At 41.8% G+C, this 72,089-nt stretch overlaps 1 long non-coding RNA gene and 3 pseudogenes across 1 annotated transcript; 1 reads left to right on the forward strand and 3 right to left on the reverse strand.

Annotated features, from left to right (window-relative positions):
• Positions 1-259: 259 nt before the first annotated feature.
• Positions 260-1,037, reverse strand: LOC130540477 (putative protein FAM220BP; annotated as a pseudogene).
• Positions 1,038-1,097: 60 nt separating this feature from the next.
• On the reverse strand, positions 1,098-1,303 carry LOC130540478 (small integral membrane protein 10-like protein 2A; annotated as a pseudogene).
• Positions 1,304-26,133: 24,830 nt separating this feature from the next.
• LOC129398753 (uncharacterized) lies at positions 26,134-45,784 on the forward strand. The gene is made up of 4 exons (XR_008626672.1): positions 26,134-29,152; positions 29,530-29,664; positions 30,017-35,917; positions 45,577-45,784. It is a non-coding gene; the product is annotated as an uncharacterized LOC129398753 (long non-coding RNA).
• Positions 45,785-55,449: 9,665 nt separating this feature from the next.
• Positions 55,450-57,644, reverse strand: LOC100975114 (transcription elongation factor A protein 1-like; annotated as a pseudogene).
• Between the last annotated feature and the right edge of the window lie 14,445 nt (positions 57,645-72,089).

A 72,089-nucleotide genomic window follows, 5' to 3' on the forward strand; every position in this document is an offset into this window, starting at 1 on the left:
GCGGTGAGCTGAGATGGCAGCAGCACCGTCCAGCTTCGGCTGGGCATCAGAGGGAGACGGTGGGGAGAGGGAGGGGGCGGGGGAGAGGGCTCTTTATATGTCTTTTAAAGCACAATTTAACATATGCTAAAAAATTTCCTTCCGCATCAACCAGTTTTGAATTTAAACTCAACTAAGTCTGCCAGGTCGTACAAACCACACCTTAATCATTCTAAGACAACTCTTAAAATTAATGTACTTGTATTGTTCTGCTTGTACCTTAACTATGGCATAATGAATTTGCTAATTCAAAATGTTGCAGAGCCAGTAACCCCAGTGTTATCTGCAGACCATTTGAGGTACTTTTAAGCATTTTTTTGAATTCTATTGTTTGCTTTGAAAATATGGGGTTTAAACGGTCAAGGAAAATGCGTTTTGTCTCGTCATTCAGGAGCTCTTCGGGACACGCCTGCAGTGTTGCAGACAGGATGGAATGCAGGCAAGAGGGTTCCTACTCAGAGCACAGAGCCTTGGGAAAAGCACTTGGTGGGTCATCCTGAAAACTTCCCATTTCCGGCAGTTTTTGATGGCATGGCAGTCGTGACACCCGAGGCTCTCCTTTGGGGTACTGTCCTCTGTGGCCGTGGGTGGCCCTGGGCCCTCCTCCCAGCCAGTCCCGCCCCAGGGCTTCAACACCACTGCAGGACACCCGAGCAAAATAATCTGTTGGAGCAATGAACAAACCCACGGCTGCGCTCGGAGTGGCTGCTGAGACTGGATTTCTTCTTACTGATTCTTTCACATATGGAAGAACTGGGCCGCCACTGGGAAGCGAGAGGCCAGCCCCGCTCGGATCCTTTCTCATTTCCAGTGATAATGCCTCACTCTGAATTTCCATCAACCGCAGGCTTATTCATCCAGGAGGGTGCATCTGCAGGCCAAGGGCCCTCCAACGGCATTCTTTGCTTAAGGCTGTATGACAGTTTGTCCGAGTCACCTCCTCCCGCCCACTGCACTTGTGCCAGGCAGGTGCCGAGGGGCCCTCTTCTGTCCCTCATGCTTCGTGTTCTTGGATGCTGTGGGCCTGAGGTCACGCCTTCGTCAGTCCGGGAGGGCCTTCAGTGGATCTCAATATGAACCTATAGGCGGACGTTGAGCATCATGGAAGCAACGATGTAGAAGTAGGGGAAGTTGATGCGCAGCCACCAGGCCAGTTTGAAGAAGACAGCAGCTTGCGAGTCAGCCCCTTGCGTAAGACTCCACAGGAGCGGGCGGCGGCTGAGCGCTAGAGCCGGACAGCCAGGCGCGACAGAGCCGCCGCCATATAGAGACCGGCGCTCCCACAGCCCGCCTGCCCTCTCCGTGCCTCGTCGCTCGGGCCGCTGGCCTTCGCTTGGCGGGCTCAGGGAGCGAGGGAGGCGGCGGCTAGACTGGCGGGCGAGCGGGCTGCGGGAGCGGAGTCCGCGCGTCACGCTCGGAGAAGCACCTCCGCGAGCTGCCGCCTGGTCCCCCAGTTCACTGTATTTTTTAAATTTTCTTTGAGACTGCCTTTTGACCCATGGATTACTTAAAAGTGTGTTGTTTTGTTTCTAGTCATTTGAATATCTTCCTGTTATCTTTGTTATTGATTTCTCATTTGATTCCATTGTCATTACAAAACACACTCTATATGATTTCACTTATTCAAAATTTGTTGAGGCTTGTTTGATAGCCCAGGATATGACCTATCTTGGGATATATATTTTGTGGTCATTTGAAAAGAATGTGTATTCTGAAGTTGCTAAGTGGAGTGGACCATAAATGTTGATTTGATTTTGTTGGTTGGTTCTTGAGTTGTTCTATATCTTTACTGATTTTCTGCTAGTTGTTCTATCAATCATTGAGGGAGAGGTCTTGAAGTCTCCAACTATAATTGTGGGCTTGTCTATTTTGTCAGTTTTTGATTCATATATTTTTCAGCTCTGTTGTTTGGCTGGCATCACATTTAGTATTGCTATGTCTCCCTGGTGAACTGGTCTTTATGTGGTTAGATACCGTCCGTCTCTATCTGCTAACTTTCTTTTCTGTGCTCTAAAATCTACTTTTGTGATACTAAAGAAGCCATTTCTACTTTCTTTTGAATAATATTTGCAAAACATGTATTTACCATCCTTTAATTTTTTATTTTAACCTGCTAATATTATTATATTTGAGATGATTTTCTTATAGACTTCATACAGTTGTGTCATGTCTCTCAATCCACTCTGCCAATCTCCATCTTTTTTTTTTTTTTTCTTTAGACAGGGTCTCACTCTGTTGCCCAGGCTGGAGTGCAGTGATGCCATCTCAGATCACTGCAACCCCTGCCTTCCAGGTTCAAGCAATTCTCGTGCCTCAGCCTCCTGAGTAGCTGGGACTACAGGCATAGGCCACCATGCCTGGGTAATTTTTATATTTTTGGTAGAGACAGGGTTTCACCATGTTGGCCAGGCTAGTCTTGAACTTTTCACCTTAAGTGATCCGCTTGTCTCAGCCTCCCGAAGTGCTGGATTACAGGCCAATCTCCATCTTTTGATCAATACATTTAGACTATTTACATTTAGTGTAATAATTGATGTATTATGGTTCATGTCAGACATTTTATTTTGGGTTTTGTTTGCTCTTTCTCTGATTTCTCTATTTTATATTTTCTTCCTTCCTATGGATTACTCAAACTTTTGTTTAGAATTTCATTTTCATTTATCTGTTGTGTTTTTTAGGATATCTGTTTGAATATCTAGTTTAGTGGCTGTTTTAGATATTACGTTATAAACATAACATCACAATCTACCAGGGTTGACATTTTACCACTTCAAGTGAAGTATAAAAGCCTTATGTCCCCTTGTGTTTCTTTGCCCTCTCCATATTCCTTTGCCCCACTCTCATTTAAGATGATATAATTGTCTTAAATATTTTCTCTATCTACTTTTAGAACCATATCTACCAGTTTTCTACTTTTTGCTTAAACTGTCAACATAATTTAGAAAACTCAAGAGAAGTAAAGCCTACAGTCATTACCTACAGTTTGCTTACCTTGTTCTTTCTTCCTTCTTGATGTTCAAACTTCCTGCTTTTACCATTTTATTTTGTTTAGAGAATTTCCTTTAGCTACCTCATTAAGTGATTTCGGCAGGTGACAAATTCTCCTAATTTTCCTTCACCCTGGGATATTTTTCCCGTGTATAGGGTATTTTCTTTCAGGACTTAAAACGTATTTTGCACACCCGTTTGGCCTCCGTAGTTTCTGGTGAAAATCATGTTGCCGTGCAAATTGTTTTCCCTTTGTAGATAAAGTGTCGTTTTTTTCTGACTGAGTTTACAGACTTTGTTTTTAGTTTCTAGAAGTTGAATTATGGATGTGTCTTGACATGGATTTGGGGGATTTATCCTGTTGGAATTCACTTAGCTCACTGAATTTGTGGGTTTATGTCTCTTGCCAAATCAAATTTGGGAGATTTTTGGTCATTATTTCTTCAAGTACTTATTTTGCCGTTGTCCTCCTTCTATTCTCCTTCTGGGACAACAGTGTCTTAAATGTTACATCCTTTGTTAGTCCTACAGGTTCCTGACACTCTGTTCATTTCTTTTTTCCCATCCCACTTTCTCTCTGTTCTTCAGTTGGGGTAATTTCTATTGTTGTATCTTGAAGTTCACTGATGTATTTTCCCTATCCCTTCCATTCTGCTGTTGAGCCCATATGTTGAGGTTTATATTGTTATTTATATTATTATTTTTCAGTTCTCAATCTCTTCTTTGTATCTTCTCTTTCTTTGTAAGCAAGTTTGTATTGCTTGTTGGAGGGTTTTTTCTTCTTTTTTTTTTTTTTTTTGAGATGGAGTCTCATTCTGTCACCCAGGCTGGAGTGCAGTGGCACGATCTCGGCTCACTGCAACCTCCGCCTCCTGAGTTCAAGAGATTCTCCTGCCTCAGCCTCCCGAGTAGCTGAGACTACAGGCACATTCCACTATGCCCAGCTAATTTTTGTACTTTTAGTAGAGACAGGGTTTCGCCATGTTGGCCAGGCTGGTCTCGAACTCCTGACCTCAGCTGATCCACCCCCCCTAGGCCTCCTAAAGTGCTGGGTTTACAGGCCTGAGCCACCACACCCGGCCATTGGAGGCATTTTTATCATGACTGCTTTAAAACATCTATCAAATCACTTGAATTTCTTTGTCATCTTAGTGTTTGTACCTATTCATTATCTTTTTAAAAAACACCTTTTAACAGACTTTATTTCCTAAAGCAATTATATGTTCAAAGCAAAAATGAGCCCAAAGTACTGAGAGGTCCTATGTATCCTCTACCCCTTCCCCACATGCGCAGCCTCACCAACTGTCAACATCCTATATTAAAGTGTTACATTGGTTCCCATCAATGCACTTACACTGACACATCATTATGACCCAGAGTCCATAGTTTACATTAGTGTTCACACTTGATGTTGCATATTCTGTAAATCTGGACAAATATAATAATGACATGTATCCACCGTAACAGTATCATACAGAATTGTTTATTGACCCCCAAAACCCTTAGTTCTCCACCTGTTCATCCCTCACTCTCCTTAACTCCTGGCAATCACCGATCTTTTTACTGTTTACATATCTTTGCCTCTTCTATAATGTGTAATTGGAATCATGCAGTATGTAGCCTTTTCAGATTGGTTTTTTTTCACTTAGTGATAGGCATCCCAACTTCCTGTTTTGCAGCCAGGCACAGTGACTCAATGCTGTCATCCCAGTACTTTGGGAGGCTGAGGTGGGCATATGGCTTGAGCCCAGGAGGTTGAGGCCAGTCTGGGCAACATGGCAAAACTCTGTCTCTACAAAAAATACCAAAATAAAAAAAAAGTTTCTCCATGTCTCTTCATGGAGAGAGGGTCTCACTCTGTCACCCAGACTGGAGTGCAGTGCTACCATCATAACTCACTGTAACCTCAAACTCCTGGCCTCAAGCAATTCTCCCACCTCAGCTGCCTAAGCAGCTGGGACTATAGGTATGCACCACTACACCCAACTCTTTTTTTTTTTAATTATTTACATTTTTGTAGAGACGAGGTCTGGCTATGTTGCCAGACTAGTCTCTAACTTCTGGCCTCAAGCTATCCTCCTGCCTCAGCCTCATTTCTTTTTAGTGCTGAATATTCCATTGTCTGTATGTGCCATAGTTTATTTATTCATTCATCTACTGAAGGACATCAAAGTTGCTCCTGAGCTTTAGCACTTAATGAATAAAGCTGCTATAAGAATTTGTGTTTAGATCTTTGTGTGGACATAAGTTTTGAACTCATTTGGGAGTTATTTTTAATAGATACAAAGTCTCAGCTTTGCAAGATGAAAAGAGTTGTGAGGATGGATAGTGGTAATGGTAACAGAGCAATATAAATGTCTAATACCACTGAACTGCATTCTTCAGTGTATTTTACTGCAATTTTTAAAAACTAAACAACATGACCCTCATACAAAAATGTACCACCTCACTTTCTCAGTAAAATTATTTTAGCAAAGTTCCAGTGGTAACAGAAATCAAAATCTTAAAAATACGTATATTCTTTGAGTCAGTAATTCCATTTCTAGATATGTATTCTAGAAAATCTGGCAAGGGAATAATATTGTAAATACACACATTTGGTGTGATTTTTTTCAAACAATGACAAGTGGAAAACCACCTCAATATTTCAGAATAGGGGATTGGTTAAATATCACTCTGATTATCACCACACAATTAGCTATTTACAATTATGATCTAGATGGAGAACTGTAACATGAAATTTTGTTCCAATATTTTGTTTTGTTGAAAAAAGCAGATCACAAAACTGTGTGTGTGTGTGTGTGTGTGTGTGTGTGTGTGTGTGTGTCTAATGCTTTTCAAGTAATTAATCTAGAGAATTATCTGACAAGCATCCAGAGATCATGTTAAAACTTTACGCAGATGAAGCTTGGGGAACCTGTCTAACATTTTATTCGCATAAAAAACATCTCTGAGTGCTCATTCTGGGCCAGGCCTTGTATGTATACAGCTCATTTAGTCCTCACAGCAGCCCTTCATGGTGGACACTTTCATTATTTTTTTTTCCTTTTTATACTGTGCTAAAATATACATAACATAAAATTTGTCATTTTTACCATTTTTAATTGTGCAATTCGGTGACATTAATTACAGTAACAATGCTGTGCTACCAACATCACTGTCCTGATCCAAACTGAAATTCTGTATCCATTAAACAACTGCCAGTTCCTCCTTCCTCAGCCCCTAGTAACCTCTATCTCCTTTTACTCATGAATTTACTAATTCTAGCTCCTTCGCAGAATGGAATCATGCAGTATTTGTCTTTTTGTGTTGGGCTTATTTCATGTAGCATATAATGCTTTCAGTTTCACCAATATTGTGGCAAATGTCAGAACTCTTTCCCGTCTCATTGTTGAATAATATTCCATCCTATGTGATGCCACATCTTCTTTATCCATTCATTTGCTTGTGGACACTTGGGTGGTTTCCATCTTTTAGCTATTGTAAGTAATGCTGCAATGAACATTGGCATGTAAGTATCTGCTTTAGTACCTGCTTTCAGTTCATCATATATATACCTAGAAGTGGAGTTGCTGATAATTCTATATTATAATATCATAGAATAATTCTATGTTTGATAGCTATGACAAGTCTATGTTTAACTTTTTAAGGAAACACCAAACTGTTTTCCACAATGGCTGTCTCATTTTAATGTCTCCCAGCAGCAATGCCCAACGGTTCTAATTTCTCCACATCCTCATTGACACTTGCCATTTTCTGTTTTTTTCATAGTAGTCATCCTAATGGTTGTGAAGTGCTATCTCATTGTGGGTTTGAATTGCATTTTCCTAAGTATGGAGGATGTTGAGTACCTTTGCATGTGCTCATTGGCCTTTTGTTTATCTTCTCTGAAGAAATAGTTTTACTCATTTTTTAATTGAGTTTTTTGGTTGTTGATGAGTTACAGGAGTTCTTGATCTATTCTGGATATTAATCCCTTATCAGATTTATGATTTGCAAGACTTTTCTCCAATTCCATAAGTTCCCTTTTCACTCTGTTGAGTGTGTCCCTTGATGCACATAGTTTTGTGCTTTTTGTTTGCACATAGTTCTTTTGTTGTGTGTGCTCTTAGTGTTTAGTGGAGGTTCATACCCTCTTATTTTTTCTGCATTTGTGGTTTTTGAAAAATTTTATACAAAAAGTATTTTCAAAAATAGTCAAAATGATTGTGATTGTATCCAGCCTCTATCATTTTACATTCCATGTGATTTTAAGGAATAGTCTTAAGCACCCTGAGTTTCATTTCCTTCACCCTTAAAGGGGATTATATCTACTTCATTGGGTGTATGAGAACTGATATCCTATTATGTATAAAATGCTGAAAACAATTCCCAGCACTGAACAAAATTTGCAAACTAATATATCATTGTCATCATCAACAATAACAAAAAATAATAGCAACATAATATACTATTATAGCTCATTACACCATGTCCCTATTTTGTGTGTTGTCTATTATTTTCATCAAAATAGAATTATCAAGTTATTTTAAGTCATTATTTATGCTTCTGATTATTTCTTGGAATATTAAAAAACAATTTGGGGGATTGTCTTAGTCCATTTCTACTGCCAAAACAAAATACCACAGACCGGGCAATTTATAAACAATAGAAATTGATTTCTCATGGTTCTAAAGGCTGGGACATCCAAGATCAAGGTACCAGCAGGATTGATGTCTGGTGAGGGCTGCTCTCTGCTTCCAAGATGGTGCCTTGTTGCTGCATCCTCCAGAGGAGTATAACACTGTGTCCTCACATGGTGGAAGGGATGGAATGGGACAAACTCACTCTTTCAAATCTTTTTATAAAGGCCCTAAACCCATCCATGAGGGCTCCACCCTCGTGACTTAATCACCTCCTGAAGGCCCAACTGCTTAATTCTATCACATTGGCAATTACATTTTAGTACTTGAATCTGGGGGATCGGTGGGTATAAAACAGTTTAAGAATACTGAAGCCTGTAACCAAGTTGCACTCCACAAGTGAATCACCAATAGTAAAAGAAAAAAGTATAATTATATTGCTATATTTTTACAACAGCAGATTTGTAAATTAAAATGTTACCTCACCAATTTGATGGCATAAAGTATTACAAAATGTTCTCATTTCAACATGAAGTTGCAAGTAATTTCATATATTCCTCATTTTTTCTTCTGTGCATTCTGTCTTTAGCCATTGATTTATGAATGGTCCATGTAATAATTTAACCTTGTATTTCTCATATATTTTAAAATATTTTTCTAGTTTGTCTATTCTTTTTAATTATGCTGTGCTATGCATGAAGAATTTCTAATTATTTTAATTTAATCCATTTAATTTTTCTTTTTTTTTTTTAATTTGAGAGAGTCTTACTCCGCTTCCCAGACTGGAGTGCAGTGGCACGATCTCAGCTCACAGCAAACTCTGCCTGCCAGTCAAGTGATTCTCCTGCCTCAACCTCCAGAGTAGCTGGGATTACAGATGTGCACCACCACGCCTGGTTAATTTTTGTATATTTAGTGGAGACGAGGTTTCACCATGTTGGTCAGGCTGGTCTCTAACTCCTGGCCTCAAGTGATCCGCCGGACTCAGCCTCCCAAAGTGCTGGGATTATAGGCGTGAGCCACTACGCCTGGCCTCTTTCTTTTCTTTTTTGATTTGCTTAAGAATTCCTAAGACCTCTCAAAAAACATGAAATTTCTATTATGACATAATTAATTGTCCAGCTGTTAAGAACTTATTTTGTTTGTATGTAAAAATTGTCAAACAACTTTATAGCCTCCAAATAATTACCTGGTTTCCACAACACCATTCAGTAAATTATTCTAAATTTTCCACCAAATTTATAGCATCAAATTATCAGGTACTTTATTTTTATTTATAATATAATTATTTTCTTTTCTCTGTGTTCTATTTCTTTTAGTTATCAGGTTATTTCTATGTGCATAACTTAATTATCTTTTTTTATTACTACATGAAATGCATTGCATATACAAAAGTTCATGAATGAACTTTTCTTTTCATGATGAACTTTTCCAGTGTAACTTATTGATTATACTTTCCTATTTATTACTCCAAATTAATTTCAGAATATCTTTTTTTATAACATATTAGCTCCTTGAATACAATTCTATCAATAAATTGAATTTGTAACATTTGGCAGCTTTTCAATACTTAATCTTTTTTCCATCACCCTCATATATTTTTCTAGGATTTTAAAGTTTTCTTTATGTCATTTCCTAAGTTCATGGGTTCTTTTATCCGGTTTATTTGTACTTCTCTGTGTTTCTAAAACATCATAGTTGCATTGCTATTTGGGTAGAATCCTTCCTCTGAATATTCCCTAATCATTAGCATGAACACTTTTTGCCTACTTCTTTGTTCCTAAGTTATGGGAGTGCCTGTTGTGCTTTGACCTTTGAAGGAGCATTTTATTTATTTTTATTTTATTTTTTATTGTTTTTTATTTTTTTGAGACGGAGTCTTGCTCTATTGTCCAGGCTAGAGTTCAGTGGCTCAATCTCGGCTCATTGCAGCCTCCACCTTCCAGGTTCAAGCGATTCTCCTGCCTTAACCTCCCGACTAGCTGGGATTACAGGCACGTGCCACCACGCTTGGCTAATTTTTGCATTCTTAGTAGAGACGGGGTTTCACCATGTTGGCCAGGCTGGTCTCAAACTCCTGGCGTCAAGTGATCCACCTGCCTCGGCCTCCCAAAGTGCTAGGATTACAGACATGAGCCACCATGCCCGGCCTGAAGGTGCATTTTAAATGTCAGTGAAGGTCTCTGAATTGGGGAGAATGAAAACACACAGAGGCTTGGGATTAAAGCGGGCATGATGGGGAAGCAGAGGGGCTTTCTCCTAGTGTGTTTCTCTTCCCTGTGGGGAGTGATGAAAACAAGAGAGACATGAGGGGTGGAAACTGGAAGACTCTTCACTGCTAGGTTTGCCACAAATGGCTGCAGAAACTTTCCTCATCATCCATAAATTTCAGTTTTTTCATTTGTAAATGTTAATGCTGGGAACAGATCATCTCTTAGGTTCCATTTAGAGCCCACAGAGCCCAATGGTGAAGGGCCTGGTCCCAGGAGGCATGCTGAGCAGAGGCTGATCCTTTGCTGAGCAGAGGCTGATACTGTGCCTTTCGGGTTACTCCAGGCAGGTCAGTGGGAAAACTTCAGTTCATTGACAGGGCCTTAATTGTTGGGACCTTGTCAGACACCCCTTTGCAGACAGTGTCACTGAGACTGCGGCTGCGATGATAATCACAACTGGCGTGGGAAGGTCTTTTCCAGGATCCTTCCCTATATCTGGGGACCTTCTCTGTCATTGCCCTCTAGGACCCTGCTCTCAAAGTCTCCGTGTGTGGGGGGAGGCGGCTGCAGAACAGCAGAGTCCCCTTTGGTAAGAGCCTCACCTTTCCAAGTCTCTGTGCGTGAGGAATGCACAAAACAGGGACGTGTTCCAGTAAGTTATAACGGTGTATTAGGTTACTGTTACTTTGTGGTTGTTGAGGATCTTGATGGTATATTAGCTAACATGTCTTAGCCAGACACGCTCTTTGGCATTTTATGTATAGTACTGTATCAATTCTCACACATCTATTACGGTAGCTGTAATTATAGTCCCCCTCTTAAAGAAAATGAAATTCTGATTCAGAATATTGCTTGAAGTCCACAGTGGGTAAGTAACAGAGCCTGGTTATAATCCCAGTGAATTTGAGTAGTTTTAAATAAACACCTTATTATGGAAGTTTTTTTCTGGCATCCATGGTTTCTGATGTCACAGGAATTGTCCTTATATAGGAAATAGAGCATTTCTCTCTGGTTTTTTCGAGTTTTCGGAAATCTGGTCATGGTGTATCTGGACGTGGATTCATTTGAACATGACCTCTTAGTGGTTATCTTATCTCCTTGAATTTATGTATTTCACCATGTTTGTGACTTTTTTGCCACTATTTGTTCAAAAATGTTTTCAGTCCTGTACTTTTTTTTTTTTTTTTTGAGATGGAGTTTTCCTCTGTCGCCCAGGTTGGAGTGCAGTGGCATGATCTCGGCTCACTGCAACCTCCGCCTCCTGGGATCAAGCAATTCTCCTGCCTCAGCCTCCCAAGTAAGCTGGGATTACAGGCATCTGCCACCATGCCCGGCTAATTTTTGTATTTTAGTAGAGACCGGGTTTCACCCTGTTGGCCAGGCTGGTCTCAAACTCCTGACCTCAAGCGATCCACCTGCCTCGGCCTCCCAAAGTGCTGGGATTACAGGCATGAGCCACCACGCCCGGCAGGTACTCCAATCATTTGAAAGTTAGACCTTTTGTTATTTTCCCACAGGTCTCTGAGGCTATATTCACTTTTCTCCATTGTGTTTTGTCTCCTCTATTCTAACAGGACAATTTCTATTAAACTTGTCTTCAAGATCCCTGATCTTTCCTCTGTCATCTCCATTCTCTTGAGTCTGTCCAGTTCAATTTATTTCTATTTTTTTCACTTCTAAAATTTTCGTTTAGTTCTTCCTAGTATCTTTCATTTCTTTGCCATGAATTCATATTTTTCACTTGTCCCAAGTATGCCTGTAATTGCTTGTTGGAGCACTGTTGTGATAGCTACTTTAAAATCCTCATCACATAATACCAACATCTGTCCCATCTCATTGTTGGTGCCTGAAGATTGTATTTTCTTGTGCAAGTTTATTGTTCTATAGTCCTTGGTATAATGAATAACTTTGGACTGTATCCTGAATGTGCTGAGTATTATTATACATCATGAGACTGGACACTCTTCACACCTGTTATTTCAACAGAGAGTCCTTAGACAGAGAGTCCTCAGACAACAACAACAGAGAGTGCTTAGGTTCATAATACAGCTCAGTGCACTTTTTGGGCTGTGGTTCAGCTCTCTCTTGATCTTTAAATGCTTTGCGGTGATGCTCAGGCTTTCCCCGCTTGCCTGCTTCCCAGAGCCTCATCTCACACCTGTGTGAGTTCAGACCAGTGCTAAATTCTCACACATTCTGCTGTGTTGTTTCTGGTCCCTTTCAGGCACAGACTGCTCAGATTTCTGCCCAGAAATTCACACACACATCGTGGAATTGTCCTCAGTTTTCAGGAGTCAGCTCAAATATTACCCACTCAGAGAGGTTTTCCCTGGGCCCTTGTCTAAAGTTGATTCTTCTAGTCCTTTCCATTGCTTCATATAATATTTTCATATTTATCCCAACTTTATTCTATGTTTCCTTACTTGCTACTAGTCTATCTTTTCACTCCCCCCTAATAAAATATTAACTACGTAGAGATAGGGATTTTTTAAACTAATTATTCAGGACCTAACACAATGCTCGACAAATATGCTCATATTTCAAGAAATTTGTACAGTATCTGCACTACAGTAACTGCTCTGTATAGATTACCTTGTTCAGCATAGTTTTTCTGATGCTAAGTATACAATTTTAAATTTTCATTTTAACTTTCTTTTCTCAGAAGAAAATTTATTCATATTAACTAAATATTTAAAATAACTCTTGATGGATATATAATATTCTATTACAACTAATATTCTACTGATATAACGAGTAAGCCCTTGAACCCTGGATTTATTGAGCAAATATTTAGTAGGCTTTAAATCTAGCTGGGACTATTGTAGGTAATTAAAGACACATACAAGACTCCTTTCTTTGCTGGGTGCACTGGCTCATGCTGCAATCCCAGCACTTTGGGAGGCCGAGGCAGGTGGATCACTTGAGGTCAGGAGTTTGAGACCAGCCTAGCTAACATGGAGAAACCCCATCTCTACTAAAAATACAAAAAAATTAGCTGGGTGTGGTGGTGAGCACTTATAATCCCAGCTACTGTGGAGGCTGAGGCAGGAGAATCACTTGAACCCAGGAAGAGGAGGTTGCAGTGAGCAAAGATCGTGCCACTGCACTCTAGCCTGGGCAACAGAGGGAAACTCTATCTCAAAAAAAAAAAAAGAAAAGAAAGAAAAGACTCCTCTCTTCAAATAGCTTACATTCTAGTTGAGGGAAGGAGTTAATAAGTAAACAAATTAATAAATAGATTAACAAGATAATTCAGTGCATAACAATTGATGTGGGAAATTAGAGTATATGGAGAGTGACTAGGGAGGTGGATTATTGGGTACTTGAGACAAAGATGAGTTTCAGGAGAGAAAAACCAGACGTGTCAGAAGTCCAGGAAAGGACCTTTCAGAAACTAGTCTCTGAGCAGCACATCTTCTTTTGTTCAAGAAAGGGTAGGAAGCACAGTGTCGCTAGAGGGCAGGAGCAGAACAGAGGAAGTAGAGGGGTGGTGCCACCGGGCTTTGTTGTGGTCAAGGAATCTCTTGTATTCTAATTGAAATTGGAAGCCCTTGGTGACATTTGATGCATGTCACTGTACTTCATTTTTATTGCTGTGTAGTATTCTGTTGTATGAATATCCCAATATGCATATACCTGTTCTAGATTTGATAGGCATTTGGTAATTCTGAGGTTTGGGCTATTGTGAATAACTCTACTATGAACATTATTGTTCATGACTCTTGGACATAAGTACCCACTTCCTTTCAGTGTATGCCTAAGAGTGATTTGCTAGGTCATAAGATGTACACGTATGTGTGTATATTTGTGTGTGTGTTTATCTTTAGTAGGAACTGCCAAAATATTTTATAAGTCACTGAAACAATTTATCCTTTTACCAACAATGTAAGAAGTTCCAGTTGATCCAAATTCTTGCCAAACTCAGTACTTTAGGCCTTTTAAATTTCAGACATGATGGTAGGTGTATAGTGGCATTATTGTTTCATTTACATTTATCAGGTGACTAATGATGTTGAGGACTTTTTTATATGATTATGCATGCAGATATCCTCTTTTGTGAAATAGATTTTCAAGTATTTTGTCTATTTTTATTTGGGTATCTGTCTTTTTAAGTTGATTTCTAGGAGTTCTCTATATATTTTGGATATTAGTATCATCGAATATATGTATTACACATATCTTCTCTCAGTTTCTGGATTCCTTTTACAACAGATAATTATAGTAAAATCTGCTTACTGTGAAAAGCAAGTTTGTAATGTACACTCCAGTGTGTTTTGATAAATGTTTATATCCATTCAAAATATAGAAAAGTTCCGTTACTACAGAAATTTCCTTTGTGTCCCTGTCAGTCACCATGCAAAAAATCATACCGCTGTTGCGATTTCTATGACGGTGTATTTGTTTGGCTGTTCTTGAACTTTATATATAAATGAAGTCATACACAGTATGTACTTGAGTATGTCTGGCTTATTTTATTCGGCATAGTATTTCTGGTAGTCAGTCATGCTATTGCATGTATCACAATGTGGTTTTTTTTTTTTTTTTTGGTCACCTCCATGTAAACTACATGTATTCTTTTATTGGTGAGTAGGATTCCATTGTAGGAATATGCCACAGTCACTTTATTCATTATCCCTTGATGAATTTATGGTTTATTTCCAGTTTTGCTTATTACTAAGAGCAACTATAAATATTCTAGTACAAGAATTTTTACGATTATTTTTTCATTTTGCTGTGAGGAATTACCTAAAGTGGAATTGCTCTATTATGAATTAAGTGTGTGTTAAAGAAACTGTGAAAAGTTTTCTAAGTGGCCGTGTGACCCTCCTCCAGGCAGGACTTTAGAGTTCCAGTTGTTCCACGTCATCCCCAGCGTGCTCAGGCCTTCATCTCAGCCTTTCTCATGGGTGTGTGGTACTTTCTCATTGCACTGCGGACTTTGACTGCATTTTTTGCTGTTTGACTCCTGACAGTCTCACCCTTCCCTCTTCCCCCTATGCCCCACATGTGGGCAGACAAGAAATGCTGCTACTCCTTTCCTTTGGTGCCCATGGAAAGGAGATTCAGCCCACGCAAGTCCTTGCCCTCATGTGAGGCCTCTCACCCCAGACCACCCCTAACCACAATAAAATCCCAGAGCAGTCTCTTTTTCTTGCTCTTTCAAGTCATTTTGGATCTGCTCGAGAGGCCTGCCCTGGGCTTCCCAGAGAATTCAATTATATCAGCAGTGAACCTTTTCGTATCTCTTGGTGTGTGTGGCATCGTCAGTCTCAACATCTGGGCCAAGTTTTGAGTGGAGGTCCCTCCTGCTTTTTTGGGGTGACCATGGCACTCACTGTGGTTTAATATGTTTCTCTGATGATTGGTACCATTGGGCACTTTTCCATACACTTGCATTCCTGTGTGAGGGTCTGTTCAAGCCATTTTCCCACTTATTTGGGTTGCCTGTCTTTTTTAAATTTAAAAATATTTGTTAATTCAGTCAAAATGACAATAAATCACATTTATAAAAATTACCTTTTTTAATGAAAAAAACTATATTTCCCAAAACAGAAATTGCATTGACAAGTTGTGTTGTTTTACATTCTTACACATCTCCTAAATGTCTGTTTCAATGGAAAATAGCTGACTTCTCATATCTACTTCTGCATTCATTATTTTTATTATTAATATTTGAGACAGAGTGTCACCCTTCACCCAGGCTGGAGTGCAGTGGTGCCACCTTGGTTCACTGCAACCTCTGCCTCCCGGGTTCAAGTGATTCTCGTGCCTCAGCCTCCCAAGTAGCTGGGATTACAGGCATGGGCCACTATGCCCAGCTAAGTCTTTATATTTTAGTAGAGATGGGGTTTCACCATGTTGGCCAGGCTGGTCTCGAACTCCTGGCCTCAAAGTGATCTACCCACTTCAGCCTCCCAAAGTGCTGGGATTATAGGCATGAGCCACTGCGCCTGGCCTATTATGTTTTGACATGTGGTTTTGATTGAAGTATATGAAGAAAATCTCACTTCACATAGACCTTTAGTGGGAAAATGGAGTTTAATAGACTTTCCTGAGGATTTTCCTCTTGGATGTCAGACCAAACTCAACAAGTGATAGTTTTTGAAAGTTAGCTGCAATGTGGAGTCTGAAATCTTGTCAGTGAACTTTTTGTACACTTTTACATTAATATCCATTGATTATCTTGCACTTTGGCTCTATTTTCCTTGACATATTTGAAAATATTTTATGACTGAACTATGCAGAATTTTCAAATATTGACATTTCATACACTATCCATAAATCACATTCATTCATTTCACCACAGATCTCCTTAGAAACGTTAAGTCATCAGAACTTCTGAAGCTCACCTTCTGAATACTTAATGATTCCAAAGTTTTCCAAAGTTCTAATTTTTGCTTGAAAACATGAATTCTGTTAGTGGCAACAGTAATGGACTTGCATCCTTCATTTTCAAGACAGCTTCTGCTAACTATTCTAATCTGAAAAATCAGTTTGTCCACCCATCATTCTTTCAAGCCAAATGCTGTTCCATGCAGCTGGTCCTGCCCAGACTCCCGGGCGCTGTGCCTTGAGGCAACCATCATGCTACAACACGGAGCAGCGACGCTTTGTGGACTCCATGCATTTCATCACTCAGAATACTAAAGAGGCATTTTTTATAGGGGCAGGATGAAGAAGACTGATAAAATTAACTATCTTTAGTGCCTCGTTTTCAGGGCATTCTTTTTTTTTGAGATGGAGTCTCGCTGTGTCACCCAGGCTGGAGTGCAGTGGTGCGATCTTGGCTCACTGCAACCTCTGCCTCCTGGGTTCAAGCCATTTTCTGCCTCAGCCTCCCCAGCAGCTGGGATTACAGGTGTCTGCCACCATGCCCAGCTAATTTTTGTATTTTTAGTAGAGATGGGATTTCACCATCTTGTCCAGGCTGGTCTTGAACTCCTGACCTCGTGATCCACCCGCCTCAGCCTCCCAAAGTGCTGAGATTACAGGCGTGAGCCACCGTGCCTGGCCGTCCAGGACATTCTTAAGAGAAATTGCCTTTTTTTCTTTTAATCCCCAGTGTGTGGCAGGGAAGAATGCTACCACTACTAATTTGGTGCTGGTGCCCCTGCCTTGATCTGTGCCCTGGTGCCAGCCATTTTCTGTCATGCCTTTTGCACCCAGAGTGCAAATATAAACAAAGTTGTTCCAGAAGAACCATGAGATTCAATAAAGTTATTTAACTCTGAATATTTATCACCACTTACATTTGTTGCTGAGCATTCACATTTAAAAAAATCCTTTGAAGAGTAGTGGGTGCTGATACAAGTCCAGCCAGGTCTGTAGATTTGCTCATTTGTTCGGTGAAAGTCAAATTCTATAAACGAGATACCAGCTCAAACCATATGTTTGCAGTTGAATCTTTAACTTGATGAGTCAGAGTAACATCAGAAGTGGCACTGCCCTGATTTTTCCTGATGTTTCACCCAGTGGGCATTCAGCAGTGTCAGCTACTCAAGAGAAATTGTCCACGTTAAATATGTGCAGTTCCTTGTGTGTCAATTGTAACTCAATGATGCTATGAAAAATAAATTTTAAAAAGAGTTTTTTACTGTTTCTGCTTCTGTGTGGGCTTCTCCAGCCAAAGCACTATGATAATTTACCCTGTAAGAGATTTCAGTGAGTTTCATTTCAAGTTAGAAAAGCTGGAACAATTTTTCACTTTTGAAGAGCTCATAGTACATACATTTAAAATATTCCATTTTTTTCTTTAAACACTGAATGATTAGTCTCAAATGTTACCTGACTTTTTTAAGTGATAATTTATTTTTTGATTCTTGATACAAGTTATTTAACAAATATCGGGCCAGGCACAGTGGCTCATGCCTGTAATCCCAGCACTTTGGGAGACTGAGGTGGGTGGATCACCTGAGGTCGGGAGTTCAAGACCAGCCTGACCAATATGGAGAAACCCTGTCTCTACTAAAAATACAAAAAAAGTTAGCCAGGTGTGGTGGTGTATGCCTGTAATCCCAGCTACTCGGGAGGCTGAGGCAGGAGAATCGCTTGAACCCAGGAGGCAGAGGTTGTGGTGAGCCGAGATCATGCCATTGCACTCCAGCCTGGCCAACAAGAGCAAAACTCCGTCTCAAAAAAAAAAAAAATCTCTCTCTCTCTCTCTCTCTCTCTCTCTCAGTATTGCAGCTACAGTGTATTCTTTATCTCTGTTACTTGCATTTTTATTTTCTTCCTTTAAAATTTATTTAATTTTATTTTTTTAGAGATGAGGTCTTTCTATGTTGCCAAGCTGGTCTTGAACTCCTGGGGTCAAGTAATCTTCCCACTTTGGCCTCCCAAAGTGCCGAGATTACAGATGTGAGCCACCACACCTGGCCCATTTTTATTTTCTTCATGGTGCTTTTGCCTTTAGATGAAGAGAAGATTTTTAAATTTTCATAAAGTCCTATTTATAATTTTTGAGGAGTTAGTGCTCTTTTAATGTTATAAAGCTATTTCCCTTCTACCTTTTAGAAGTGCTTAAATTATGTTGGGCCTAAAGCTACCTCATTTTGTATTTTAAATTTGAATCAAAAGGTCTCTCCATACATAGTGAACTGGAACAGATTGTAACCTACTCTTGTGCCAAAGGCTGCCAGCTGTTCAAACCATGTTCAAATAAGGCACATGCCAAACTGTAACCAGTCCAATTCTGTATCTCTCTTTTGCTTTCTGTGGGTCACTTTCTTTATTCTGTCCATAAATCCTCCCCCACCGTGCAGCAGCAAGGAAGTCGGTTCAGGGGCTGCCTGATTTGCAAATCGTTCTTTGCACAGTTAAATTCTGCTCAAATTAATTTGCCTGAAGTTTTTCTTCTAACAAAGCTTAAAAGACATATGTTTTATGCTTAGGTCTCTAATCAATCTCTAATTTTAAGTATGGTATGAAGCAGTAGTTCAGGTCCATTTCTTTCTGTATGTTTATTCAGTTTCCCCAGAAAAATTATTGATAAGAACCTTATTTCCCTCATTAAATTGCATTATTACTTTTGACAAAAAACAGCCAACTACATATGTGTGAGTCTGTGGATTCTCTCTTCTGTTCCATTTTTCCCTTTGTCGGCTTTGCGTGAGCAGACAACTATCACACTGTTGGGATTACTGAAGCTATCCTAAGTTTTTGAATCTTTATATAAATGTTAGGACCAATGTTTTAATTTGTACGAAAATGCATGTTGGGATTTTGATGAGAGATTACATTGACTCTATAGATCTACCTTGTGCAAATTGAAATTTTAACGATATCCAGTACCTGATCTTTGTAAATAGTGTATCCTTCCATTGATTTGTTGTTGTTGTTGTTGTTTGAGACGGAGTTTCACTCTTGTCCCCCAGACTAGAGTGCAATGGCATGATCTTGGCTCACTGCAACCTTCGCCTCCCAGTTCACGTGATTCTCCTGCCTCAGCATCCAGAGTAGCTGGGATTACAGGCACCCGCCACCACACCCACCTAATTTTTGTATTTTTAGTAGAGACGGGGTTTCACCATGTTGGCCAGACTGGTCTCGAACTCCTGACCTCATGATCCACCTGCCTCAGCCTCCCAAATTGCTGGGATTACAGGCGTGAGCCACCGCACCCAGCCATTTTGTTGTCTTTATCTGAGAAATGTTTTGTGGTTTTCAGTTCAGTGTATGTGTTTTGCATGTTATTTGTTAAATTTATTCCTAAGTGTTTTATACTTTCAATGCTATTTATTTCATTTTGCAAACGGGTGTTGCTCTTCAATAAAACACAATTGATTTTATATGCAGAACTTTTATACTCCAAACTTGTTTAATTCATTCACTAGTTCGTGTAGATTTTTGTAGATTTCTTTGTTTTTCATATACACAGTCAAGCTATCTGCAAATGAAGATGGTCTTCTTACTTTCCAAACTATCTTAGTATTTTGTTTCATCTTTTTTCCTCATTGCACTGGCTTGGAGCTCCAATACAATGTGGAATAGAAGTATTGGGAATAGAAATCCTCCTCCTGTTCCCAATTTTAGGAAGGACATATACAATAATTCATTATTAATTATAATATTAGCTGCACTGGGTTTCTTTGCAGACTTTTAAAAATCATATTGGGGAAATTTATTTGCTTGAAATTTTATTGTCATTAGTGGGTATTGAATCTCATCAAATGTTTCTTTGTACAACAGTTCAGATGATCATGTGCTTTTTCTCCTTTATTCTATAAATGTGATTAATTCTTTGGACTTATTTTTAAATACTAAAGCAACATTGCATTCCTGGGATAAATCCCCCTTGGTCATGATATACCTTTATATATCTTTTACCTTTTGCATATGTTTATGTCTTTGATGGTGATGATGGTTTCTGGATGTATACTTACCCAAACTCATCAGGATGTATATGTTAAATATATACTGCTTTTTATATGTCAATTATGCCTCAATAAAGTGGCTTAAATTTTTTTTCTTTTTTTTTTTTTTTGCGATGGAGTGTCGCCCTGTTGCCAGGTTGGAGTGCAATGGCACGATCTCAGCGTACTGCAACCTCTGCCTCCCAGGTTCAAGCGATTCTCCTGCCTCAGCCTTCTGAGTAGCTGGGACAACAAGCACGTACCACCACACCCAGCTAATTTTTGTATTTTTAGTAGAGATGGGGTTTCACCATGTTGGCCAGGATGGTCTTGATTTCTTGACCTTGTGATCTACCTGCCTTGGCCTCCCAAAGTGCTGGGATTACAGGCATGAGCCACCATGCCCAGCCAAATTTTTTTAATTAAAAAAAACCCACGTGAAATATCTTATGTGAGCACAACAGTATTATAATAAATTAGAACTCATTATATTATACCTTTTATATATTTCTATATTTATTTTCTCTATACTTATACCTTTTATATGTCTCTATATTTAGAGATTATACCTTTTACATATTTATTTATTTATTTATTTATTTTATTATGATTATTATTTTTTGAGACAGAGTCTCTCACTGTCGCCCAGGCTGGTGTGCGGTGGCACGATCTCAGCTCACTGCAACCTCCGCCTCCCAGGTTCAAGCCATTCTCCTGCCTCAGCCTCCCAAGTAACTGGGACTACAGGCACGCATCACCATGCCCAGCTAATTTTTGTACTTTTAGTAGAGACGGAGTTTCACAATGTTGGCCAAGATGGTCTCGATCTCTTGACCTCGTGATCTGCCCGCCTCAGCCTCCCAAAGTGCTGGGATTACAGGCGTGAGCCACTGCCGCCCAGCCCTTCTATATTTATTTTAAACATTTTATATATCTCTATATTTATTTTCATATATTTTATTATATATGATATCTCTACATTTTCATATATTTTATTATATATGATATCTCTATGTTTATTTCCATATATTTTATTAAACATTTTTGCATCTCTTGTTCCTGAAGAATATTGGTCTCTATATTTACTTTGTGTAATGTATTGGTACCAAAGTTACACTGGTCACTTAAGTTAGAAAGTATTCATTCTTTATTTCTAAAAATACTTTTACAAAATTGGTATTTCTTTCTTAAATGCTTCAAGAATTCACTAGTGAATTCACTATTGTTTTGAAGTTTTCTTTTTGGAAAGGTTTTTCATTATGAACTCTCTTCTTTAACATATATAGAGCTACTTAGCTTTCTCTTCTATGTCAGGTTTAATGAATTGTGGCTTTCAAGAAATTTATTTTATCAGTTATTTAATATATTGGCATAAAGTTACTCATAATATCTTATTAATTTTTAATATCTGTAGGAATTGCACTTATGCCCCTATTTTATTCCTGGTATTAATAATTTGTGCTTTATTTTTAGGGACTTATTCATTTTAATGTCATTTTAAATGTTCAAATTTTGGTTTCAATTTTCTCTATTGAGTTTTTTCCTATTTTATTGACTTCCTTTCTTTAGTATTGCATTACTTCTATTTATTTTTAGTTTATTTCTTCTTTTTCTAGCATCTTAAGTGAATCATTGTTTAATAATTTATTGTTTAAGCATTTTTCATTCAGTACTTCCTTAGATCTCACATTTTTTGGCATTTGTTTTCGTAATTGTTTAGTTCAATAAGTTTCCTGATGTCCATTGTAATTTCTCCTAGTAACCATGGATTATTTAGAAGTGTGTAATTTAATTGTAATGTTTGGTGATTTTTCTCAGTACCTGATCTCTAACTTATTTATTTATCTGTCTATTTATTTTTGAAACAGAGTCTTGCTCTGTCACCCAGGCTGGAGTGCAGTGGCACAACCTCAGCTCAGTGCAACCTCCACCTCCTGGGTTCAAGCAATTCTCCTGCCTTAACCTCCTGAGTAGCTGGGATTACAGGTGCCTGCCACCACACCCAGCTAATTTTTGTATTTTTAGTAGAGATGGGATTTCGCCACGATGGCCAGGCTGGTCTCAACACCTGACCTCAAGTGATGCACCTGCCTTGGCCTCCCAAAGTACTGTGATTACAGGTGAGCAACCACACCTGGCCCTGATTTCTAATTTATTATAATACTATTGTGCTCACATAAGATATTTCATATGGGTTTTTGTAATTAAAAAAATTAAGCCACTTTATTGAGGCATCATTGACATATAAAAAGCAATACATATTTAATGTATACATCCTGATGAGTTTGGGTAAGTATACATCCAGAAACCATCATCACCCTCAAAGACATAAACATATCCATCACCTCCCAAATTTCCTCCCACCTCCTTTATTATTATTTGTTTTTGTATGGCTTTAATATTTTAAAGTATATTGAAATTTATTTTTATTTCCCAGAATTCTGCCATTTTTACTCTGCCATTTTGTGGTGTAATACTCTATAAATGTCAGTTGAGTCAATTTGACTTGTTCAGATCTTTTACATTCTTACAGTTTTTTTAGTATTTCATTAATTACTGAGATAATGGCATTGAAACATCCAACTATGATGTGTGTTGATACAGTTTTTTATTTAGTTCTGACAGATGTTGCTCACCGCATTTTGAAGCTGTTACAGATAAATGCACATTTAGAACTTCTGTGACTTTTTGATGAATTGACAGTTTTATCATTAGGAAGTCTCTTTCTCTGGCATTTCCGGTTTCTTCAAGTGTATTTTATTTGAAATGAATATAGTCACACAAGCTTTATTATGTTTAGTGTTGTGCATATCTGTGTCTATCTATTCAAACTGTATATGTTTTAGTATATATGTAGGTCTTGCTTTATAAATATAAAGCAAATAATGTCTGTATTTTATTTATTTAGTTTATTTACATATAGTATAATTACTAATACAGTTTAGTTTAAATCTATCATCTTACTATTCGTTTTCTCTTTGCTCCATCTGATCATGTCCCAGGAATTCATGTCTACTCATGTCTTTTGCTTTGTTTTTATTTTTTGGTAAGATTTTCTTCACTGTTTTTAAAAGCTTATAGACACACACACAAGGTCCCTCTTCCCTCTCCCCTCTCCCCTCTTCCCTCTCCCCACGGTCTCCCTCTCCCTCTCTTTCCACAGTCTCCCTCTGATGCCGAGCCGAAGCTGGACTGTACTGCTGCCATCTCGGCTCACTGCAACCTCCCTGCCTGATTCTCCTGCCTCAGCCTGCCGAGTGCCTGCGATTGCAGGCGCGCGCCGCCACGCCTGACTGGTTTTCGTATTTTTTTGGTGGAGACGGGGTTTCGCTGTGTTGGCCGGGCTGGTCTCCAGCTGCTGGCCGCGAGTGATCCACCAGCCTCGGCCTCCCGAGGTGCCGGGATTGCAAACTGTTCACTCAGTGCTCAATGGTGCCCAGGCTGGAGTGCAGTGGCGTGATCTCAGCTCGCTACAACCTCCACCTCCCAGCAGCCTGCCTTGGCCTCCCAAAGTGCCGAGATTGCAGCCTCTGCCCAGCCGCCACCCCGTCTGGGAAGTGAGGAGCGTCTCCGCCTGGCCGCCCATCGTCTGGGATGTGAGGAGCCCCTCTGCCTGGCTGCCCAGTCTGGAAAGTGAGGAGCGTCTCTGCCTGGCCGCCATCCCATCTAGGAAGTGAGGAGCACCTCTTCCCGGCTGCCATCCCATCTAGGAAGTGAGGAGCGTCTCTGCCCGGCCGCCCATCGTCTGAGATGTGGGGAGCGCCTCTGCCCTGCCGCCCCGTCTGAGAAGTGAGGAGACCCTCTGCCCGGCAACCGCCCCGTCTGAGAAGTGAGGAGCCCCTCCGCCCAGCAGCCACCCCGTCTGAGAAGTGAGGAGCCCCTCCGCCCGGCAGCCACCCCGTCTGGGAAGTGAGGAGCGTCTCCGCCTGGCCGCCCATCGTCTGGGATGTGAGGAGCCCCTCTGCCCGGCTGCCCAGTCTGGAAAGTGAGGAGCGTCTCTGCCCGGCCGCCATCCCATCTAGGAAGTGAGGAGCGCCTCTTCCCGGCCGCCATCCCATCTAGGAAGTGAGGAGCGTCTCGGCCTGGCCGCCCATCGTCTGAGATGTGGGGAGCGTCTCTGCCCGGCCGCCCCATCTGAGAAGTGAGGAGACCCTCTGCCCGGCAACCGCCCCGTCTGAGAAGTGAGGAGCCCCTCCACCTGGCAGCCGCCCCGTCTGAGAAGTGAGGAGCCCCTCCGCCTGGCAGCCACCCCGTCTGGGAAGTGAGGAGCGTCTCCGCCCGGCAACCACCCCGTCCGGGAGGGAGGTGGGGGGGTCAGCCCCCCGCCCGGCCAGCCGCCCCATCCGGGAGGTGAGGGGTGCCTCTGCCCGGCCACCCCTACTGGGAAGTGAGGAGCCCCTCTGCCCGGCCAGCCGCCCCGTCCGGGAGGGAGGTGGGGGGGTCAGCCCCCCGCCCGGCCAGCCACCCCGTCCGGGAGGGAGGTGGGGGGGTCAGCCCCCCGCCCGGCCAGCCACCCCGTCCGGGAGGGAGGTGGGGGGGTCAGCCCCCCGCCCTGCCAGCCGCCCGGTCCGGGAGGGAGGTGGGGGGTTCAGCCCCCCGCCCGGCCGCCCCGTCCGGGAGGTGAGGGGCGCCTCTGCCCGGCCGCCCCTACTGGGAAGTGAGGAGCCCCTCTGCCTGGCCACCACCCTGTCTGGGAGGTGTACCCAACAGCTCATTGAGAACGGGCCATGATGACAATGGTGGTTTTGTGGAATAGACGGGGGGGAAAGGTGGGGAAAAGATTGAGAAATTGGATGGTTGCCGTGTCTGTGTGGAAAGAGGTAGACATGGGAGATTTTTCATTTTGTTCTGTACTAAGAAAAATTCTTCTGCCTTGGGATCCTGTTGATCTGTGACCTTACCCCCAACTCTGTGCTCTCTGAAACATGTGCTGTGTCCACTCAGGGTTGAATGGATTAAGGGCGGTGCAAGATGTGCTTTGTTAAACAGATGCTTGAAGGCAGCATGCTGGTTAAGAGTCATCACCACTCCCTAATCTCAAGTACCCAGGGACGCAAACACTGCGGAAGGCCGCAGGGTCCTCTGCCTAGGAAAACCAGAGACCTTTGTTCACTTGTTTATCTGCTGACCTTCCCTCCACTATTGTCCTGTGACCCTGCCAAATCCCCCTCTGAGAGAAACACCCAAGAATGATCAATAAAAAAAAAACTTATAGACACACACACACACACACACACACACACACACCTGATGTTAACCAATTATCTATGAACAGGTTACTAATATTTTTCAGATTTATATGCATTTTGACTTATATTATTTTCATCATGCAAAAGTTCTTTAGGTCAATTTTTAACAACCCTTTTCTTATTTTATATGAACTTTTTATCTTGGAAACATTACCCTTGACACTAGTTAACAAGTAATTCTCACATATTTTCTTCTAACTGTCTCTTGTGTAATTCCAGATAACTACATAAAGAGCTTTCTGATTTTTAAACACATGAAATTTTTGGCCGGGCGCAGTAGCTCACACCTGTAATCCTGGCACTTTGGGAGGCTGAGGTGGGTGAATCACCTGAGGTCAGGAGTTCGAGACCAGCCTGGCTATCATGGTGAAACCCCATCTCTACTAAAAATACAAAAATTAGCTGGATGTGGTGGCACATGCCTGTAATCCCAGCTACTTGGGAGGCTGAGGCAGGAGAATTGCTTGAACCCAGGAGGCAGAGGTTGCAGTGAGCTGAGATCATGCCACTGCACTCCAGCCTGGGCAACAGAGTAAGACTTTGTCTCAAAAAAAAAATAATAAAAATCAATCAATCAATCAATCAATCAATACATGAAATTGTATCGTTTCATGTATTGATATACTCTGTGTATTCAATCCATAATTAATGGGTTGCCCTAGTCTTTTGCTACTACAGAAAATGAATGAATATTCATTGCAGTGAAAAGTTTATTACAGTGAATAACTTTTTGAATAAAAATTTTACACATATGCAAGTATACTTAGAGGATAAATTTGTGAATATGAAACAGTTGACTGAAATGGTAAGAGAAAAATGTACCTTTTGTAGGAAATGTTATGAAAGTACATTTTACCCAACAACTCTACCAACAGAAATGAATGGCTACCTTTTTTTAAGAAATCAGTCTTATTATGTTGCCATAAATTTTTTAATTAAAATTTTAGTCTTAGTCATTCTAATTGTCAAAGAAATGGAATTGAAGTTTTGATTTGCATTTATCTCATTATACATATGTATGAAAATGTGTTCCTCTAAGAGTCATTTTATTTTCTTTTTCTGTGAACTGTAACCTCGTACCCTTTGCACATTGTTTTCTATTGGGTTTTTGTTTTATATCTTGATCATTTTTAGAACCCAAAAATATTGAAATTCGCCCTTTGTATCTGGTAAGAGTTGCAGATTTTCCATTCTTCTCTTACCAGTTGTCATTTGAATTTGTTCATTGTGTTTCTTCTACTTAGGAATGAGGTTCACTAATGAATATTCTAGTGCCAGAACATTTCAGCGAATTAACAGAGGAGAAACACTATGATTAGAAAATCACTACTTTGTAACTCTAATGAGGACTATGTCTAAGCAACAAACATGAATGAACACCAAGCATTTAACAGGTTGATGAGGAATCTGTATAACGGATGACTCAGGCTGATAATACTTGGACCCAATAATCAATTTTAATATCACTAAACAGACATTGTGCTTTCTGTTTTGATGCAAAGGGAAGTACGCAGTACTATATATGAAATATTTTCAATAAGACAAAAATGAAATATATCAAATTTGTAGATACACTTAAAAGTTCATGCAAAATATAGAGGATGGAGATACAAGTAAAGTGAAACCATGAGGAAACTGTCTGTCAAATCTAGATTATGAAAAACTTGGCAGGCCAGGCACAATTGTTCATCCCTGTAATCCCAGCAGTTTGGGAAGCCAAGGCGGGAGGATTGCTGGAGCCAGGAGTTCAAGACCAGCTTAGGCAACATAGTGAGACCCTCTCTCTACAAAAAAATAAAAATCTAGCCAGATATGGTTGCTGACACCTGTAGTCCCAGCTACTTAGGAGGCGGAGGCGGGAGGATCACTTGAGGTTACAGTGAGCTATGATTGCACCAGTGCACTCCAGTCTGGGTGATACAGCAAAACCCTGTTCTAAAAAATGAAAAATTAAAAAAGAGAAAAAAAGAAAATTCTACAGTAATAGTGACATGATATCTTCAATTTGTAAATATAATAACAAAAAAGAGAGAGGGCGGCCCAGCCCTCTCAGAGGAATAAGTAGCAGATTTATTGTTTCACCATCAACAATTGTCAAAGGGGAAGAAAATAAGCAACTGTGTCCAGGTTTTGAAAAACAGACAGTACAGACTACAGTTCCTTTTATTTATTTATTTTCTTTCTTCCTTTTATTTATTTATTGAAGACAGAATCTTGCCCTTTGGCCCAGGCTGGAGTGCAGTGGCTCCATCACAGCTCACTGTAACCTTGACCTCCCGGGCCCAAGCAATCTTTCCACTTCAGCCTCCTGAGTAACTGGGACTGCAGGCACACGCCACCACATTTGGCTAATTTGTCGTAGAGACGGAGTCTCACTATGTTGGCCAGGCTGAATGACTATAATTCTTAAGTGAAGGGAACAGAGCCATGAGCCAGGAAATGGAGCCCAAACATAGAGCAGAGATCTTGTGGGATGATGAAACCTATCAGATGTTGGGGCTTTTGAAGTGGCTGAATTTTATGTGGAAAGTCACCAGAGAGGAAAGAGTGGGGCAGGGAAGGATCCCCAGGATTGCATGCAGGTCATGTGATGTCCTGGTTGTACACTAAGCTGCACATGCACAAGGACACAAGGCAGGACCTTGAGAGCTCAGAGAGGATAAATCAGGGGCCGGAGCAAAAGGGAGAGGAGCACTTGGGGGTTGAATGGAGAATTCTAGATTGCACTGCTCCCAGATAGAGTTCAAGCAGCCAGAACAGAGACCATGCATGACTCTTTCTTTATATTTCCCATCGTTATGGTGTTTGTTCTTGTGTATAGTGTGGGAAACTAATCCGAATTTTTCAAATGGCTATGCCATTGGAAAAATAAATGGCTACATCATTTACTTAAAAAATCCCCTTTTTAGCCCAATGATTTGAGATATGAACTTTTTATGATTTACTAATTTTCCATAATATTTGGATTTTATTTGTGTGCTTGATTTTAGTTCTATCTCATTCATCTATTTGTTTAGTCGTGGGCCATTATTATTGTTTTAATTATATAGTCTTTGCAGTTGGCTTAATATGTGGTGATGTTAATCCCCCTCGTTTCTCTTGATAGTATTTTTCTACTCTTGTGATTATTTTTCCATATGAACTTCAATATCAACTTGTCTAGATCCAAAAACCCAACCAAAAAAACCTACTGTTGTTATCTCAATTGGGATTGCATTGACTTCATATGCTAAATTACTGGAGAACTGACATACTGATGATATTGAGGCTTTCTATCCAAATGTCTCTACATCTGTTCAAGCCACTTTCATGTTTTTTAGAAATGTTTTACAGTGTTTTTTTGGTGTGTGTGTTGCTGTTTTTTGTATTTGAGACAGGGTCTTGCACTGTCGCCCAAGCTGGAGTGTAATGGCATGAAACAGCATCCTGCAGCCTCATCTTCCTGGGCTCAAGCAACCCTCCTGCCTCAGCCTTCCTAGTAGCTGGGACCACAGGTGTGCACCACCACGCCCAGCTAACTTTTTTTATTTTTTGTAGAGACGAGGGTCTCACTTTGTTGCCCAGGTTAGTCTCAAACTCCCAGGCTCAAGCAATCCTCCTGTTTTGGCCTCCCAAAGCATTGGGATTACAGGCGTGCACCACAATTCCTGGCCTACAGTTTTCTTCTTACGGGCTTTGTACATTTCTTGGTAAGTTTATTCCTAAGTATGTTTTATTGCTATTGTAAATGTAGTTATCTCTGCCCTTATAGCTTCTGATTGTAATTTGTATGTGTGAAGGCTATTTTTGTACAATTGTCTTCAAATTTTTAATATGTATTTTAAATTGCTTTGCCAAAGATATCAACACTTGATCCCCATTAGCATTATAGGAAAATTTATTATCTTACTGGACCTTTTCATTTTTGAAGCAGATTAATTTGGAAACTTTTACAAATTGATGAGCAAAATTATTTGTTTCCATTTGAATTGATTTAATAACTGAAAAAGTTATTTTTCATGTTTTTATCACTTATAAACCTTCTATAAATTATCTTTAATTTCTCTTTTCCACTTTTCTGTTTCAGCCTCCTGGTATTTTTAAGGAAATGTAAGACTGTGAATCAGGTACTGATGGTTTTGACTTCATTATGATCAGCATCTTTGGCTTCCATCAGAGTAGACACTGAACGTTTTCATCCAACCGGATGATGAGTGCATTAGTGAGTATTTATTTAGTTCATAATACATGTTCCTGCCACACTCCACTGTAATTTGTTTCAGACTGACTAACATAATGAGAAATCTTACCAAATATAAATGGCACTGCAGATCAAAACCCACTTGATTTTTCTCATTTTATTCTGGGTTCTGGAGAGAGACTAATTATTACTGCCAAAATAAATGTGTGTCATAAATGAAGGCTTATTTGCTATGGAAATACTCATTATTTCCTATTGGCCTACATCATATCCCAAAATTACCTGTGAACATTGAAAGGGATAATTGGTTACCATGGAATTTTCCAACATGATATTTAATATAGTTCTATTCCTTTCGTATTCCCTTTTAAAGGAACTACATAAGAGATGAAATCCTTTCTCCCGGGACATGTATCCTTTTGTGTTCTGCTTTTAATTTGCATTTTAATTTGATGATTTTCAGTCTTTTCAGGCTGAAATATAATATTTGTATCATTCTGAGAGCCTGTAACACCATGCTTTCCAGCAATACAATTATGGAAATTTTTTTCCTCTCTCATATTGACATTGGGATTTGGAGGAACTTACTGCTACTCCTGATGCCTATTTACACCTTTTTGATATGTCCCCAGCAGAAGAAGCCCATGGGCTTGCTTTTCCTTCACTTGTCTGTTGCTAATACGATGACACTTCTCTGCAAAGTTATTCCATTGGCAGTAAAATCTTTCAACACTAAAAATCTTTTGAATTATACTGGATGTAGGGAATTTGAATTTTTATATAGAGTATCTTGGGGACTTCCCCTATGTACGACATACCTCCTAAGCATGGTGCAGGCCCTCCGTGGGAGCCCCAGCAAATCCAGGTGGACGTGGCTGGAAAGACAAAATGCTCAAAACACCACTGTGCTTCTTCTTACACTCTGGGTCATCAACAGTCTCATCTACATCAAGCTTGTGCCATTTGTTGACACTATCAAATATGGCAGTGTCACCAAGAATCTCTCCATAAAAATGTGTTTAGCTACACCACACATGGGTAACGCAATTGCTGTCTCTCATACGAGTGTTACCACATTCCAGGACTTAATTTTTCTGGTTCTCATGAGTTGAGCCAGTGGCTACTTTGTGATTTTCCTTCACAGACACCAGAAAAATAATCCACATCTTCACAACAACAGCTGTTCCTCTATAGCCTCCCATGAGACCGGAACCATCACAACTGCGCTGCTGCTTATGATTTGCTTCGTTGTATTTAATGTGAGCAACTCGTGCCACAGCATTTACCTAAGTACGGTGAAGAAAAGGGATCAGTTGTGGACCATCTCAGATTTGATTTCCTCATGTTACCCCATTTTTTGGTCCACTTTTGCTCATTGGTAGAGAAAGTCTTATCCTGAATTCAAAATCTATGAAGTAGAGAAAGTCGTCTTATCCCATAGATATGTCAAAGTAAACTTTCACCAATATAAACTTTTTCCAAAACAACATTCTATAAAGAGTTGGTATTCTGAAGAAATGATGGGATTTAGGTCTGAAAAATGAGATATTTCTCAGTTCACTGCATGAAATATAATCTAATGACCTTTACCTTCAGTAAAGACAATATTGCATAGCTTAGTATTTAATGTTTGTATACATAGATATAATCATTTAATAGACAAGTAGATAGATAATTTTTCATGTCAGATGTTATAATGGACTTCTTGCACTAGTCATTCAATATCCATATTTTTCTTACTTTAATTACTCTGTGTTCAGCATGAAAAATCATTTCAAAAGGAGATCAGGGACTCCAGGAAGCAGAGCGTAACTCCCCACTTCTAAACTGTGGGCTTCACATAATGACATCCTACCAAGAAATCAGTATAGCAAAGGAGGAAAAAGAGTAACTTTGCATTGGAGAAACCTAACAAACACTGTCTCAGCCAGGTGATCAAGGCCACTGTGAGCAGTGATCAGTCAAGTCGAAAGTGCATATCATATGACAGGATGAGAATGGCATTTTACCTCGACATCTTCCCTCCCAAAACTAATAATCCTACTACATCAGACAAACCTCAGCTGAGAAACAGTTTCCAAAAACACCTGACTAGTACCCCCTAAAACCATCAAGGTCATCAAAAACAATGTAGTCCTGAGAAATGATCACAGCCGGGAAGAACCTAAGGACTTGGTGTCCTTTGGTATCCTGATATGGAATCCTGGAGCAGAAAAGGACATTAAGTAAAAACCAAGGAAATAGAAATAAAGTATAAACTTAATAATATATCAATATTAATTCATTAATTGTGACAAATGTAACATAGTAATGTAAGACATTAAAATGGGGAAAATTGGGTATGATGTGGAGGAGAACTCTGTGTATTCTATTTGCAACTCTGCTGTAAATGTAAACCTATTTGAAAATTAAAAATTTATTTTTTAAAAAGAAAATTAAGAAACCTATATACTTAAATTTGAGGAAACAAAAATTACTTTCTTTGCCTAAAGTATGTGTTCTACATTTTAGGATTTACCTGACATCCTAATGAATAGACTTTTTTAATGTATACAATCTTATGTCACTAATTTAAATGTAAATGTTTAAGAGTTACAAGGTTCAGTCTATTAATTTTATTAACTTGGCCCTTGAAGAAGACTCATATAAGAAAGAGGATGTTTTGACCTGAATTATTTCTGTATAAAGCACTCTTTGATGAGGACAGTACACACTTCATATAATAACCAGCACAAAATAAAATTCCAGATAAATATTCATACTATCAAGCATGTAAGAAAAAAAGCAACGCAGGCTTCTGCTTAATATGCTAAAACTTTCTAAGATTTCCCAGAGCCAAGCACATTTGTCTGAAGTTCAGTTTTTAAAAGTTATTTTAACTCTGTCCCCAGCTGACACGGTTGATGAGTTGGAAATGTCATAAATGAAGTCATATTTCAGCAAGTACACTAGGAACGGAAGAGATAAAGATCACAGCAAGTTTAGTGATGAAAATTTAACTTCATTTGGTACTGTGTCTCAAGTGTTAAGCTAAAATAGAAATATTGTTGGTTCATCAACATAACATTATTTTGGTTCCCTGACCCTCTGCTATGTAAACAGCCCTTCCATTTTGCACAAATGCATGCACGCATGTAAATCTAGAGAAGAGAAGATGATGGTGGTTGCTATGGGTGAGTTGGAGAATTGAGTCTCAGAATTTGGGTACAGGGACTCCTGGTTTTTAAAAGAATGGATTGGGGGAGAAAATTTGAATTTTTAGTCTCTTTTTGTAATACTTCAGGATTTTAAATTCTAATGTCATAAACCCACCTTGAATTAATTTGGGTAAAAGATGACTTTGTTGACTCACAAAAGTCAGAGGAAGAACAGAGCAGCTATAATGTAGGAGGGTGACAAAATAATTTGGGTTAAAACTAGAGCTAGATATTGGCTGTTGTTATTTCCCAGCTTTACTTCATTTTTTTAATGATACAATATTCTAAATTCCCAGGAAAAAGTTCCAGTTGGCCCCTGATGGAAAAGTGCTCATGTGAGGTGCATCTAGCTGTAGACAGGGAATAAATTCATGTCAGAATCTATTACACCAGCAGGAACCATTTTGGTCAGGTGGAAAATTACCAGATGGGGCTTACCATCTCACAGAGAAAGAGTCTTGGGGTGATGTTCAGGTGATATACAGGCAATGTCTAATTTAGAACTTAGTAGAAAAATTGGCCAGGCGCAGTGGCTCATGCCTGTAATCCCAGCACTTTGGGAGACTGAGGCTGGTGGATTACTTGAAGTCAAGAGTTCAAGACCAGCCTGGCCAACATGGTGAAACCCTGTCTCTACTAAAATTACAGAAATTAGCTAGGCATGATTACAGGTACCTGTAATCCCAGCTACTTGGGAGGCTGAGCTGGAAGAATCACTTGAACCCGGGAGGCAGAGGTTGCAGTAAGCCAAGATCACGCCGCTGCACTCCAGCTTGAGAGACTCCATCTGAAAAAGAAAAATCAGAGGCTAACCCATATGACAACTTTGTCTTATTGGAGCTATTGATGAATGTCTGAGTTTTGACATACTTTGGCAATGATGGAGATCTTGTTGCACTAACAGTGCAAGTTGAAGGCCCTATGACATACTGTGAGGGGAAAAGTTCCTTTCTCCAGTTCAGACCATTTTACTTGAGTCAGTCAAGTGCATACACAAGGGGTTTTACAGAAATAAAAATAATCTCATTTATGTACTCGCAATATACTTGTTAAGTTGTTGCCATACTTGAGGCCTGTTCTAGGAACTGGTGATACAATGATGAACAAGATAGGTTGTGTCCTTTTCCACATGAAGAACACATTTTAGTTGGTGAAACAGACAATAAAAAAGGAAAACCTATGTGCATTGTAGAGATTGTGACAACTTTTACATGAAAACAAAAATACAGAAACTATAAAAGAAAGGGGAAAGGATTTTGCTATAAAATATTAGATACCTTTGAGGGACTAAAACAACCCAAATCAACTAAGAAAATTTATTCACAGTTCATATGTATGATAAAAAAAAGCTCTTCCAAGCTGATGAAAAGTCAAAAATCCATTTGAAAAACTGCAAATTATGTGACTAGCACCCAAATATACAGATATATAAAGCATATATTGACAGATCCAAAGGGAGAAATTGAGTGCAATACCATAATAGTAGGAGACTTCAATTCTCCACTTGTAATAATAGAATATCCAGGCAGAAGAGCAATACAGAAACAACTGACTTGATCAATGCTATATTCTGAATGGATCCAACAGACACATACAGAACTTCCCACATAGTAGCAGAATACACATTCTTCCCAAATGCCCACAAAACTTTCCTAGGATCACATTAGGTCACAAATCTTAACCAATTTTAAAAAGTTGAAAATCGGCCGGGCGCGGTGGCTCATGCCCATAATCCCAGCACTTTGGGAGGCTGAGGCAGGTGGATCACAAGGTCAGGAGTTCGAGTCCAGCCTGGCTAATATGGTGAAACCCCGTCTCTACTAAAAAATGCAAAAATTAGCTGGGCATGGTGGCGTGCGCCTGTAGTCCCAGCTCCTTGGGAGGCTGAGGCAGGAGAATCGCTTGAACCTGGGAGGCAGAGGTTGCAGTGAGCCAACATTGTGCCACTGCACTCTAGCCTGGACAACAGAGTAAGAGTCCGTCTCAAAAAAAAAAAAAAGGTTGAAAATCATACCGAGTATCTTTTCCTACTGCAATGGAAGAAAATTAGAAACCAATAATGGTTAGAAAACAGGAAAATTCACAAATAGATGGAAACTAAATAATACACTCTTGAGCTACCAGTGGGTCAAAGAGAACATGAAAAGGAAACTTTAAAAATATCTCAAGATAAACGAAAATGTTTAAATGAATGATGTTGAATCTCAGCTGCTTGCCTGACACTGGAACTAAACTTAATAAGTAGTCTATGAAGCAGACTTCACTGCCTGCCCACTTAACTGACTGAGTGACTAACTTTATCACCAATCATTTCTGACCTGATGGTCAGGATGACAGCCTGCTGGGTTGTGTAACCCACCCAGTCAGAGAAGTCAGGGGGTGTTGTCAGAGCAAGTTGCTGCCTGTGCTGCTGCTTCATGCCTGGGCTCCTCTGCATTCCAGATCCATGCCTATCCGCTCGCTTGAGCACACTTACAGATGCTAGGATCAGGTAACCAGCAAATAAATATTCTGAGATGACTCCAGCCCCTTCCTAACCTAAGAACCATCAGTGACCTGCAGAGAGTCCATGAGCCACTGAGTTTGCGCATGTTGCTGTGGTGAGAGCTTATGGTTTCCATCAGATTCTTGATGTCATTGCTAACTTAAATGTCCCAAAATTGTTAAAAAAAAAAAAACACTACTCAAAAGAGACTCCTGCCAAAAAAATGCTCGTGAATATCTACATAGCCACTGCACTGTACTCTGCTGCTTTTTGGGGTCAAATGAGGGGGAGAAAGAGCAGGACTCTGAGTTGACCCCCGAGCTCCACTTGGAGCTCTGTTGTTCGGGGTGGCCTCTGATTCTCGTTATTCCCACTCAGTGTCCAGGAGGGGAGGTGTGGGCTGAAGTCTTCCAGAGAAAACCCAGGAGAGCCTGACAGCCTGTCTTGCTGACGGCCTCCTTATTCCAGCTGACTGTGACTTCTCCCTTCATGACAGATACTCTTCACTCTCAACTCAGGGAAAAGGACCCTGACAGGACACCCTCCTGTCGGAGCTAACAGATGTGCACCTTTGAGAATGATCATTGAGAAGGTAATTTAGATAGATTTCTGTCTCTGAAAATGTCCGTTCATTGTGTTGTAGAATTACACTCGTGTGTGTTTGTGCTCTGCATAGCAGTGTGTGCATCCTATAGTCTTTTCACAGAAGTGTATGTGTCTGTAAAAACATAGAGTGTAATGTCTGACACGTAGACACTGAGTAAACTCAGGGTATGATTTAACAACATTTAATCTTTGCTTAATGAAACTTGTTACTCATTTTTAAATATAATATTTTTTGTAAGAAGCAAGTATGAATATGAGTATCAACTTGACCTGTTTCACTGGATAGCACCAACTCAGGGTGCTCACACAGGAGCTGTAGAAGGAATCCTTTACCTCTTTCTTCTCCTAACCCCCCAAAACAAAAACTGATTCTTTTCCATTTTTGCCTCTTAGGTACCTAACATTTTTCCTTTCTTCTCTTTATCCCTGAGGCCATCATCTTATTCCAGCAACCTCAGGACTTATTTCAGAAGCCTCTTAACTGCTTCTAATCTTAATTCTTTCAGTCCACTGTTTGCACAACAGCCACAGTGATTCTAAAAGGCTCAATACCTGTGACTACCACTCTGCTGATGACAGTATCATACCAAGCTACTTGCACTCAAAAACAACTATCAAAATCGACAATATACGACACAATTGTTTTCAAGCATTGCACACAGCAGGTGTTTGGGGACAGTGATCCTTGAGGGAAGAGAAATGCATGATTTCAGTCCCTCTATCCTCTGTCTCTTTGCTTTGTGGACACTTTCCTGCTGTGGCACAACGAGATTAAGTTCAAATGGAGCAATGGTCTTGCTGAGCTGCTGAAGGAACTTGAATCTGGGTCAGGATTAAGAAATGGAATCTCCAGTATGTGGGAAGGAGAGGTGTGGCAAAAGCTTGTTTGGAATTTGTGCTGTTTTTACTCACAACACTTTGGACACCAAATGTGTGGGGGGTTTTCTCACACCAACCAATTATCCAACTCTCCAGACACCAAACACCTGTCCAGTGACTCAGTTCACTTCTGACACTAAGCTCCCAGAGTCAGCGTCAGACTCCACAGGAAACAAACTCAGTCCCACAAGCGCCCCCTCACTTCAGAAGCCAGTTGCAAGTATTGAGTCCCCAGGTAACCCACATTTCTATCCAGCGTGGCTACAAAGTCAAGGGATTCCCAAAGCACTGCACCCTTTCAGGTGTGATAACTTGCTGGAATGGTTCACAGAACTCAGGAAAACACTTTACTTAAGGCTTACTGGTTTATTCTAAAAGATACAACTCAGGAACAGCCAGATGGAAGAGATGCACAGGGCAAGGTATGGGGGGTTCTGTGGAGCTTCCATGCCTCCCAGGCATGCCACCCTCTCAGCAGCTCAGGGTGTCTGTCATCCCAGAAGCTCTCTGAATATCATTGTTTGAGCATTTATAGAGAGTTCAATCTTTAGCACCCCTTATCCCTTCCCTGGAGGTTGGATATTAGGGCAGAAAGTTCCAACTCTCTAACAACTTGGTCTTTCTACTAACTAGTCCCATGCTGAGGCTGTCTTGGGGTTCACCCTAAGTCACCCCGTTACCATAAGCTCAGGTGTGATGAAAAGGGGTTTGTTGTGAATGACATAAGACGCTCCTGTCACTCGGGATATTCCAAGAGTTTAGGAGCACGGTGTCAAGAACTGGGGAGAAAGAGCAGATTTTTTTTTTTTTATTATACCACAGTTTTCAACATGTAATAGTGAGCAAGAGCAAGTCTAATTACACAGGCTGAGGCTTCCTGAGCCTAGCAGAGGTCATCTGCTTGGGCTGAGAGGTATGTGAGCACTTCTGGCTACTCAGAGAGGAGAGATCTTAAGGAACACCTTGGCATTTCAATGAAACTATAGAAGAGTGAAGACTACATCTTAGCAAAAGGACCATGCCCTAAGATTAAGCTCAATGCCATCATAAACCCAGCCTATCAAAGTATGAACAAAGCCAGACAAAAAGGGTTTCCAGTAACTCAACTGACTGCCTGAACAAAACTCAAGGTCCTAGAGATGAATAAAAACACAATCCAGAAACCACATAACATCGCATCCCCACTGTCCAGCACACGGTCATGAACCAGTAGACCTGGGAACCTGGACAATGGAATCCAAAATCCTGGGAAGAAGTACCCATAAAAATACCTGCGAGGATACAGATCTTGGAATTAGCAGACAGATTTTGAAGGAGCTATTTTGAGTTTATGGACTTAAATATTATCATAAGGAGTGAGCAGATGGGAAATTTCAGTAAACTAAAAACTGTTTTTTTAAAAAAGGAAATCCTTGCCTGGGCGCGGTCGCTCATGCCTGTAATCCCAGCACTTTGGGAGGCCGAGGCGGACAGATCATGAGGTCCAGAGATCAAGACCATCCTAGCTAACACAGTGAAACCCCATCTCTACTAAAAATACAAAAAATTAGCCGGGTGCGGTAGCGGGCGCCTGTAGTCACAGCTACTCAGGAGGCTGAGGCAGGAGAATGGTGTGAACCCGGGAGGCGGAGCTTGCAGTGAGCCGAGATCGCGCCACTGTACTCCAGCCTGGACGACAGAGCGAGACTCCGTCTCAAAAAAAAAAAAAAAAAAAAAAAGGAAATCCTTGAACTTTAAAGCTGAGTATTTGGAATGAAACATTACTGAATGGCTTATTTATGAACTTGAAGATAAATCCATAGAAAGTATCCAAACTGAAAATTGGAGAAAAGAATAGATTGGACAAATGTGAACAGAGCCTCAGAAGCACTAATTTCATAAATTATGAAACCTCTGTGTAATGAGACACAGGGGAAGGACTAATGGCAAAATCTTTAAAAAAATAATGGCTAAAGATTCTCAAAATACAGTGGGAAATACCACCTTATAGACCCAAGAAGCTCAATAAAACCCAAAGAAAGTAAATATGAGGAAAACCATATCTAGGCAGAACATAGAAAAACTTTTGAAAACCAGAAAGAAAAAGAAAACCTTAAATACTGAAAGAAGGAATAAAAAGGCAAGTTACACCATGGAGAACACCATACAAATGACAGCAGGCTTCTCATCAGAAACAGTGGATGCCCGGCTATGAGGGAATGATGTCTTCAAATGATGAAATTTTTTCAAAGTATAAACCCAGAATTCTCTATCAAAGAAATTATATCTCAAAAGTTAGGATGAAATAAAAACATTTAAATAAATAAAAACTAAGATATTTCATTGCCAGCAGATTTGCACTAAAAACAAAAAAACTGAGATAGTTTTTCAATCTGAAGAGAAATCATATCACACAGCAACTTGGATACATAGAAATGAATGAAGAGCATTAGAAATGGTGAATATATGGATAGATTTTTTTAAGACTACATTTTTCTTAGCTTTTTTGAAAGTTTAAGGCACAAATGACAGGATTATATCCATCATATGGGGTTTATTAATATGTAGCTATAAAATATATCACAACAATGACAAAAAGGACAGTAAATAAGTGGAATTCTATTGTTGAAAGTCTCTTAATGTGAAGTGGTCCAATTTTAACTCTAAATAGATTGCGATAAACTGTGGATACATATTGTAATCCCTAGCATAGCCACTAAAAAAAATGCAATGAAATATAATAAATATCCAATAAAATAATAAAAATGGAATACTAAAAAATATTTGATTAATCCAAAAGATGGCAAGAAAAGTGAAACAGAAGCCCAAATGAAAAACAAACAAAACACAGGGGGCAACTAGAAAATGAGTTTTTAGGTGGTAATCTTACACTTAATCATATCAAAAATTGTATTCATACTGAAGTGGGGACAGTGGGCATTAACAACTGGTTATTTCAAGAGATGAAAGGTGATATATCACAATCTTAATACAGGTTAATTTCTCCAGGAAACACAATCATCATAAAGATGTTTATATCTAATAAGAGAACTTCAAAATACACGATACAAAAACAGAGAACGAAAAGAAAAAATAGACAAATCCACAATGTTGCTTGGAGATTTAACAAGTGTCATAGTAACATCTGTCAACTAGAGTGAACTATAGTGCCCTGTGTTGGTTAATTTTATATGTCACCTTAACTGGGCCACAATGTGGCCAGTTGTTTGGTCAAACGCTATTCTGGGTGTTTCTGCAAGGGTGTTTTTGGGTGAGATAAACATTTATATCGGTTGACTGAGTAAAGCAGATTGCCCTTCCTGATGTTGGTGGGCCCCATCCAATCAGTGAGAGGCCTGAGGAGAACCAGAAGGCTGACCCGCCCCCAAGTAAGGGAAGATTTCTGCTATCTAATGACCTTCAAAGAAGGGCAGTGGCTTTCTTTATTTCCTGCCTTTGGACTCAAACTGAAACATTGGCTCTTAGGATATTGAGGCTGCTGGCCTGTAGACTGGAACTATACCATTGGCTCTTCTGGTTCTTGGGCCTTAAGACTCAGACTGGAACTACACCATCAGGTCTTCTAGGTCTCCAGCCTGCCAACTCACTCTGCAGATCTTGGGACTCTCCAGTTTCCATAATTGCATGAGCCAACTCCAAATAAGTAAATAGATAATAGATAAGTAACCAAAAATTAAACAAATATCAAGTAAATATACATGTACACACACATATACAGAAATCACAGACACACAAACACACATACATACACACATACCCTATTGTGCTTTTCTAGAGAACCCTGACTAACACATGCCCAGTTGCTTCAGCAAACACCAGCCTAGATGTTGTGGGGAAGGTATTTTTTAGATGTGATAAACATAGTTTGAGGCTTTGAGTAAAGTCCATTACATTCCACCCTCCATAGTATGGGCGGGCATCATCCAATCAGTGGGAAGCCTAAAGAGAAAAGATTGAGGTCCCCCCGAGGAGAAAGGAGTTCTGCCTCCAGACTACCTTCAGATTCAAGACTGGAACATATACACACACAAAATAATGGTTCTATTTCGCTCAACAATGCTAATCCAAAGTTTGCTACCAAGAATAGCTCTACAGGAACAAAATCTTAAGAATAAATTTTCTGGATTGGCTCTGAGGTTTCTGGAATTGGTTCTCTAATCTGATTAGATTTAAAGACATCAATTACTCTATTTCCATTAGTGAAGAGAACACTGGCATGATCTGGCAATAGAGACACACACAATGTCACCATTAGATACTCTTAATCAAAAGCTCATAAAAGACAAGCTACTGGGTGACCATATATTTAATATGTTATAATATTTTTGTCAAACTAATGAATAGAATAAAACTTGCTAATTGCTTCTAATTGCATTGGGGAAAGAAAAGGATGAACTCAGGGATTCAGTACAAAGGGTGACCCATGAGGAGGTTCACTACAGATGGATAGATTGCAAAAAATTTCTCCCATTCTGCAGGTTGTCTGTTCACTCTGATGATAGTTTCTTTTGCTGTGCAGAGGCTCTTTAGTTTAATTAGATCCCATTTGTCAATTTTTGGTTCTGTTGCAATTGCTTTTTTTTTTTTTTTTTTTTTTTGAGATGGAGTCTCGCTCTGTCGCCCAGGCTGGAGTGCAGTGGCGCGATCTCGGCTCACTGCAAGCTCCGCCTCCCGGGTTCACGCCATTCTCCTGCCTCAGCCTCCCGAGTAGCTGGGACTACAGGCGCCCGCTACCACGCCCGGCTAATTTTGCAATTGCTTTTTGCATCTTTGTCACAAAATGTCCTGAATGGTATTGCCTAGATTTTTCTTCCAGGGTTTTATAGTTTTGAGTTTTACATTTAAGTCTTTAATCCATCTTGAGTTGATTTTGTAAGGAAGAGGTCCAGTTTCAATTTTCTGCATATGACTAGCCAGTTCTCCTAGCTCTATTTATTAAATAAGGAATCCTTTTCCCATTGCTTGTTTTGGTCAGGTTTGTCAAAGATCAGATGGTTGTAGGTGCGCAGTCTTCTTTCTGTGCTCTCTATTCCATTCCATTGGTCTATGTGTCTGTTCTTACACCAGTACCATGCTGTTTTGGTTACTGTAGCCTTGTAGTATAGTTTGAAGTCAGGTAGCATGATGCCTTCAGCTTTGTTCTTTTTGCTTAGGATTGTCTTGGCTATTGGGGCCCTTTTTTTGGTTCCATATGAATTTTAAAATAGTTTTTTTTATAATCCTATGAAGAATTGCAATGGTAGTTTAATGGGAATAGTATTGAATCTATACATTGCTTTGGGCAGTATAACCATTTTCAAGATATTGATTCTTCCTATTCAGGAGCATGGATTTTTTTTCCATTTCTTTTTGTCATTTCTGGTTTCCTGGAGCAGTGGTTTGTACTTCTCCTTGAAGAGGTCCTTCTCTTCCCCTGTTAGCTGTCTTCCTAGGTATTTTATTCTTTTTGTGACAATTGTGAATGGGAGTTTATTCATGATTTGGCTCTCTGCTTGCCTGTTTTTGGTGTACAGAAATAATTGTGACTTTTGCACATTGATTTTATATCCTGAGACTTTGCTGAAGTTGCTTATCAGCTTAAGAAGCTTTTGGGCTGAGACAATTGGGGTTTTCTAGATATAGGATCATATCATCTGCAAGGAAAGATAGTTTTACTTCCTCTCTTCCTATTCGAATACCTTTATTTCTTTCTCTTGCCTGATTGCCCTGACCAGAACTTCCAATACTATGTTGAATAGGAGTGGTGAGAGAGAGTATCCTTGTTTTGTGCCAGTTTTCAAGGGTAATGCTTCCAGCTTTTGCCCATTCAGTATGATATTGGCTGTGGGTTTGTCATATATGGCTCTTATTATTTTGAAGTATGTTCTTTCAGTACCTAGTTCACTGAAAGTTTTTAACATGAAGGGATGTTGAATTTTTTCAAAGGCCTTTTCTGCATCTATTGAGATAATCATGTGGTTTTTGTCTTTAGTTCTGTTTATGTGATGAATCACATTTATGGATTTGTGTATGTTGAACCACTCTCGCATCCTGGGGATGAGGCCAACTTTACTGTGGTGGATAAGGTTTTTGATGTGCTTCTGGATTTGGCCCTAACCCTAACCCTAACCCTAATATTTGCCAATATTTATTGAGGATTATTGCACCAATGTTCATTGAAGATACTGACCTGAAGTTTTCTTTTTCTGTTGTATCTCTGCTAAGTTTTGGTATCAGGATGATGCTGGCCTCATGGAATGCATTAGGGAGGAATCCCTCCTTTTCAACTATTTGGAATAGTTTCAGGAGAAATGATACCAGCTTTTTTTGTACCTCTGGTAGAATTCAACTGTGACTCCATCTGGTCCTGGGCTTTTTTTGATTGGTAGGCTATTTATTACTGCCTCAATTTTAGAACTCATTATTGGTTTATTCAGGGATTCAATTTCTTCCTAGTTCAGACTTGGGAGGGTGTATGTGTCCAGGAATTTATCCATTTCTTCTAGATTTTCTAGTTTATGCACATAGAGATGTTTATAGGATTCTCTGATGGTTGTATTTCCATGGGGTCAGTGATGATATTCTTCTTATCATTTCTGATTATATTTATTTGAATCTTCTTTCATTTCTTCATTAGTCTAGCTAGTGGTCTATTTTATTAATTTCTTTTAAAAATCCAACTCCTGGATTCATTGATTTTTTTGAAGGATTTTTTTTGTGTGTCTCTATCTCCTTCAGTTCAGCTTGGATCTTGGTTATTTCTTGTCTTTTGCTAGCTTTGGGGTTTGTTTGCTCTTGCTTCTCTAGTTCTTTTTGTTGTGATGTTAGGTTGTTAGCTTGAGATCTTTCTAGCTTTTTGATGTGGGCATTTAGTGTATAAATTTCCCCTTGACACTGCTTTAGCTGCATCCCAGAGATTCTGGTACATTGTATCTTATTTCTCAATAGTTTTAAAGAACTTCTTGATTTCTGCCTTAATTCCATTAATCAACAAGAGTCATTCAGGAGCGGGTTGTTCAATTTCCAGGTAGTTGTGTGATTTTGAGTAAATTTCTTAATCTTGAATTCTAATTTGATTGCACTGTGGTCTGAGAGAATGTTTGTTATGATTTCATTCCTTTCACATTTGCTGAGGAGTGTTTTACTCCTGATTATGTGGTCAATTTTAGAGTAAATGCCATGTGGCAATGAGAATAATGTATATTCTGTTGTTTCTGGGTGAAGAGTTCTGTAAATATCTATCAGGTCCACTTGATCCAAAGCTGAGTTCAGGTCCTGAATATCTTTGTTAATTTTCTGTGCTCTCTTAACTAATACGGTTAAATCTTCATTGAGACCATTGACAAACATGGAGTTAAGTGCTACTTAAGTGGCATCAGTCTGTTCTTTTGAGAGACCAGAATTTTATTTAAATATTACTTTCTAGTTTGTTGGAATAACCATGAACTAGTCTGCCTTCTCTTTGAGCACAAGCCAAAATTTTATTCCAATCTACTGGCTTTGGAAAAGCCATGAGAATAATTAATGTGTCAATGAATTCTTTGGCTTTTTCTATATCTTGGAGCAAATCTTGATTTAAATCATCCTAAGAGGCCAAATGTGAGTGGTGTGTGCCTATAGTCCCAGCTACTCAGGGGACTGAGGTGGGAGGATCATTGAACTCAGGAGTTCAAAACCAGCCTGAGCAACATAGTGAGTCTCCATATCTAAAGTAATCAATCAATCAATCATCAGAAGGATTTTCCCATCCTGCCAATTTTTGCCCAATGTCTCCCTCCTCCTGGTCTCACCAGCAAATGTATCAGCTGATAGAAATTGAAAACTCTAGGACATAACTTGTACAGACTGTCAAGAATTCCTCGGCAAATCTGGGAGGTCCTCAGTCACCTTGGCAAATTATTTGGCTGTCGTATCACAGGCAACTCAGAACTGGACCAGAGTGTAAGACGCCACCAGTAAATTCTCTTTTTTATTTGGGGAGTATTGGAAGGGGTATATAGGAATTGGGACAGGGGTAGGGAAGGTCATCGTAGGGATTGCTAGTCTAAGTTTTGGTTCAGCTGTTTTAGGTGGCTGTAAAGGGGAGGGAATAGGAATGTTGGAGTTCTGCTGGCGGGGCATATGATAAAGCTGAGCATGAACATTCTCCTGAAGATTTGATTATTATTTTTTGTGACAGGGTCTTACTATATTTAGCCCAGGCTAGACTTGAACTCCTAGGCTCAGTGATCCCCCCACCTCAGTCTCCTGAGTTGCTGGGACTACAGGAATGCGTGCCCAGCCTCCTGAAGATTTTTATTTAAATGCTTGTTTTCTTTTACTAATTTAGAAACCGTGTCTTGGGAAAACTCTTTTAGATTTCATGGTCTTTTTTATGTGTATCCCTTCTGAATGCTAATTAAAGTATGCTTCCCATACATTCTGAGAAGTGCAAACCTTTTTATTTCTGAGATGTTATCTTTAAAAATATATATATATATGTTTGAAAAGGTCAAATGAGCCTCCAAGGGGCCACTGTAACTCCAAACTCTGGTCCTTGTCTTTACAAACTGTGAATAGGTTTTTCCTGACCCACTGATGCAAAAGGACTCTTCTGCTAACAATTAAAGAATTCTTTGTTTATGAAATAATCTGGCAAACAATTTATGTAATCTAAATAAGTTTCTATCGATGTGAGCCCTTGCTCTCTTGGGTGGTACAGTTTCTCATTGGTACCCAGGTTGCAACCCACTTTCCTGAGTAAACACTTATTGGCCTGACCGGCTAATTCCTCCTTTTTATTACTAGGGAAGCCATGTGACTTCATCCTCCGTGGCTCTGGTGGTCTCTTCGACATCTGTGAGATACTCACTAAAAGCTGGTTGCGCTTTGAGATCTGGGCGCCTGCTGGAACCTGGAGCCACAAGTCTTCATGCTAAAGAACTCCTGTCTTGGTGGAGGTATTTGCCTTTGAGTTTCTTGGTACTGCTCTCCATCTTTTTGCTTGCTCTCGCTTTAAGTTCGGACAAGGTGAGAATGGGAGCCTCTGCTTCTAAGCAAATTGAAAGTCCCCTCTCTCCAGGGACTCCAGCTGGTTACATGTTTAAACATGATGGCCCTCTTCTTGTTCTTTTTATCTAAATGACACAATTTCACTAACCAGAGTTTGGAGTTACAGTGGCCCTTTTGAGGCCTTGTATAATGTGTTGTATACTGTTAAGAGCACGGCTGCTGGTGAAGAAAGTGTTTCTCATAGTTCCTTTGTGGGTCTCAGAGTTCCCCAGCAGTTCAGTATGGAGTCAGCCCTGATGACAGGACTCCCTGATGTCAAGCCTGCAAGGGTGCTAAGCTCACGCTAGTCAGGCCCCTCTAAGCCCTTAAGGTACCAACCTGGGGCTCTGACCTTAGCCTGCTTATTCAAGACTCTGTTGAGTCAAATTAGGCAAAATTCCCACCACTACCAAGGTCTCTGATCATCCTTGATACCTGATCAAATTCCTCAGCCCCTACCCTCAATATCGTTATCATCCCGGCCCGCCATTAGGAGGCCGCAGCGGCCCGGCAGATCCAGCTGTGGCTTGCAGGCGCCTCCCTGCTGCGGGCTAGGCCTGGCTCCTGCCTCTGCAGGGGCGATGCTTCTCGCGGCCGGTGGATGAGCCAGGAAAGCGGGGAGACCCCCAGTACTCCCTGCCCGGGGCCAGACAGCAGTGTTAGCAGCCTCTGTTCCCTGGAGCTGTGTGACCTTGAGCGGCCTTGCACCCCCTCTGGGCCTGGGCCATCAGTTCTGACCCACAAACGACGGCCTGGGGTTCTGGGGAGCTTCTTGGCTGAGGGGGTTCTGGCTTTCGCGGCTTGGCTGCTGGATCGCCGAGATAGGCCGCGCGGCGCAGCCTGGACGCCCTGGCTCCACCCACAGCTCTGAGACCTCCAGCGAGCTCTTACCCTTTCCGCGCCTCAGTTTCCTCATCTGTAAAATGGAGATATCACCATGCACTCAGCCCTAGCCACTGCATTGCTGTTACTGATACCATTACTGCTGCTACGTCGTTTTTTGATGGCTCAGCCCTTAGGGAAGGGGGATCAAGGGAGAAGCCCGGACCTTCCCGCAGGAGGTGGGCTGGGCACAGCCCTGAACCATGGAGGTCACCCACACTGAGGTTGGGACCTGGGTTCCCTTCCTATCCACTGGGGGTCCCAGCCATTGTCTTCATCTCTCCAGGTCCCAGCCCTTCACAGTGGGCACTTCCCTGCCTGTGAGGGAGGCCCCAGCCAGCCCCTATTTCCCTCCCCAAGAAAAAAAAAAAAGGCTGTGTAGCCAGTATTTATGAACGCTAAGTTGCTTATTAAAAATTATCCCATTGAATCCTACCAAGCAGGTAATTTACTGTACCCATTTCTCAGATGGGGAAACTGAGGCACTGAGGTTTCTCAGCGCCAGCAGGTAAACCAGACATTTGGCCTGAGTGACAGGCCGGTGCAGTGCTCTGTGGCTTAGTCTGCACTGAGCGCCTGCCGGGTCCTCACAGCGATCCTGGTTTGTACCCCCGCCCACAGTGGCTCGGCTGGCCCTTCTATGGGAACCCATGAGGCTGTCCGCGCATCCCGAAGTGTGACCTTCCAGGCCCACAGGGTGGCTGGCGCTGGGCTTCTTCGTGGCCCGCGACAGTGCGGCCACCTTCATCGGCCGGTGGCGCACGGATCTGGGCGAGCCCGAAGTGCTCTGCGAGCTGGCGAGGGAGACACTGGGCCTCTGCACCCGCTCAGCTCCCCAAGATAAAGGCCTCGGAGGGGAAGTTCCGCTTGGGAGACTCCGGCCTATTGGTCTCTGTGCTGGTGCGGGGGAGGCGCGTGACGGCGCGCGTGGGTGTGGCGACCCGCTGGAGCGCTACCTGGACCTTCAGGACCCGCGCCGCCGCTCCTCCACCACCCACCGCCCGCCCCCGTCGAGGGTCCGCACCCTATCCCCACAGAGGGTGTCGCCCACCCCTAGCCCTTGCCCTGGTAGTCTGGTCCCCTCGAGAGAGCGCCGGCGCTCCGGGCCCTAGGTGACCCCTATTCGCTTACACAGCATAAAGCAGGGGCCGAGGCTCCCAGGCTCTGGGATCAGCTGCCCGCCGCATCCCCGCTGCTACTCCGAGGACAGTGACTCCTCAGCTTTCTCAGCCCAGAGCCGCCCCCTTGGTGCCCGCAGCGAGGATGAGGCACTAGGCCCGGAGGAAGCGATCCAGACGGGGGCTGACCACCACCACCTGGCCTCTCCGAGACGGCCCCCTGCCCCGCGCAGCCAGTCCCGGTACCGGCTGGATCCGGGTCAGCCCCGGGGAGCTTCAGAAGAGAGAGGAGGGGAGCCCAGCTGCGGCCCTCAGCCCTGCCCCGTGGGCGCAGGAGCAGGTTGGGCGCAAGGATGGAGATGGGCAGCACTCGTGGGAGCCACAGGGCAGGGGCAGCGGGGCTCGGGCAAGAGCACTCCTGGGCTCTCGGTGCCCACCGCCCTGAAGCACCCTGGCTTTCCCAGTCCAAACCCAGTTTAGAGTTTAGCACCACACCCGCCAGCGTCTTCCGCACACACCAGAGCAGCTGCTCTGACGCCTGGACAAGGAGTTTCTGGCCAATGCCGGGACCCATAAGGCTGTTGCTAGCGGGACCTCCACTGGACCAGCCCCTAAGCGGGCTCCAGCCCCAGACCCTCTAGCTCCTGACTCGGCCTACAGATCCTCTAGTTCCTCCTCTTCATCCCTCATTCTCTTGTATGGCAAACGTGGCCAACCTGGGGACTCTGGCCTTAAGACCAATGGGCTGCCCGGCCCGCTGTCAAGCCCTTCCCAGCTCCTCCTCCAATGAAGGAAAGCCCTGCCCTAGCATGGGAGGGGCTACTAGATGCACCTGGGAACCCCCTGACTGGTCCAGAACACTCGAGGACCTGAGCACTGGGTAGGATGGACACACAGCCAGACTGCAAACCCTCGGGCATCCCCATGTCTAGGGTCTCCCCCGGGTTCCTCCAGACCCACAGAGTTGGGGGGTGCGGGGGGAAGGGGAAGGGAGCTTGCATGCCTCCAGCCAGGTTCCTGGGCCAGCCCAGCTGCCCCCAAACCCTATCCCTTCTCCTTTTCGTTTGTGGCCTTAACCCCCTCTGCATCAGGGGGCCCCCTCTGCCTCTTGCGTTCCTGACCTCATGGGACCAGACTCCTCAGGAATGTCACAATGGGACCTCTATTGTACATTACAGTTAGGGGATGAGCTTTGCTATTTAATTACTAATATTATTGAATGCCTTAGAGGAGGCCAGAGCAGCCTGGTATCCTGAGGACACGTGGCCCAGCAGAGCCTCTGAACAGTAAAGTTTTGCTCCAGCCAAAATGAGAGAGAGAGAGAATCTATTAAGTTAGTTTAACCAGAACCCTCCTTATCCCTGATGCTTCCTGTTAGTAATTTTGTGTCCAGTGACCCCTGTCCCTTGGCCATAAATTCCTACTTGTGCTTCTTCTATTTGGAATAGAGCACAGTTCTGTACTGATGTCTATTTTCCCCAACTGAGATAGTTTCTGAACAAAATTTGCCTTTGCTGCTTTAACTTCTGACACTGGTTTTGTTTTTTTTGTGTTTTTTGTTTTTTTTTTTGACAATAGTCTGCCTTGCCCCATGATCTTGCCTCGGCCATCAGTCTGAATTCAAAACATTCTCCGCAGCTAGGAAAGGCAGCACAGGGGAGTTTTCTTCCGGAGGAGGAGAGAGCTTTCAGGAACGGCCTTGAACAACAGAGATCATGAATGCCTTCCCCCTTCCTGGACCTTCCAGATACTAGGATTTTGTTTTTTCTGTCATTATTGCAAAATCAGTGTGTCCTTTTCAGCAATCATAACTTTACATTTTTGAAATCATACCTGGCTTTCATTCAGACATGTCGTCAGGAAGGATTGTCTGGAAGAGGAATAAAAACATTGTCGCAGGAAAACATGATTATGCAATTTAAGTAAAAAGACATGCCATGTTCAGAAATTAGGACGAAATCTTGAATTTAAAAAAAAATTCAAGGCCGGGTGCGGTAGCTCACGCCTGTAATCCCAGCACTTTGGGAGGCCAAGGCGGATCACGAGGTCACGAGATCGAGACCATTCTGGCTAATATGGTGAAACCCCGTCTCTACTAAAAATACAAAAAATTAGCCGGGCGTGGTGGCGGGCACCTACATGTAGTACCAGCTACTTGGGAGGCTGAGGCAGGAGAATGGCGTGAACCCGGGAGGCGGAGTTTGCAGTGAGCAGAGATGGCGCCACTGCGATCCAGCCTGGGCAACAGAGGGAGACTCCATCTCAAAAAAAAAAAAAATTCAAAATGGGTTTACACAGATCAACTTGCTTTACTGAAGTGCGTACACCAGGAGAAACATAAGGAAGGCTGTTGTTGCAAGCTGCAAGTAATCCAGGAAGCCAAATAAAATCAACAGACAGCAGCAAGACCCCCAAAGGGGGTCAAGAGTCCAATCTGCCAGGAGTGGGCAGGGAGTTCAGAGTCCCTGTGATGTGTTCACCCCAAACTTGTTTGGGGCAGAAATCACAAGTTTAGGAATGCAATTAGTTTTTGGGTCAGACATATGAGGCTGATCAGAAGCCTGATTGCAGATGGTCCCATAAGAGAACAAGCCCTTTCTTGTGGGCATTTGTGTGTGATGCACACAGTCCAGCCAGCATCCATGATGTTTTCTTAGTTTGGGATCCCATGCAGGCATGTCCTAATCTGCAGTGATACCAGAGTCTGAGTTCTGTTTATTGTGCTTATAGAGTTTTTTGTCCAGCACAGTTTGTGCTGAGGCTGAAAGAGCCAGCAGCAGATAGTGTAAGGTTTCATCTCAGAATCAGGTCCAGGCAATTAGGATCTGTGAGTTAGGATTCCCCACAAAAAGCCAACAGCTTTTGTTCCGCTGTAGCAAAGCCAAAGCCCTGCAGAGTGGGAAAGCGGTGTTGCTGGTCCCAGTGACGGGCAAGGCTTTCCTAAGCCCTGTTTGGCTTGTTATTTGCTGAGTCCAAATGGACCCACTCAAAAATATGCTCAGAGGCCAGAAAATTATCAGCCTCTAAGGCGCAGGCATCTGATCTTACAAGAGCTCATTAGGAACTAAAAACTAATATTTAAAATTCTAAAAGTGTATCCCCAATTAGAGAGTGCCTGTCTTTTCATATTGTCTCCCCTTTTTCAGAGGCTCCCATAGGTGAAAATCATACTAAAAATTGCCAGTTATGGAAATTATTTTCCTTTTAATACTCAAAAACTTGCATTTCAATTCCCTCACCAGCTGCAACAAGCAAGGCAGTTGTATACCATCCTGGGTTTTGTTTGCTTTTGGCAGCTTTCCTGATCAGGATGATTCCTCCAATGTTTATGAAATTACAAGCATAGAATATGTTTTTTATCATGTATCTAGATGCAGTAGCCATAAGACACAAAGCCAGCTTTTAAAAATTCTCTTTCAAGTTTTTTAAATTTTCCATTCCAAGTTTACTCAAACCTTCAACAGTGCAATTGGCATTTGAGAGTTAACATTACAGCTGCCAAGAAATGCCTAGAATGGGGGATAGGAGGCTCTCGCAACATCTGAAATGGGTTTTTCTTTTCTTTCTTCTTCTTTTTTTTTCTTTGTTTTTAGGAGTTTTTCTTTTCTTTTTTTCCAGTTTATCTAATGCTTTGCCCCAGCCCTAGTACCTAATTTAGCTTTTTGTAGAAGAGAACAACACAAACTTTTAGCATTTTAGGTCCACCTGAAATTCACCTTTGGGAATGCTTGGGCCCCTTCTTTTCCTACCTAGAGGGAAAACAAAAACCTAAGGCAACACCTGGGCCTTTTGTTTTTTGCCCAACTGGCAGGTGTTTAGCAATTTACTCTTCTACTGCCAGGATTTGAAAGAACACAGGCTTTCCACGCAAGTTTCTCTTTAGAGGTTGGAGAATGTGCTGTGCACAGCTGAGAATTTGACTCTACACTGTTTTGTATTTATCTTTTCTTAATAAATATATGTAACGTAAAATTTGCCATTATAAGTATTTTGAGTTACAATTCAGTGGCATTAACGACATTTACAATGTTGTACAGTCATCACTGCTATTTCCAAAATTTTTTCAAGAATGGCTACACTCCAGATCTGAAGCTATTCTAGAGCAGAAACACACATCAGGATGGCACTTTCATCACTCACATACACACACCCTGCAGACCCCAGCTTCCATTGTTCATATACACACACCCTGCAGACTCCAGTTTCCATAGCTCACATACACACACTGTGCAGACCCCAGCTCACATCGCTCACAGACACGCACCCTGCAGACCCCAGCTCACATCTCTCACATTTACACACCCTGAAGGTCCCAGCTCACATCTCTCACATACACACACCCTGCAGACCCCCCCAGTTCACACTGCTCACATACACACAACCCTGCAGACTCCAGCTTCCATCGCTCACATACACACACGCTGCAGGTCCCAGCTTGTAGTGGAGGTGATTTTGTTTCCTGTGATTCCTTGAAACTCACGAAGTCTGCTCCAAGTTCTCTTCGCCAGTGGAATGACATTACAGTGCCCTCCTTGACAAGGAAATTTTAGTGATTGGCATCTGCTTTGGCTCTTAGTCACTGTAAAAAGTGGTGATTTCACAACTGTGATAGTTATCTATTGCTGCATAAAAATTACAACAAACTTAGCGGCTCAAAACAACACAATTTCTTATCACACAGTGTTTACGAGTGAGGAGTCCAGGCACAGCTTAGCAGGTCCTCTGCTCAGGGCCCCCCCTGAGGCTGTAACCCAGGTGTCTGATAGGCTGCACGAGGGAAGAGTCTGTTGTTGGCAGAATTTCAGTTCCACAGGCTGAAGGACTGAGGGCCTCAGTTTCCACTGTCTCTTGACAAGAGGCTGCCCTCGGTGCCCTGCCCGTTAGGCACGTGGACCCTCTAGGTTCAGTGCAGTGGGTAGGAGCAGACATGTGAGCACTAGAGTGCTTTAGAGCGGTATTCCTGGATAAAAAGCACTGATGTCTAAAGACATGGAATTATCGTTCTCAGTAGAGCAACATCAGTACTGAGAAGACAAATTCATCATCTACTGGTACCTACTTCTATGCCTGCAATAGCTATTTTTGTCTCAATTTTTAAATTATTCTTCAGCTTCCCAGCTGCTAGAAGTGGAATAGTCATCTTTGTGAATGAAAATGACTAACCCCTCCCAACAATTCCAACTCCCTCCCAATCAAGGCTCAATATTTCTCATTTGTTTTAATTTCAAAGGAATATATATGATTGTAAGACCAGGCACCTGTGGCTCACACCTGTAATCCCAGCACTTTGGAAGGCTGAGGCGGGAGATCACCTGAGGTCAAGAGTTCGAGACCAGCCTAGCCGACAGGGTGAAACCTCATCTCTACTAAAAATACAAAAAATTAGCTGGGTGTGGTGGTATGTACCTGTAATCCCAGCTACCCAAGAGGCTGAGGCAGAAGAATCACTTGAACCCCGGGGACACAGGTTACAGTGAGTCAATGTTGTGCCACTACACTCCAGCCTAAGGAACAGAGTGAGACTGTGTCTCAAAAAATATATATATGATTGTAAAATGACTTCAGTACAACAGTGTAAGGCATATTGTTAAAGAAAAAAGTGCTAAACCAAATATAATATATACTTTATGGTGGGAAAGAAAAAGAGAGAATAAGAAGCTCTATTTCTACTTGGTCTGATATGCATAAATATATCTGGAAAGGTGCATAAAGAAACCAACAACGCATATTATAGGGATAGGGATGAGGGTGGAGAAGCGACCCACATATTTTCAAACCTTTCATTTGTTATATTTTTTGGAAGAGGTGTGGAACCAGCAACTTACCTGTTGAAAAAAAGTACTTTGTTTAAATTATGACAAAAAGGCCTGGCACAGCAACTCACTCCCGTAATCCCAGCGCTGTGGGAGCCTCAGGCAACAAAAATTAGCAAGATGTGGTGGTGTATGCCTATAGTCCCAGCTACTCAGGAGGCTGGGGTAGGAGGATCGCTTCAGCCTGGGAGGCAGAGGATGCAGTGAGTCAAGATCGCACCACTGCACTCCAGCCTGAGCAACGCAGTTAGACCCTGTCTCAAATTTTAAAAATAAATAATAAATAATTTTAAAAATTAAAAAATTGTTCCCTACTCAGCATCCTAATGTCCCTATCAATGCTAGAGATCATTGCCAATATTCTTATAGCAATTTTCAGCCAGGGCTTCTCAACCTCAGTCCTGTTGATTTTGAAGCCAGTTAATTCTTTGCTACAAGTTGTTTATCAGCATCCCTGGCCTATTCACCTAGGCATGAAAATCAAAAATGTCTACTGACATTTGTCAATGTCCCCTGGTCCGAAATCTCCCTGAGTTGAAGACCACTTTACTAGACTCTCTCTATGCATATTGCTACATCTGCATATCAAAATACACATATGGTAATTTGTGGCATTTTTCACAGCTTTTCTTCATTCTTAAATTCATTCTTCTAAAATATACTTTATTTTGAAAATGATAAAACAAAAGCTTCAACTATGAACTGACAAAATAGAGGTGAGTTGGTACCGGTGGGCCAATTCTTAACATGGACATTTTAAAATGCTGTGTTCCATATTACATTAAAATGATTTGCAATAAGAAATTGGAAGGGGGCGCAAAGGAGAGTGCAAAGCATGTACTGAGGTCTTTCTACAGGTACGTGATAGAACGCTGATTCAGCATGATAAAATGTACTTTGCAACAGTGGCCTTCAAAGTGTGCTAGAGCAAGCATACCCCAAGGAACCTGTGAAAATCATTTTTTAATTATTCTAAACAGAAAAAGTGGTACCCACTTAAACACAAAGTAAAACTTCATGGTAAGATCTGCTGTAAAGCTACTTGCTATAGCCCACAGATTCAGTTTGTTCAACAACCTCCCTCATTGACAGAAAAAGTCAGCAAATAAGACTTAGGACAAAAATGTTTTCTATCAACCTCCATGTGAAAAGACCACAGCTTTAATGACTTTACAATCCTTAAGCTTAATCACTGGTCAGTACAGATTTCCATATCAAGATCAAGTCATGAACTGTTCACAATAGCTATTCTATACTAAGATGCTGAATGTTTTCTTTCCAGTATGTCTTCCTATGAGGGAAATAAAATAGCAGGAAGTTTTCCTCTTTGCCTGTGAGGGGATTTATGAAAAGCCTTCTAATCTACAAGTGTTCTTCTGCAAAACTAAAATACATTATGAAGTCAAACAGGTAAATTAACAACAAAACCAAACTGATCTCAACAGTCTTGTTTCCAAAGTAAAATCTATTAAGAACAAGTAATATATAAGCACAAGAAATTACAAGAAATGAGGATCACAGTTAGTTACAGATGCAAAGTAGTATCTAGCATCCCAAGCTTTTGGACATAATAATTAAAATCAAATTAATAAGTTAGTTCAAATATTATGTACAATTTTGATAAGCTGGTCACGTGTTATTTGAATACACACCATATGTGGTAAATCTAAAAGTATATTACCTTTTCTCCTCCTTTAATATTTGTAGATACACGCCAATATGGGAAAAAATGTATTTCCATTTATGTACTAATAACAGAGAATAACAGAATTTCTACTGTGTATATTTCACACTGTTAAAAAAAAAGTTGGCCGGGCGCAGTGGCTCATGCCTGTAATCCCAGCACTTTGGGAGGCTGAAGCGGGCAGATCATAAGGTCAGGAGTTAGAGACCAGCCTGGCCAACACAGTGAAACACTGTCTCTACTAAAAATACAAAAATTAGCAGGGCATGGTGGCGCACACCTGTAGACCTGGCTACTCAGGAGGCTGAGGCAGGAGAATCCCTTGAACCCAGGAGGCAGAGGTTGTAGTGAGCCAAGATTGTGCCACTGCACTCCAGCCTGGGCAACAGAGTGAGAGTCCATCTCAATAAATACATAAATAAATAAATAAATGGCCAGGCGCGGTGGCGCATGCCTGTAATCCTAGCACTCTGGGAGGCTAAGGCAGGCAGATCACAAGATCAAGAGATCGAGACCATCCTGGCCAACATTGTAAAACCCCGTCTGTATAAAAATACAAAAATTAGCTGGGTGTGGTGGTGTGCACCTGTAGTTCCAGCTACTCGTGAGGCAGAGCAGGAGAATAGCTCGAACCTGGAAGGTGGAGGTTGCGGTGAGCCGCGCCACTGCACGCCAGCCTGGTGAAAGAGTGAGACTCTGTCTCAAAAAAAAAAAAAAAAAAAAAATTAGGGTATATTTTCCTTTAAGAAAGAAAAAAAATAAATTGCCAGAAGTTTAATTTATAAAAGTTTAATATCGACTTATTTATAAAAATGAAAAAAGTTTTAAAACAGATCCCATACAATTATCATGTGGTCTCCCTACTGATCAGGAACTACAGAAGACACTTAAGGAAGGGATGCTGGGTCAAAAACAAAGCCTAACCCGCGGGATGTATATTGCTCTAAAAATCTGATTTGCAGGAAAACTAGTTGCTTGTCCTAGGTTTAAGCTAATTACAAAATCCGTTTTCTTAGTGGTCCAGATATTTTGCCAATTTTTCCATCTCAACAGAACTTCTGTTGATTTCCACATTCGTTACAGTCAACAAACGTTGTCATTGGTTCACCAGCACTGCAGGCTTGCACCTGTGTGGAAGTGCAATTCTTCTTTTTACATTTGCCACATGTGAGCGAATCAGGCTGGGTTCCACCTATCTTGGCCATCTGATGCTCTCTGATGGCTTCTTGCGTCAAGTTTTTGTGCATCTCTTTGAGCTCATCACTAGCCATTTCTTCTGCTGTCATTCTAGCAAGTAAGTCAGGAGGAATATTCCCACACGGTGCATTTTTCCTTAAATCTGGATTCTTTGCATCTGTAAGATTTGATATCTTACTTTGGACTCTATTTTTGTACTTCATGCCTGTATTCCCTCTTTCTGGATCTATAGCTTCCTCAATTCGAGATCCTAATTCTTCCTCATCAGCTCCCATTTCAATGCAGTCATCTCCTGTTCGAAGAGCTGCAGCAAGCATCTCCCTGTACTTCATCCGCACAGAATCAGAAGCGCTTCTTGCCAAGGAACAGATGAAACAAATATCTCAAGCATTTGTCTTATCCTTTCTGCCGCTTACATTGCCGCTGGAGCTACTTTCTTTTGCTATTCTGCGATGTCATTACAGGTTCTATTTGCTTTTTGTTAGGGTCTTTCTCACTTGATGGCTTATCTGGCAACTTTTTCCAGGATTTGACGACAGACTTTGCTAAAGATGTAACTTCCTCATCTGCACTCTGCTTGAGACTAACATTAAGTAACATTCCAGTTCCTGTGGACCGCAGTAATTCCAGAACATTCTGAAGCTCTGTTAACAAACCCAGTGCTCCGGCCGTGTTCTTCTCCTGCACCATCTTGTCCATCTTCTTGGCACTGCGGGCCACCTCATCTTCCGTGGCTCCGGCAGGTCTGCCCTGTGCCTAGCCCGCTGGCAAGGGGAAGTGGGCGAAGCTGGAGCAGAGGAGAGGGCGCGAAGCAGCCCCGTCGAGGCAAGACCCACCACCGCAGGTCGGGCCTAGGCCTCCTCCTAGACCAATCCCGCCGCGGCTCTTCCTTCCCAGGCAGCGCCATCCCAGCTCCGCACCTTTCCAGCTTCATTCAAGTATGACTGACAAATAAAAATTGTATATATTTAGGATATGCAACATGATTTTTTGTTTTGTTGTGTTTTATACAAATAAGAAAACTGCAGTTCAGAGAAATATTGCATTTTGAATGCCTAACTTTTCTGTCAATGCTTTCAACATTGCTTTTCTTTACTTTTGATTGACAAATCATAAACATTTATGGGGTACAATGTGATATGTGTATATATAGGATGATTAAATCAAGCTAATTAACCTATCCATCACCTCACTTCTTTTGCTTACCACAGAACCATCAAGTCCAAATCTCTTTTTTTTTTTTTTTTTTTTTTTTTTTTTGAGACAGGTTCTCGCTCTGCTGCCCAGGCTGGAGTGCAGGGACACAATCTCGGCTCACTGCAGCCCTGACCTCCCAGGCTCAAGTGATCCTCCCACCTCAGCCTCCTGAGTAACTAGGATGACAGGCTTGTACCACAACATCCAGCTAATTTTATGTTTTATTATTTTTGTGTGTGTGTGTGGAGATAGGGATCCCCTATGTTGCCCAGGCTGGTCTCAAACTCTTGGGCTTTAGTGATCCACCCACCTTGGCCTCCCAAAGTGCTAGGATTACAGGGGTGAGCCACCATGCCTGGCCTCTTCTTTTTTAATGCAGGCATTTCTTACTATAAATTTCCCTCTTAGAACTGCTTTTGCTGCATCCCATAAGTTTTGGTATGTTTTGTTTCCATTTTTCTTTGTCTCAAAATGTTTCATTTTCCCCTTTGATTTCTTTTACCCATTGATTGCTTAGAAGCATGTTTGATTTCCATGTATCTGTGAACTTTCCCATTTTTCTCCCGTTATTGATTTCTAGTTTCATAACGTTGTGGTCCAAAAAGATACTTGATATGATCTATATCTTCTCAAATTTATTAAGATTTGATTTGTGGCCCAACATTTGCTCTGTCCTGGACAGTGTTCCATGTGTGCTTAAGAAGATGTGCATTCTGTTGTTGTTGGATGGAATGTTCTATTTTTGTCTGTTAAGTCCATTTGGTCTAAAGTTTAATTCAAGTCTAATGTTTTCTTTCTTACTGTTTTCCTGTCTGAATGTTCTATCTATTGTTGAAAATGGAGTATTAAAGTCTCTTGCTATTATTGTATTGCTGTCTATTCCTCCCTTTAGATCTGTGAATATTTGCCTTATATATTTAAGTGTACCCGATGTTGGGTGCATATTATTTACAACTGTTCTGTCCTCTTTATGAATTGACTCCTCTATCATTATATAATAACCATCTTTGTCTTGTCAGTTTTTGACTTAAAGCCTATTTTGTCTAGTATAACTACCCCTGTGCTCTTTGCTTCCCATTTGCATGGAATATCTTTTTTCATCCCTTCACTTTCAGTCTGTGTGTAGCTTTAAAGGTGACGTCAGTCTCTTGTAGCAACATATAGTTGGGTCTTGTTTTTTCTTTTCTTTTTTTTTTTTTTTTTTTTTTGAGACTCAGTCTCACTCTGTCTCCCAGACTAGAGTGCAGTGGCACAATCTTGACTCACTGCAACTCTGCCTCCCAGGTTCAAGCAATTCTCCTGCCTCAGCCTCCCTAGTAGCTGCAACCACAGGCATTCACCACCACACCCGGCTAATTTTTGTATTTTTAGTAGAGACGGGGTTTTGCCATGTTGGCCAGGCTGGTCTGGAACTCCCAGCCTCAAGCAATCCACCCACATCTGCCTCCCAAAGTGCTGGGATTACAGGTATGAACCACTGGGCCTGGCCTTGTTTTTGTATTTTTTAAATCCATAAAGCCACCCTGTGTCTTTTGATCAGCAAATTTAGTTCATTTACATTTAAAGTAATTATTGATAGAGAAGGATTGATTATTGTCATTTTGTTCATTGTTTTCTGGTTGTTTGCAGCTCTTTCACTATTTTTTTCCTCTCTTGCTGTCTTTATTTGTGATTTGAGGATTTTCAGTAGTGGTATGCTTTGATTCCTTTCTCTTCATCTTAGTGTATCTGCTAAGTTTTTGCTTCATGATTGCTATGAGGCATCTTAAAACATCTTATAGTTAAAATAATCCATTTTAAGCTGATAACAACTTAACTTTGATCCTGTATAAAAGCTCTGCACACACACATACACATTGTTTTTGATATCACACTTTACATCTTTTATGTTGTGTATCACTTAATGAATTATTGTAAAGTTACTCTTAATACTTTTGACTATATATGTACCTTTACCAGTGAATTTTATACTTTCATATGTTTTCATATGATTAATTAGCAGCCTTTCATTTTCAGTTTGAAGAACTCCTTTTAGTATTTCTTGTAAGGCAAGTTTAGTGGTAATGGACTCCCTCCCTCTGTTTGTGTGAAGAAGTCTTTATCCCTCCCTTATTTATGAAAGAGAGTTTTGCCAAATAATGTATTATTATTTTGGTTTTTTAATAGGATCATACTATAAACATTGTTCTGAAGTTTGTTTTTTTTGTACTTACAGTTATCCTGCACACCTTTTCATTACACACAGATACAACTATACACACAGATACAACTCATTCTGCTTAACCATCACATGTAACCATAATTTAAAATCTCATTATTGATAAACTTATAGATTCTTTTCAGTTTTTTATATTATAAACTATGCTACAGAAAAATCTTTGAATATGTGAATATAATATCCATGCTTGTGTGACTACTTTTGTAGACTATAAGTGGATTTATTGAGGCAAACAGTATGTACTTTTTTACAAAGCATAAATATTCCCAATTTTTTGGTCAACAAAATTACATCAACTTACCAGTAAATGAGGGGACCCACTTCTCCACACTCACACCAACCCTAAATATTATTTAATCTATTTAATTTTATAAAACTTAGAGGTTAAAAATAAGAAGTTATCTTACTTTAATTTGCATCTTTTGGATTTGAGAGAAGCTGAGCATCTTCTCCTGGAATCTTGTCTCCTTTTGTTCTCACTGTGAGAAAAATAGTGGCCATAAGGTGGAATCCCTGGAGGAAGTATGGCTTCCCCTCCTAACACCCTGACTTCATCAAAGTTTCATCACATCGGAGGAGGAGCAATGAGATATCAGTGTCATCTAAGACAGAGGTGGAAAATTGAAGTGCTGGAGGGCCCTATAGGAAAATACAAATGTTCAAGCAAACCTGTAGATAGCATAGAGGACTTTGGCAACTGGAGGGAGCATGTCTTATCAAAAGGAATTCACAGCTGGGTGTGGTGGCTCACATCTGTAATCTCAGCACTTTGGGAAGCTGAGGTGGGCAAATTGCTTGAGCCCAGGAGTTCCAGACCAGCCTGGGCAACATGGCAAACCTCACTTCTACAAAAATATAAAAATTAGCCAAGCGTGGTAGCACACACCTGTAGTCCCAGCTCCTCAGGAGGCTGAGGTAGAAGGATCGCTGGAGCCCAGGAGGTCAAGGCTACAGTGAACTGAGATCATGCCATTGCACTCCATCCTGGGTGACAGAGTAAGACCCTGTCTCAAAAAATAATAAAAAAAAGAATTCGTGTTTTAAAAATTGTTCATGGTTGGGCACGGTGGCTCATGCCTGTAATCCCAGCACTTTGGGAGGCTTAGGCAGGTGGACCATGAGGTCAGGAGATCGATACCAGCCTGACCAACATGGTGAAATCCCGTCTCTATTAAAAATATAAAAATTAGCTGAGTGTGGTGGCGCGCACATGTAATCCCAGCGACTCAGGAGGCTGAGGCAGGAGAATCACTTAAACCCAGGAGGCGGAGGTTGCAGAGAGCTGAGATCATGCCACTGTGCTCCAGCCTGGGTGACAGAACGAGACCCCGTCTCAAAAAAAAAAATTGTTCATGATTGTGTAGACTCTCACAGGTCAGTGCGTCAGATCTGCACAACTTCCACCAATTTGCAAAATGTACTGGATTTTGGATTCTGTAGCAAAGGAAAAAATTTCTGTTTAAAATTCTAATTTTCAATTAAAATTTTTGACTTTTAATTTTTAGAAAACATGTGAAATACATTTTCTTCATTACCTGAAAAGGGATACCAAGTAAGAACAAGCATGAATTTGTCCAGAAGCAAGTATTAGGAGTGTGCTAATTTTTATATTAACAGATACCTATACTGAAACATATACATTCTGAGAATTCTTAAACCTTTCATTAGGTTGAACCATGTAAAATTGCACTTTTGGAGGTCGAAAATTTTCAAATTTTTGGTAAACCAAAAACTTACCTATTTTTTTCTTTTTTTTTCTTTTTTTTTTTTTTGAGACGGAGTCTCGCTCTGTCACCCAGGCTGGAGTGCAGTGGTGTGATCTCGGCTCACTGCAAGTTCCACCTCCCGGGTTCACGCCTTTCTCCTGCCTCAGCCTCCCGACTAGCTGGGACTACAAGTGCCTACCACCACACCCGGCTAACTTTTTGTATTTTTAGTAGAGACGGGGTTTCACCGTGTTAGCCAGGTTGGTCTCAATCCCCTGACCTCGTGATCCGCCCACCTCGGCCTCCCAAAGTGCTGGGATTACAGGCATGAGCCACTGCACCAGGCCTCCATAGCCTGTTTATTTTAAGATGTCCATACCTTTCCACAGGAAGGTGGGAACAATACCATTGAAGTGTTAAGACTCACATGAATTTGTTTATTTGTTTTATGATCTGATTCAGGCTCTTGCTCCATCTGTTTGTTCAGCTAATTGCCAATCAGTGTGGGAGTTTGGGTAGTAGTTTTGGTAGAAGCCTAAATCAAAGCAAACAGCTGTATCTCTTACATGAAACGTCTGCCTACAGGGTTGATTTTTTTTTAAAAAAAACAAGTTCTACTCTTCAGAGAAGGCTTTTCAGCTGTGAATAGAAATGACTAGGCCCTGGCCGGCAAAATGTTCCATGTTGCTCTGAGGTATGAAACATTACCTGTTTGGTGAAGCCACATTACGTAACTGCTGAACCTGGGACTCTCCAACCAAATGATTCATCAGTTTTATGGGGCCAAATGATTCATCAGTCAACATCATTATTTTGTCACCACCAATTAGCATTTGCAGGGTACCCACACAGAGATGACACTGGATTTGATGCTTGACAGAACACAAGGAAGACAAAGAGTACAGCTGATAAAGTAAACAGTTGGAACTATACATTTGAATATGAAACATAGCACAGACATACCTGTAAATCCATGCCTGCCTGAGCCACACGTGGTGGAATAAACTCACGGAAACTCACCATGGAGCTTCACAATGGTTCTTTGTGTTGCAACAGAGGATGAAGCAGGTGCTCTTCCACAAGGAAGATGTGAGAAAGGCTCCAGGTCCCCTTGGGAATCCCAGAATCAGACCCTAAAACTTTGGAAGGGCCTTTGTTGAACACTGAGTCAAACTCCCCAGAATCCTTTTACAGAACCCCTGTCCAGCAAGTGACCAGTGAGTCTCTAAAGACTTTGAGAATTTGCAGATTCTAGGGAAGACTTCATAAGTTCAGAGATGGGAATTTTGGAGCATTCTAGAAAGAAATTCTGGAATACAAACAAATTTGGAATTATCATAGGAAGGCTATTATGCAATTATTTTCCAGTTAATAGCTCTTAATAAGAGATCTAAGGTGGCTATTGGAGTTGAACCAAGACAATCTTCTTCCATTGTTGCCATTCTAATTTCAGAGTTCCTTGCTGTTTTATTCCTCCTCAATTCCATTTTGGACTAGTTAGAGATAGAATAGAAAGAAAAACTGAGCCACAAATTCCATTTTTCCCTGCTTAAAGGGTAAACTTCTGCCTGAGAAGCACACTCAAGTTTTCCAGAAGATTCCAACGGGGGAGTCCCAGTTTATAAGCAGGTTGTGTGTCTTTGGTGTGTGGTCAGTCAGCTGTGTGGAAAACAAGATGTATTTTCCCCCAAAGACGGTGCACTTAGTGGTTGGGTACTGAGGCTTGTACATGACAACCTGCTTAACTGGGCGTGCACCTGAAGGGTGGTGCCCTGTCAATGACATACAATGCAGCCTAGCCCTTGTGGGCCACAGTATTTCCCCAGGTAGCCAGGCACACACCTGTCCCAGTGCAGTAGGATCAAGGCCTCCCTCCCTCCCTGCTGCCCAGTGCAGGGCATTGAGAGATGATGAGCTCTTCTCAGCACCATGTCATAACGGTGCAGGCTGGGAAAGAAGAGAAATGAGATTGGGGGGTTCAGTTAGCCTCTGGTGGTGAGCGGGGCTGGAGTAATCTTCTTGTCTGTCCAAGTAGGTTTTCCATTCCTCCAGCCTAACAGATTTGTCTAGCATTCTTTCTTTGCTAAGGATTTGAAAGTAGCCTTGGTGGAGAATGCCCAGCCCTGTGAGGTTTTCTGAATGTTTATAGCCAGTAAGGAAGCAGAATGTAATGAGATGGAGAGCCTCTCCTGCCCATTTGGCGATGTGGGGTTTCTGGTCCCAGGACCAGGTGCACAGACTCAGGGACAATGACAAAGGCCAGAGTCTACAACTCTGCAGCTGGGGAAGCCACCCAAAGATGGGAGCCAAGGAGCAGGGGTGGAAGCTGGTGCTCTGTCCTCTCCTTTCCCCTCCAAGGATCCAGCCCCTGTCCAGCCTGGGCACTGGTGAGAATCAGGCCAGTGTGGGTGCACCAGGGTGTGCTCCTCTGTGGCAACCTGGGCGGTGGAAGGGAGCAAGCACCTCCAGGGTGGTAGAGAACGAAGAACGGTGTCTCCAGCCATTGGTGGCTCCAAATGGGGAATTTGGTGGGACAAGATGCACTCAAGAAGCTTTAAGAAAAATAAAATCAACTTTCATATTATTCATTGCCTTTCAAAACATATGCTTCTATACATCTCTGATGAAAAAAATCAATGACCCAATAAAAAATGGGCAAAGGATATAAGCTGTCTATTTTAGAAGATATACAAATAGCCAGTGTGAAATTAGAACAAAACGCACTAATGATCAAATATGAATCTCAGAAGCATTGTGCTAAGTGAAGGAAGCCAGACACAAAAACATACACACATCTATTCTATGAGATTCTAATAAAGGCAAAGCCATAGGGACAGAGCTGATCAGTGTCTGGCAGGGTCCAGGCTTCTGTTCTTCTTCATATTCTAAATAATTATTGTGATGGTGGTGGTGGTGACACAATTGTATGCATTTTGTACGTATGTATTCAAAACTCATCAACATGTATACTTAAATTTGGTGAATTTCATTGTACGTAAACTATACCTCAATAAAGCTGATAATTAAAAAAAGATTTTAAAGCCTAATCATGGATATTAAACAAACACATAGTTTAACCTTGTTAGCTCTTAAAAAAGGTCCTTTTTAGGTCTAAAAAAAGACCCAACTCCTACCTGTTATATTTTATAAATAAGAAAATGGAGTTCCAAAGAGATTATTATTATTATTATTATTATATTAAATATCACACAGCCTGCTAGAGGTCAAGCCACATTCCAGCACTCAGACCTGTGTTTTTTCAGTCTTGTCTTTCTTTCTCTTTCTTTTCCTCTCTTTTTCTTTCTTTTTCTTTCTTTCTTTCTCTTTCTTTCCTATTCTTTCTCTTTCTCTCTCCTTCTTTCCCTTCCTTCTTTCTTTCCCCTTTCCTTCCTTCCTTCCTCCCTTCGTTCCTCCCTCCCTCTCTCTCTTTCTCGCTGTCTCTTTCTCTCTCTCTCTTTCTCTCTCTCTCTCTCTTTCTTTCTTTCTTTCTTTCTCATTCATTTGTTCCCTTCCTTTCTTTCTTTCCAGAGAACCTGGACCACGACACAGGGCCTGATGCCAGCTTCACTCTGGATCTGCAGAGTCCTTCCTGCAGTGACCACCATGACTCGTTCTTCAGATGAGACTCACCCAGGTGCAGTGTGCAACAAGAGATCTTTTCAGTCTTTCTCTTTTGCCATCCTCCCTAGCACATTGAAACTATAAACTGTGTTCTCACACAATCCAGAGGCACTGTAAAATACCTTGCAGATATATAGTACTTTAGTTTCCAACACATGCCCATTGTGCTCAAAGAGGCAGAGCCAGTGGGAGATACACATGACAAGATTTATTGCAGGGAATTGGTTTATGTAATTGTGGGGCCTGGCCAGGCAAGTTCAAAATCTGTAGGGTGGGCTCTCACGAAAACCATGCTAGGACTGTCCAGTACAGCCAAGCACATGAGTGGAATTTCTTCTTCCCCAGGGAAGCATCAGCTTTGCTCTTAAAATACTTCAACTGATTGGATCAGGCCCACTCAGATTATCTGGGATGATCTCCTTTACTTAAACCTAACTAATATGGACTTTCTTCATATCCACAAAATCCATGCATACCACCTAGATTCGTGTTTGACTGAATAACTGGGAACTGTAACCCACCCAAATTAACAAGCAAAACTGATCATCACGCCTATGTAGTAGAGAAGGAAGATATTGCCATTTACTTTTTTCTACTGGGGAACTAGAAGCAGAGAGAACTGAAATTATTTGCCTAAGGACACACAGCTAACTCACTTTTTGTTTTTCAGTTGGAGAATGGATTAGCAATTCCTACTTGGTGTGATGTTGTGAGGAGTTAATTAAATCCATTCCAGTTGTGTATGTACAGACCCTCAATTTTGTATAAAAAACATCAGCCAGGTGCAGTGGCTCATGCCTGTAATCCCAGCACTTTGGAAGACCGACGTGGGCAGATCACCTGAGGTCAAGGGTTCGAGACCAGCCTGACCAACATGGTGAAACTTTGTCTCTACTAAAAATACAAAAAAAAAATTAGCTGTGTGTGGTGGCACATGCCTGTAGTCCCAGCTACTTGGGGAGGCTGAGGCAGAAGAATCACTTGAACCCGGGAGGCGGAGGTTGCAGTGCACTCCAGCCTAGGCGACAGAGGGAGACTCCATCTCAAAAAAAAAAAAAATCCAGCTATTAGGTCATGTTCCACCTATAAAGTGAGCTGATTTATGAGTTGTGAGGGTTATAGACATTCTCTTTAACTACAGAGGGAGTACACGTTAAAATAACTTTTTTCAGCAAGTAGTTCCATTTCCAGAGATTAGTTTTATTTCTATTTTTATTTATTTACTTTTTTTAGATGGAGTTTTGCTCTTGTTACCCAGGCTGGAGTGCAATGGTGCATTCTCAACTCACTGCAACCCCCACCTCCCGGGTTCAAGTGATTCTCCTGCCTCAGTCTCCCGAGTAACTGGGATTACAGGCATGCCCCACCACGCCCGGCTAATTTTCGTATTTTCAGTAGAGATGGGGTTTCACCATGTTGGCCAGGCTGGTCTCAAGCTCCTGACCTCAGGTGATCTGCCTGCCTTGGCCTCCCAAAGTGTTGGAATTACAGGCGTGAGCCACCATGCCCGGCCCAGATATCAGTTTTATAACAATATTTTTAAACATCTATAAAAACACATGCACAAAGATATTCATTGCAGTGTTGTTTGTAAGTGAAAAAAATTTAAATGTCCATCAACAGGAGAAAAAGAGATTGTTAAATGAATTACAATGTGGTCTAACAGTAGAATGCTCTATATATATCGACAAAGAAAGGTGTCCATGGTATATTAGATCTAAAATAAAAGATCTCAATAGAAGATCTGTTAAGTCTATTAGATCTAAATAGAAGAGTGTGTGTTATTTGATGCCCTTTATGATGTTAGACATTTTTCTGCTGCCTTTGGTGGTGGGCAGCAGATGGGTCCTTTCTCATCATTAAAATGGATGCTTTGTCCCTGAGGAGGAACTCTAAGGTGGTGGGGGTGTTTGAGTTGAAACTTCCAAGGCTGCAGGCCTCCAATAACTGCCCCATCCACGCCATGACCTGTTCTCCCCGAGTGGGAACCTCAGCCATTATTTGGAAATCACCAACAGGAGTCGCTGTGCAGGAGCCTGGGGTTCCACGGTGCAGTGACGCAACTCCTTGAAAATGGAGACCAGACACCAGGTCACAATAGGGTAAGCTAGAGCAGAGCTACCTGACAAATGGTTAGGGCTGAAAACCTGAATTGGCAAGGCACATTCCATTCATGATGAAAGGTGCCAGGATGGCCAAGCGCAGTGGCTCATGCTTGTAATCCCAGCACTTTGGGAGGCCAAGGTGAGCGGATCACTTGAGGTCAGGAGTTCAAGACCAGCCTGGCCAACATGGTAAAACCCCATCTCTACTAAAAGTACAAACATTAGCCAGGTGTGGTGGTGCACGCCTGTAGTCCCAGCTACTCAGGAGGCTGAGACAGAAGAATCGCTTGAACCTGGGAGGCGGAGGTTGCAGTGAGCCAAGATTGTGCCACTGCACTCCAGCCTGGGCGACAGGGCAAGATTCCATCTCAAGAAAAAAAAAAAGGCACCAGTAGCATTGGTCAGAATGTCTTCGGAGACAATGGGTAGCATGGTGTACTTTTACATAACATCATTCAGGATTTCTCTTTTTCCTGATGGGATCTGGAGAAGAGTAAGTGGCCATACTTTCTGAGATTCCCTCTATCAAGGGAATGAGATGGCTTCATGGACACCTCAAGACCCTCTACCTCACACCTACTCCCTTTTCCATAGTGGAATTGGGAGCATAGTTGACAATTCTATTATCCATAGAGGACTTCAGATTCATTTAAAGGTCCATGTGGAATCCTTGGAGCAGAGAGAAGACTTCTGTGGACCAAATGTGCAGGGATTTTACCCCACCAGCAAGGAAGCAATCATTGCTGCAGTGGACACCAGCTGGGTGTCTTCCAATTCAATCGCAGTATTATCTACCTGGAGTTAGCCTCAAATCCCACAGGTCGAAGGCTCAGTCCCACAAGACTGTCCCCATTTCAGACACCAGTCACAAGTCTAGTTCTCCAGAACTTCTGAACAACTGGCTTCAAGATGGAGTTCCCACGACCCTCTTTTTGGGTTTGGTTAATTTGCTACAGCAGCTCACAGAACTCAAGGAAACACCTATTTACAATTGCCCATTTATTTAAAAGGATATTACAATGGATGCAGGTGAAGAAATGCATAGGGCACGGTATGGGGTAAGGGGTGTGGCGCTTCCACGCCCTTCCTGGGTGCGCCCCCTCTTCGAACCCTGTCCTTTTGGGGTTTTATGGAAGTTTTATTAAGCAGGCATGATTGATTAAACTATTGGCCACTGGTGTTCAGCTTAGACTTAGACTTTTCTCCCCTCTCCAGGCATGGCTCAAAGTCCAAATCCTAACCCTGCCTTGGCCTTTCTGGTGACCAGCCCCCATCCTGAAGCTACCTAGTGGCTACCAGCCACCAGTCTACTTATTTGCATACAAAAACCCATTATTTTGGTGTTTCTAAGGATTTTAGGAGTTGTAAGTCAGGAATTGGGTTGAAGACCAATCACAGTCCACCCCTGGTCTTTGAACCAGGGTCTCTTACAACCAAAGGACATGCAACTCAAAAGATACTGCTACATTAGTGGAATCCAGTTCAGTCACTAATAATTAGTCCAGTCCATCAGACTGTATGAATGTCTGCCAGGGCAAGGCCATTCAGGTTTGCAGGCTTCCAGTCCATCTTGCCAGGTTCCAAAAGCGAGTGGTCTCGGCACACACATCTTTCATCCTTTCAGGCATCTGGGATCATTGAGCTAAGAGACAGTACCATCTCTTGCGCTGAGCTTCTTTCAAGGTGTTCATGTAATATTGGATTTCCCTCAATTTATAACGCATTTATTCATTTCTTTACACTCAGCTACCATTCCTTTCTCTCCATTAATATCCAAACTTTTCCACCTTTGGAAGGGAAATTAAAATTGCCACTGTCTGTACTCTCCTCACTCTGGGAGACCGAAGCAGGCAGATCTCTTGAGCCCAGGAGTTTGAGACCAGCCTGGGCAACATAGGGAGACCTCATCTCTTCAAAACATACAAAAATTATCCAGGCATGGTGGCATGCAGCTGTGATCCCAGCTATTAAGGAGGCTGAAGTGAGAGGATCACTTGTTCCCAAGAGGTCAATACTGCAGTGAGCCATGACAGCGTGTGTGACTGAGCGAGACCCTGTCTCAAAAAAAATTATATAAAATTTTATATAAAAAATTTATATAAAGGCCAGGCACAGTGGCTCACGCCTGTAATCCTAGCACTTTGGGAGGCCGAGGCGGGCTGCTCACTTGAGGTCAGGAGTTCAAGACCAGCCTGGCCAACATGGTGAAACCCCGTCTCTACTAAAAATACAAAAATTAGTCAGGCATGGTGGCACACGACTGTAATCCCAGCTACTTGGGAAGCTGAGGCAGGAGAATCACTTGAACCTGGGAGACGGAGGTTGCAGTGAGCCGAGATTGGGCCTCTGAACTCCAGCCTAGGCGACAGAGCAAGACTCTGTCTAAAAAAAAAAAAAAAAAAAAAAAAAAATTATATAAAGTCCAGGCACGGAGGCTCACACCTGTAATGCCAGCACTTTGGGAGGCTGAGGTGGGCAGATCACTTGAGGTCAGGAGTTCGAGACCAGCCTAGCCAACATGATGAAACCCCATCTCTACTAAAAATACAAAAATGAACCAGGCATGCTGGCCCAGCTACTTGGAAGGCTGAGGCAGGAGAATCGCTTGAACCCGGGAAGTGGAGGTTGCAGTGAGCCAAGATCACACCACTGCACTCTAGCCTGGGTGAAAGAGCAAAACTCTGTCTCAAAAAATAAAAAATTATATTAAAAATTATGTATTATGTTTTTGAGACAGGGGTCTCTGTCACACAGGCATATCTCTCTCTCTCTCTCTCTCTCTCTCTCTCTCTCTCACCACAGTGGTGGTCTAGATTGTAGACAGCAATATTAGCCTAGTGAGTGCTTCCCCCCAGTCCACTCCCACTCCCACTCAGATGAGGTAAGGTTACATAGGTATAAACTAATGAACCCAAATTTTGTACAACCCACTTCTATCAGGCCCTTAGAAATGCCGGCATAAAGTTGAGAAACACAGCTACAGTTTGTTGCTTAGGAGTCATCCCTGCTTTCTGCACTTGTACTTGTAGCCCTCATCCTAGGACCACTGCATCAGGTAGGGGAAAAAGAAACCTGAGGTGATGTGGAGAAAAAGGAAAAAATCATAGTCATTATACTAGTGTACTCTTCCCTTGTCAAGAATTGCAGTCATACCAGCATCCTCCCTGCCCCTCCTTTCCCAGCTCCACTAGAAAAATAGAGGAAAACTGAATGGGGACCCTTCTTTAGCCCCACTCCTGGTACGTATAAGCGCACACTTGTGAAGGCAGGTCAGCCAACCCTTCATGGTCTTATCTCTCCCTGATTCAGATAACCAAGGCCCACTCCACTTCCCTCTCAAACTATAACTCTGAGGGGGACCTCTCCTTCCCACTGTCAGACAGCACGGGCTGTACCGTGTGTTCCTTCCTCTGGAGAAATGATGGTAGGCTTCCACATCTGTGTAGTATCTCCTGCTCTGGAGATCACCCTGAGTCCTTGCATCTCCCACCAGGTAAGCCAAGCCCAGTCCCGAGCCAGCGTCCATTCCCGTCAGAACCCATGTGTTGCCCCCAGGGCCACCCCATCAGTCTCACTTGCCAGATGTGTTCAAGGCCTTCCCGCCAGGGAGCCTATCCCGGAGCCATCGGCAGTGTCTGTCTGTCTTGCGGGCAGACAGAACAGTTCTTACTGGCATTTTGTGCCTGAGAGGGTGCAAGAGGAACGTGTCTAGACTCAGCCCATCTCTGCACTGCTGTAGTTCCCACAGCCGCTCATTTCACGGACCCAGGTGGCCACCCTGAGTGAGAACAGCAAACAGGGATATCTGCCAATTCCAGGCGACTTTCCAACCTGGAAGGGAGATTTTCTGATGGGCATTCGATGTGTTACTTTCATGCACCCTTCAGATTTCCACAGGGCCATGCCTCATATGGGCATCCCTTTAATAGACCAGGTTTCCATTGCCCCTCTGCCTGACCATGTCGCCAGGCCATTGGCCACTGCCCATGAGTCAGTGAAAACCAGACACAGAGGCTTCGCCACCGCTCAGTCACTGCTAGGAAAGAAGCATGCAGGTCGGCCACAGAGCTGATTTGCTTTTGACTTCCTTGATCAGAGTGGCAGCTTCCAAACAGAATGTTGTCCCCTTGCCTGGAACTGCCGTCCACAAACCAAGCAGTTGTTTATCACTCAGTTAAGAGGTATTTGTAGGGCAAGTGGAAATCGGTACCAGCAGCTCTTCAGATGGTTTCAAAGTCAATCTTGGAGGAAAAGAGGCCACCTGCTTGTGGGGATGGTGGGTGCCTCCCTGCATTCCCCCAGTAGCATGTCCCTGTATCAACTATTTTCTTTTTTTTTTTTTTTTTTACACCAAGTCTCACTCTGTCACCAGGATGGAGTGCAGTGGCGCAATCTCGGCTCACTGCAACCTTCACCTCCCGGGTTCAAGCGATTCTCCTGCCTCAGCCTCCCAAGTAGCTGGGACTACAGGCGCATGCCAGCTAATTTTTGTATTTTTAGTAGAGACAGGGTTTCACCATGTTGGCCAGGATGGTCTCCATCTCTTGTCCTCGTGATCCACCTGTCTCAGCCTCCCAAAGTACTAGGATTACAGGCGTGAGCCACCACGCTGGGCCAACCATTTTCTTTTCATGATGATGGAGCTCTTCTGGGTACTGGGTACTCAAGTGGAGAATCTGTCTCTCCAGGCACTCCAGCTTCTGCTGTCTTCTGTGTGGGCTTGGGTAAT

The sequence above is a fragment of the Pan paniscus genome, chromosome 11 (genome assembly GCF_029289425.2).
Source record: "Pan paniscus chromosome 11, NHGRI_mPanPan1-v2.0_pri, whole genome shotgun sequence".
NCBI lineage: Eukaryota > Metazoa > Chordata > Mammalia > Primates > Hominidae > Pan > Pan paniscus.